Source organism: Mus caroli, unplaced genomic scaffold, assembly GCF_978045245.1.
Source record: "Mus caroli unplaced genomic scaffold, Mus_caroli_1 scaffold_38, whole genome shotgun sequence".
Lineage (NCBI taxonomy): Eukaryota > Metazoa > Chordata > Mammalia > Rodentia > Muridae > Mus > Mus caroli.
The window spans coordinates 310,620-382,708 of record NW_028227293.1 but is presented as its reverse complement, the minus strand read 5'-3'; positions in this window follow the sequence as shown (position 1 = coordinate 382,708).

The window sequence follows — 72,089 nt, the reverse complement described above, 5'->3', positions numbered from 1 at the left end:
TCAAAGTAAATAGTGAGAAACTGGATGTAATCCCACTAAAATCAGGGACTAGACAAGGCTGCTCACTTTCTCCCTACCTAGTTAACATTGTACTTGAAGCCCAAGCCAGAGCAATTTGACAACAAAAAAAAGTCAAGTGGATGCAAATTGGAAAGGAAGAAGTCAAAATATCACTATTTGCAGATGACATGATAGTATAAATAAGTGTCCCTAAAAATCCACCACGGAACCCCTAAACCTAATAAACAGTCTCAGTGAAGTAACTGGATATAAAATTAAGTCAAACAAGTCAATGGCCTTTCTCTACACAAAGGATAAACAGGCTGAGAGAGAAATTAGGGAAAGAACACCCTTCTCAATAGTCACAAATAATATAAGGTACCTTGAGGTGACTCTAAGGAAGTGAAATTTTGGTATGATAAGAACTTCAAATCTCTGAAGAAATAAATTGCAGAAGATCCCCTAAGATGGAAAGATCTCCCATACCAATGGATTGGCAGGATCAATATAGTAAAAATGGCTATCTTGCCAAAATCAATCTACAGATTTAATGCAATCCCCATTAAAATTCCAACTCAATTCTTCACTGAGTTAGAAAGGGCAATGTGCAAATTCATCTGAAATAATAAAAAACCTAGGATAGCAAAAACTCTTCTCAAGGATAAAAGAACCTCTGGTGGAATCACCATGCCTGACCTAAAGCTGTACTACAGAGCAATTGTGATAAAAAAAACTGCATGATACTGGTACAGCAACAGACAAGTAGACCAGTGCAATAAAATTGAAGACCCAGAAATAAACCCAAATACTTATGGACACTTGATCTTTGAACAAGGAAGCTAAAACCATCCGGGGGGGGGGGGGAAACCACAGCATTTTCAACAAATGGTACTGGCACAAATGGTGATTATCATGTAGAAGACTGTGAATTGATACATTCCTATCTTCTTTTACTAAGGTCATATCTAAGTGGATGAAGGAACTCCACTTAAAACCATAGACCCTAAAACTTATAGAAGAGAAAGTGGAGGAAAGTCTTGAAGATCTGAACACAGGGGGAAAATTCCTGAATAGAATAGCAATGTCTTATGCTGTAAGATTGAGAATCGACAAATGGGACCTCATAAAATTGCAAAGCTTCTATAAGGCAAAAGACACCATCAATAAGACAAAAAGGTCACCAACAGATTGGGAAAGGATCTTTACCTATCCTAAATCAGATAGAGGTCTAATATCCAATACATATAAAGAACTCAAGAAGGTGGACTGTAGAAAATGAAATAACTACATTAAAAATGGGGCTCAGATCTAAACAAGGAATTCTCATCTGAGAAATCCCGAATGGCAGAGAAGCACATGAAAAAAATGTTCAGCATTCTTAATAATCAGGGAAATCAACATCAAAACAACCCTGAGATTCCACCTCACACTAGTCAGAACGGCTAAGATCAAAAATTCAGGTGACAGCAGATGCTGTCGAGCATGTGGAGAAAGAGGAACACTCCTCCATTGTTGGCAGGATTGCAAGCTTGTACAACCACTCTGGAAATCAGTCTGGTGGTTCCTCAGAAAATTGGACTTAGTACTACCGGAGGATCCAGCAATACCTCTTCTGGGCATATATCCAGAAGGTGTTCCAACAGGTAAGAAGGACACATGCTCCTCTATGTTCATAGCAGCCTTATTTATAATAGCCAGAAGCTGGAAAGAACCCACATGTCCCTCAACATAGGAATGGATACAGAAAATGTGGTACATTTACACAATGGAGTATTACACAACTATTAAAAAGAATGAATTTATTAAATTCCTAGGCAAATGGATGGACCTGGAGGGCATCATCCCCGAGGTAACCCGATCACAAAAGAACTCACTTAATATGCACTCACTGAAAAGTGGATATTAACCCAGAAAGTTATATTACCCAAGATATAAGGCACAATTTGAAAAACACATGAAACTCAAGAAAAACGAAGAACATAGTGTGGATACTTTGCCTATTCTTAGAATTGGAAACAAAACACCCATGGAAAGAGTTACAGAGACAAAGTTTGGAGCTGAAATGAAAGGATGCATCATCTAGAGACTGTCATACCCGGGGATTCATCCCATACCCGGGGATTCATCCAAACCCTGACACCTTTGCATACACCAGCAAGATTTCGCTGAAAGGACCCTGATATAGCTGTCTCTTGTGAGACTATGCCAGGGCCTAGCTAACACATATTTGGATGTTCATAGTCAGCTATTGGATGGAATATAGGGGCACCAATGGAGGAACTGAAAAAAGTACCCAAGGAGCTAAAGGGGTCTGCATCCCTATAGGTGGAATAACAATATGAACTAACCAGTACAAGCCCCCCCCACCCCCCGGAGCTCATGTGCCTAGCTGCATATGTATCAGAAGGAGTCCCAGTTGGCCATCAGTGGAAAGAGAGGCCCACTGGTCTTGCAAACTTTATATGCCTCAGTACAGGTGAATGCACGTGCCAAGAAGTGGGAGTTGGTGTGTAGGGGAGTGGAGAAGGGAGGGTATTGGGGACTTTTGGGATAGCATTGGAAATGTAAATGAAGAAAATGCTTAATTTAAAAATAAATAAATAAAATATACTTTACTTTATATTTTATCTGATATTCTTATCATCCAACTTCTATATTTTAAAGCTATTCCAAAATTAAGCGATTCTGCACTGCCATATGCATAGTGTCACAGTGCTTCACACACTGCTAACTTTCACTCTTGTCTGTCTTTTCAAATCAATGCCTTTTGTCACATCAGGAATCTATGTCCTTCCAAATCCCAACAAAGACAATTTACCATTATGTGATTTCTTAGATTTTGTTGCTGGAAAAAACACCATGACCAAGAGAAACATGTGAGGAAAGTGTTTATTTATTTATCCACCTTTTTTCATAGTACATTGAATGCAGTTGAGGCATGAAATTGGATGCAAGAACTCCATGAAAGCAAATGGAACAATGTTGATTACAGGCTTCATATTCATTGTGTATTCAGTACCCTTTCTTATAACTCAAGGACAGTGTACCTACAGGTGCCACTGTTCACAGACAGTAGGGTAACCTCATATTAACCATTAATTAAGGACATGGCTTAAACACACAACCACAGATCAAAATGATGGTAGCCATTCCTCATTGAGATTCCCTGACCTAAACATATTCATGTTTGCTTTCCTGTTTGTAAGTACACATATGTATATTACTTAATTTTTTTATATGATGAAGTACTACTTTTATTAAGATGAAGAATAACATAAGTTAAATATCATCTAACATTTTCCTACCATGAAAATTTCAATAAAGCAATTTACCTTTTCAGTTCTTTATAAAATTTGAATCTGGTCTATTTAAAATAATATAACACTTTGGGAGAAAGAAACACATTTGCAACCCTACACTAGAAGGCAAGATTGAGAAAATGTCCACAACTACCATGACCTTCCCCCTGATGCTGTGGTAGACAGGGAGGAAGGTGATCCAGACACTGCAGAACATCAGCATGCTGAAAGTTAGGAACTTGGCTTCATTGAATGTGTCAGGAAGATTCCTAGATAAGAAAGCCAAAGTGAAGCTCGCCAGAGCCAACAGCCCAAGTATCCCAGGACAACGTGGAAGACAATGACAGAGCCTTTATTGCAAATTATGACAATCTTCCCATGTTCAGATTGTATATCTCTGTAAATAAAGGGAGGAGATTTTACCAACCAGATTCCACAGAGAAGAAGTTGGATTAGGGTACAAATGGGAATGACCAACTTAGGTGCCCCTGTTACCAACATCCCTCTCATTCTTCTTCCTGGAGTAGTGAGCTTGAAAGCCATGACCACAGATATTGTTTTGGCCAATACTGTAGAAACAGACACAGTGAAAAATACTCCAGATATGGTTTGCTGCCAGAAGCAGGTGATCTGGTCAGGATGTCCAATGAAGAGCAGGGAGCAGAGAAAGCAGAAGACAAGAGAGATGAGCAGGATGTAGCTGAGAATGCGGTTATTGGACTTCACAATGGGAGTATCCTTGTACTTCACAAATGTGATGAGGACTAGAATTGTGATGGCCGAAAAGTACACTGCCATGCAGCTTAGAGCCATCCCAAATGGATCTTCTTAAGCCAGAAATGATACAGCTCTTGAGAGAGAGTAGGTTTGCTCTATGTTGGCATTCTTATCATCTGGACATTTCACACACTGTTCCATATCTGCTGGCAAATGAAAACAATCCCTTATAAGTTATCATAATTACATAGTTAGTAATTTTACATTCATGTTATTCTTAGGAAATATCAATAAATAAGTTGATGTTGAGCATCTATTCCCTTCCTTTTTGCTGTAGAACCAGTAAATTGAGATTGCTCTGTATTAACCTACACATTGTGATGGGAAAAAAACACCATCATTGGAAGTGGAAAGAAAAAAAATATTGAACAAAAACAAGTATATGATGAATAATAATATGCATAATCTCAGATTATTTAATTCCTCTAAACATAAATCCACTATTCACAGAAAAGTGTAGTGTGCAGATATCAGTACTGGTGTCAGTTGATGAAATGCATCATGTGCTTTGTTTGCTCTATGGTTTGTGCCTTTGTCTGTATCTACACATAGGAACAGAACATACAATTCCTCATTCAAACACTATTTGCATAAAGGAATATTTTCATTCTTGAAGCTGTAGGCCTCATAGACCTATGCATGTCCCTTTCATTTTTTTACAATCTCTACCTTGCCAAATACACATTCCATGCTATATGGCATGAAGATTATGAAGGTTCATATTTCTCCCTCTTTCCTTAGCTAAGCTCTAAACAATCTCTTTTTGCATTTTTGAAATCTTCACTCTTGTTCTAATTCTTTAAGAGGAAATATTAAATCCTTTGTCCATCTAACCTCTTAAAATATATTTCATTAAACAACTGTTACACTGAGCATGTGGTCTTTTTCACAGAGTAAGCTGGGTGATAGAGGGAAAGATTATGGACTGATCAGGTGGTCAACTTTCTATGTACAACAAATCAAAGAAAAATTAACATATGCATAGATTACATCTAAAATGTTTCTTTAAAACCTTTTTTACAGGTTTGTCCTCCTAAACACTTTCTATATTATATAAAAGCAGTAACCATCATATTGTGAGAGAAATGCCTTGTTTCAAGAAGACATTGGAAGTTATTTGCTTGGTCTAAAAGAAGTTGGCACTATTTAACTGATTATGTTTTCATTCATGGAGATTTTAAGTCTTTAGTTTGCATCCAGGCCATTTGATATTTCTAGTTTGGATAGAGAAGGTATTCAAATTCAGCAAATGTTCTTCTGTATGCAAGCATGTACCTCTGTCATTGGAAACCTCATTTTCTGGGCACTGAACACAATCAAAGCAGCAGTCTGCTGTTTCTTACTGAAATTTTTCCCTGAATCCCGCAGTACATATCACACTACACACAGAAGAGGGAACCTGAGGCAGTGCATAAATATTATATAATATTCATGTGAGTCTATGTATTTCATGTATTTATCATATGAATAATGACCCATAGATTGATATATAGGGCACTAACAGAAATGGCTATACATATTCCTCTGATAACCTGTATCACTTAACAATATCAGGCACATTTGTATTCATATTACCCTGCAACACACTAAGTGTCACACAAAAATTACTACATTATGTAGTATTATTGATGTATCATTCAGGTTGTTGCAATTCAGAAATTGTCCTTCCTAAACTGATCAATCCAAAAAAAAGTTTAGTTGGCACAAGTTTTGCCTCTCATGATTTATAAATTACAAAAAAAGAATACTGTGTTATATGGAGGGAGAATGTAGGGTAAATAAAGAAAGAGTAGTTTGATGATTATGACCAAAATATTTTATATAAGGCTCCCATAAAATTAATGAAATACTCCTAAGTGTAAAAGAAAACCTTGAACACACTGTCCCTTTCTCTCTTTCACCTGCATCTATGAGGGTGCTCCCTACCCACCCACTCGTGCTTCATCACTCTAGATTTCCCCTCTAGTTTTCCCCTGTACTTGGCCATCAAGCCTTCACAGGACCAAGGGATTCTCCTCACACTAATGCCAGATAAGGCAGTCCTCCACAGAGGACGGGAATTCATGAAGGAAAATAACATTTGAAATGAAAATAAATAAAAAACAATACAAAATAAATAAATTAAAAAGAGAAAACCTTGAATCTATAGAGACATTTATGTTAACGAATGCATGTTATACTAAATTAGGCTATAAATACGTTTGCACAGAACTTAAAAAAATTCACATGTTTAAATTTTTTTCATTAATCATATGTACATATACATTATACTATAAATCCATTATATATATATATATATATATATATATATATATATATATATTCCTGTATTGTAGGATATAAGTAATTGTATCACTGTGTATATCTTGAAATGGATAAATAAAATTAAATAAAATGGATATTAAAATGAGTAGCCTGATTGGTGATATTAACAGTTGAATATATTAAAAGCATGATCTACAAACATACAAAACAAATATAAAACATGTTCTAACATATTACTCATAATTTTCTTCCTTTGAATAAAATTAGCATTTTCATAATGCTTAAATTCATAGAGTTTTTGTTATTTGGAAATATGTAAAATATTCTTACTGATAAAATATTTTCTTTACTTGAAACACTGATAATCTTCTTAAAGTAAGCTGATTGTTAGTTAAGATACACAACTATATAATGTTTTTGAATACTGTCAGGTGGTATCTAATAAGGGCTTTTGAATATATTTCTTAATTATTCACTATATAAAATTTTATGCTCCTTTATTATGCTTAATTCTCAAAGAGTATTTTGTATGTTTTGTAATAACTTAGTAGTGAACATTAGACTTAGTATCCTCAGTTATGGATATTATTAAATATGCATTAATGATATTATAGGGTATAAAAGGATAAGAATAAAAAAGTTGAAAGAACAGATATATTAGTTAATTCTCAAAGTATTCAATAATATTAAGATGATTGATGTATAAATTTCAGTTAAGTATAAGTTATAAGGGGAATCTGTTAGGTATTTCATATGTAGTGGAAGTCATGCTCTTTTATATATCTGTGGAATCACAACTCTAAGGTTATTTTATAGCAGTTTTACACAATAGGACTGTAATTTAGTTCAAGGATGGCATTCAGAGATAAAACAATATTTATTTATTTTCATGAATACAAAATGTATCATATCATAGTGCTCAATGTGTATAAATACTTAAATTGTATTCAGCTCTAAGTATCCCTAATATGTCAGGCATATTTCAAGATATTTAGACTGAAATTTAGCGTATCTCATATTACAAACTTTACTGCAGTTGAAATTTTATATTTCACACATCTCCCTTAATCATCACTATGCCCTCTTGTAGAATTTCAGCAAGTGAATATGAGCTTCTTCTGGTAATGTTTTTTGCTACTGATGAGATCAACAAGAATCCTTATATTTTAGCCAACATGAGTTTGATGTTCTCCATCATTGGTGAAAACTGTCAGCATTTATTGAGAGATTTGGATCAAGAATATACACAAACAGAAGGACAAATGAGTTTTTTAATTATTTCTATTATTTAGATGAATCATAGGTCTTACAGGAGCATCATGGAAAACATCCTAAAAACTGGCAATGCACTCTTCCATGCGACTGGTAAGAATTTGTGACAATAAAAGGGTTAAGAACATTTAATTACATTTACAGGTGCCTACCATCCTAGGCTGTTGCAGTCTTTTGGAAGTCATTTGGTGCACATGAACAATGGATTGAGATCCATATCATACTCATTAAAACAAGACTACATGTCAAACATTCAGGTTTTTCATAATCTTGAATTTGGGTTTGCCCAGATTTAGAGGTGAGGCTCCATGTGCTTTTCTGCAGAGACATCCTCCATGTTGCTTGGAGCACAAAGAGTATTTCTTAAAATTTATTTTATTTTGCCTAAAATTCATGTTATGTACTTGATTTGGAGGAAAGAAAGCAGAGCACATATCATCGTGTCCTTCCTAATTATCAAGGCAATATGTGGTTTCTATTTTCCTTTAAGTTTTTCTATTGGGTGGCAATCTTAAGCTATCCACTACAATACTTTTTGAGCTTATAAAACAAAGTTTTCTTCTGTTTCACAGATAATATTCCATAGCTTCTTTCCAGTTGCTTGTCCCTTTATTTCTTGTTGATATCAGATATCTGAGTCCATGTTATTCTCTGTGTAAGACGTGATGGCCTCTATCCTATTTTCATGTTAGAGAATAGTCTTAGAAGTGTTGCTGTTGTATATTCATTAATTTTGAGGTCATTTATTAGTAAACCATTCTTATCCTGTTTTTCCCCATTAATCAGATACTGATTTGTGATTCTTCAATCACTTTAAACAAGGTTTGATATGGCACAGAAGTACGATTTATACAAAGCATTGAAGCACTTTTGAGTATCTTCACTCATCAATCTACATGGATGGAAGGACTTCCTCTTTCATGAAAATGTATGCAGTAGCAAATAGGTTATTCATGAACCACAGATATTTGAAAGGCAATGGGATGCCCGTTATACAACTATGCACCAACAAATATAATTTCAGTTTCTTTAATACAAATATCATATTAGTGTAATATACTTTAAATGATTTTTGTACAAAATTCAACTTATTCTAATGAAACTAATTCTGACATGTTATAGCTTGTTTACACACAGGATTTTTAACCCAATGCATTATAATTGGCACGACATATTACTTCACTAATACTCAACATCCATGCAGGATTGTTGATGGTGATTCTTCCAAGGTTTCCCCTTAAAACCCTTAATCCATAATACTAGGCTTACAATACAGGGTCCAATTTCCCTTCCAATTTTCATTGTCCCATATGCATAACTATACTAATATTGAATACCAAAATTAGAATTTCAATATTATATAAAAATTTTACACCTGTAGGACCTTTGCAGTCTGAACTTATGAAAGCAGGGTTTACCACCCAGCCCTATCAACCTACATGCCTAACAGGAGCTCTTCCATAATTAGAAACATAGGAGAACCCTTTGGCTGAATACCCATATCATTTTGGACCTTCACAGTGATAAGCACATGAGGTACATATCGAGCTCTTCCTGAGTACTATTGTCTTTCCAGTTTGAATCTCCAATTGAAAATATTGAAGATCTATATGCTTTCCCTAGACCCAAAAGCCAACTTGGCTCCTATTAGATCTGCCAAAACCAGAGACAGTGTGATATATGATGGCTGTACCAAGCAAAGACACTGAAGGCATGTCCTAACCAGATACAGTACTTCCTGACTCCCAGAAAGCCTTCTGGAATCGAGGTCACACTATACTATTTGATTCCAAAGAGTACTGATCCAATCCCAGATACCCAGACAATTTAACAACAGAAATGACCAGATGGTGAAAGAAAAATGAAAGGACATAACCAAAAGAGGCCAAAGTAATTTGGCATTATCATAACCAGGTTTTCCTACCCTGGATACTTAAACATTCATGAATAGCAAGATTTTGACTAAAAATTTCATTTCATGAAGATGAAAAATACCTTAAATGAGGATAAAATAACACCTTTAAAGAAATACAGAAAACGACAGTCTAACAGGTAGAAGCCCTTAGAGAGGAAAAAAATTTCACTTGAAGACATGCAAGAAAATACAATTTATTTTTTTCCATTTGTATTAGGTATTTAGCTCACTTACATTTCCAATGCTATACCAAAAATCCCCCATACCCCCCCCACTCCCCTACCCACCCACTCCCCCTTTTTGGCCCTGGCATTCCCCTGTATTTGGGCATATAAAGTTTGGAAGTCCAATGGGCCTTTCTTTCAAGTTATGGCCTATTAGGCCATCTTTTGATACATATGCAGCTACAGACAAGAGCTCCGGGGTAAAGGTTAGTTCATATAATTGTTCCACCTATATGGTTGCAGTTCCCTTTAGTTCCTTGGGTGCTTTCTCTAGCTCCTCCATTGGGGACCTGTGATCCATTCCATAGATGATTGTGAGCATCCACTTCTGTGTTTGCTAGGCCCTGGCAAGAAATTCTCACAAGTCTCACAAGACACAGCTATATCTGGGTCCTTTCAGCAAAATCTTGCTATTGTATGCAATGGTGTCAGCGTTTGGAAGCATATCATGGGATGGATCTCTGTATATGGCAATCACTAGATGGTCCATCCTTTTGTCACACTTCCAAATTTTGTCTCTGTAACTCCTTCTATGGGTGTTTTGTTCCCTATTCTAAGAAGGGGCAAAGTGTCCACACTTTGGTCTTCATTCTTTTGAGTTTAATGTGTTTATCAAATTGTATCTTATATCTTGGGTATCCTAAGTTTCTGGGCTAATATCCACTTATCAGTGAGTACATATGATGAGATTTCCTTTGTGACTGGGTTACCTCACTCAGAATGATGCCCTCCAGGTCCATCCATTTGCCTAGGAATTTCTTAAATTCATTCCTTTTAATAGCTGAGTAGTACTCCATTGTGTAAATGTACCACATTTTCTGTATCCATTCTTCTGTTGAGGGGCATCTGGGTTCTTTCCAGCTTCTGGCTATTATAAATAAGGCTGCTATGAACAGAGAGGAGCATGTGTCCTTCTTACCCGTTACGACATCTTCTGGATATATGCCCAGGAGAGGTATTGCTGGATCCTCTGGTAGTACTATGTCCAATTTTCTGAGGAACCACCAGACTGATTTCCAGAGTGGTTGTACAAGCTTGCAATCCCACCAGGCTAGACAAGGCTGTCCACTCTCTCCCTACCTATTCAACATTGTACTTGAAGTCCTAGCCAGAGCAATTAGACAACAAAAGGAGATCAAGGGGATACAAATTGGAAAGGAAGATGTCAAAATATCACCTTTTGCAGATAATATGATAGTATATATATATGTGACCCTAAAAATTCCACCAGAGAACTCCTAAGCCTGATAAAAAGCTTCAGTGAAGTCCTGAATATAAAATTAACTGAAACAAGTCAATGGCCTTTCTCTACACAAAGGACCAACAGGCTGAGAAAGAAATTAGGCAAACAACACTCTTCTCAATAGCTACAAATAATATAAAATACCTAGGAGTGACTCTAACTAAGAAAGTGAAAGATCTGTATGACAAGAACTTCATGTCTCTGAAGAAAGAAGTTAAAGAAGATCTCAGAAGATGGAAAGATCTCCAATGCTCATGTATTCTCAGGATAAATATAGTAAAAATGGCTATCTTGCCAAAAGCAATCTACAGATTCAGTGCAATCCCCATCAAAATTCCAACTCAATTCTTCAACGAATTAGAAAGGGCAAATGGCAGATTCATCTGGATTAACAAAAACCTAGGATAGCAAAAACTCTTCTCAGCCGGGCGTGGTGGGGCATGCCTTTAATCCCAGCACTTGGGAGGCAGAGGCATGCGGATTTCTGAGTTCGAGGCCAGCCTGGTCTACAAAGTGAGTTCCAGGACAGCCAGAGCTGTACAGAGAAACCCTGTCTGGAAAAACCAAAAAAAAAAAAAAAAAAAAAAAAAACTCTTCTCAAGGATAAAAGAACCTCTGGTGGAATCACCATGCCCGACCTAAAGCTGTACTACAGAGCAATTGTGATAAAAACTGAATTGGTACTGGTATAGCGACAGACAAGTAGAGCAATGAAATAGAATTGAAGACCTGGAAATTAACTGACACACCTATGATCACTTCATCTCTGACAAGGGAGTTAAAACCATCCAGTTGAAAAAACAAAACAAAACAAAACAAAACATTTTCAACAAATGCTGCTGCCACAGCTGGTGATTATCATGTAGAAGAATATGAATTGATCCATTTTATCTCCTTGTACTAAGGTCAAATATAAGTGGATTAAGGAACTCCACATAAAACCAAAGACACTGAAACTTATCGGGGTGACCTTGGGGCAAAGCCTCCAATATGGGCATGGGGTGAAAATTCTGAATAGAACAGCAATGTCTTGTGCTGTAAGATCAAAAATCGACTAATGGAACCTCATATAATTGCAAAGCATCTGTAAGGCAAAAGACAACATCAATAACACAAAAATGCCGTCAACAGGTTGGGAAAGGATCTTTACCTATTCTAAATCATATAGGAGACTAATATCCAATATATATATATAAAGTACTCAATATGGTGGACTTCAGAAAATCAAATAACCCCATTAAAAAATGGGGCTCAGAGCTAAACAAAGAATTTTCACCTTAGGAATAACAAATGGCTGAAAAAAGGTTCATCATCCTTAATCATCCTTAATCATCAGGAAAATGCAAACCAAAACAATCCTGAGATTTCACCTCACCGAAGTCTGAATGACTAAGATCAAAAATTCAGGTGACAGCAGATGCTAGCAAGGATTTGGAGAAAGAGGAACACTCCTCAATTGTTAGTGGAATTCGAGCTCATACAACCACTTTGGAAATCAATCTGGTGTTTCCTCAAACAATTGGACATAGTACTAAAGGAGGATCCCGCAATACCTCTCCTGGGCAAATATCCAGAAGATACTCATACCAGTAAGAATGCTCTACACATGCTCTAATATTTTCATTTCAGTGTTATTTATAATAGCCCGAAGCTGAAAAGAACCCAGATGCTCCTCAACAGAGGAATGGATACAGAAAATGTAGTACATTTATACAATGGAGTACTGCTCAGCTATTAAGTAAATGAATGTATGAAGTTCCTGGGCAAATGGATGGACCTGGAGGGCATCGTCCTGAGTGAGGTAACTCAATTACAAAAAAACTCACATGATATGTACTCACTGGATAATAAGTGGATATAAGCCCATAAATTTAGAATTCCCAAGATATAAGATACAATTTGCTAAACATATGAAGCTTGGGAAGAAGGAAGACCAAGGTGTGGATACTTTGCCTCTTCTTGGAATTGGGAGCAAGGCACACATGGAAGTAGCTACAAAGTTAGAGTTTGGAGCTGATACAAAAGGATGGACCATCTAGAGACTGTCATACCCGGGAATCCATCCCATTATCAGCCTTCAAACCGTGACAACTTTGCATACACTAGCAAGATTTTGCTGAAAGGACCCTGATATAGCTGTCCCTTGTGAGACTATGCCAGGGCCTAGCAAACACAGAAGTGGATGCTCACAGTCAGCTATTGGATGGATCGCATGGTCCCCAAAGGAGGAGCTGGAGTAAGTACCCAGTGAGCTTGGGGCATCTGCAATCCTCTAGGTGGAACAAAAAATATGAAGTAACCAGTACTCCCCCAGAGTTCATGTCTCTAGCTGCATATGTATCAGAAGATGGCCTGGTAGGACATCAGTGGAAAGAGAGGCCCATTGAGCATGCAGACCTTATATGCCTCAGTACAGGGGAATGCCAGGGCCAAAAGGTAGAAGTGGGTGGATGGGTGTGTAGGTGTGGGAGGGTGTGGGGGATTTTGGGGATAGCATTGGAAATGTAAATGAAATAAATACATAATAATAATAATAAAAATGTCAATCTAAGAGTACATAAGGAGGGACCCATGGCTACAGCCACATATGAAGCAGAGGATGATCTAGTTGGACATGAATGAGAGGCTTCTGGTCCTGAGAAGGCTCCATTCCCCAGTGTAGGGGAATGCCAGGACAGGGAAGTATGATTGGTTGTATTGGTGAGTAGAGAGAGGATGTATGGGATAGGGGGTATTTGGAGGGGAAACCAGGAAAGGGAATAACATTTGAAATTTAATTAAGAAAATATCTAATATAATATAATATAATATAATATAATAATACTGGGGAACAATAACTTCATGGCAGAAAAAAAAATTAAAGAAATCAAAGCACACAGAGGAATGCAGAAGAGCACTGCTCCCAAAGACAGCCCTGTCCTTATGATACTATGGCACATTGTTTCACAAAATGGATTTGATCATGTCCTCAGATAGGGCATTTGACTATACTATGTAGGTTATCCCCATATGATCAGAAGAAACAAACGGAAGCAAGAAGAGCAGAGTCAGAAGCAGATCTTAGACTGATGCCAAGGCGAGGCTGGGAGGCACAGCATGCTTTTGGTCTTCAAGGTTCCAGAGTGTTGTTCTCCACCTTCCTGATGTTGCAGTTCCTACAAATATATATTTTCTTATGCTGTGGGAATCCCTACAATAAAATTATTTTTTTACTACTTCATAACTGTAATTTCCTAGTGTTAGGAATCGTGACATAATTATCTGACACACAGAGAGTCTTAGACAACTCCTGTGAAAGTGTCAGGAGGACTTACAACCTATAGGTTGCAAACAACAGTTCCAGGCATGAGTAAAACTAGCTAACCCCTTGAGTTTTACACTTTCTGCCTTCTGGAATTGTACTAGAAGAGATAGACTCTGTTTTAGTTGTCTAAGGATGTGATCATTTGTAACACTAACTGGAAACACACATACCAAAGTGGATAAGGGAGTCCAATTTTCCTGTCCTGGAATCTTGGCAGGTCTTAGAGTCAGCTCTAATCAAATGGAAGAGAAAGGATGCTGGATGATTCCCTACTCAAAGTCTTTGGAGACAACAGGGAGTCTGTTTGTTTCCATGGAGAATGGGGGAGGAATTGTACTCCATTATAAAGATCCTTACATTTCCTAATTTTATGCCTGCTGGCCTATTGGAGTGTACTTTGTACTTTTGTTTACTACATGTTGTGTTCTGTGTTCATGGTTATTAACTCTAGGGTTCTTACCATACTTTCAAAATGAAATTCTTCCGAGTTTGAAAACTTTCATATTTGTCCTTTGTATACTATATGATTCTTTTAAAAAAATCAGTTTATAGGTCTTTTGTACCAACATCTAGCTTTTGGGAAAATACTTTTTATTGAAAATACATCTTTTCATTCAATTCAGAGATAAGTAAATAACATTTTCCAAACTGTTGTAAAGGGGCCCTAGGGACTTAAGGAGATCTGTCTACTTCCTTTCCATAAAGGTGAAGAAGGCTGACGTCATCATCTCACCCTGTGTGCGAAAGTCCATTATGGTTAAAAATTGCCACTTTTGAAGTCTTTAGCAAACTAAAGAACTCCTTAATTATACCTTAAATTCTGGAGAAACAAAAAAGTAGGGGGTTTTGCTGGTTCACTTACAGGTGGAAAGAAAGGCTAAAAATATTACATCTTCCCCACCAGAAATTTCTGTTGGAGGGCTCCTTTAAAAAAATAAAAATAACAAATGCTTAAGAAAATTTTAGAGACGTGATCACAAAGCACAGATTTGTTGAAAATATTAAAAGATTTTTCGGAGGCCCCTGAGTCTGCCCTTCATATTTCCAGGAGGAAACCTCCATCAGAGACTTAGAAAAGCTGAATCTGACCTTTTCTTGACACCACTAGCTCAGTTCTCTTCAGTGGACATTCACAAGGCCATTTTAGCTGTAGAAGACACATGTGAAATGAGTGATTCCTGAAGGTATGCAGGCTCACTTTTTGCTTCAAAAGACAAAAGAACTTGAGGAAGCCACATGGAACTCAGTCCAAGCCCACTGTGATGAGAGCCAGTCACCTACAAGTAAGTGCAAAGCAGAGATCTGGATGGTTGATGGCAGGGAAAGGAACTTCTTTCTATCCTCAGGTGGTAGATAATTATCAGGAGAGGATCAGTGATATTTACTGCTGTACCCCAGTCTCTGAGCAGGCTCAGATTCAGCACAGGATAGCTGTTAAGTCTGTGTGACTATTGGGCCAGACCCTTCTTAGCTCCAAGACACTTTACTGATGGCAAAGGGGAGATATTTCTGGAGCAGTCTTCAAAACCTAATTACTTAATGACTTTGCCTCGGGGTAAGCTGAGGCCAGCCAGTATAAGGCCAATCTGAGGAGCTCTGATGTTCCAGAGCAGAACGTGACACAAGGGACCAGTCAGGTCTAGAAGGAATGGAACTAGTTTTTAGCGCCCCACCTCCCACTCCCAGTAGCATCAGTTCCTGAGGTGCCTGAGACAGGAGAGTCCCTGTTATACCTGAAGTTGGGAAGAAGGCTGCGAAGCTGACTGTTCCTGCATCATCATTATCTTTGCTGTGGACTGAGTGGCTACTGGATGGTTGACAACAGGGAGATGAGGTTGCTTCTGGGTATTGGGAAGGAGACAGAGTTGGGCCAGTGATGTGTGGAGTGGAGTTTAGCATGTGGGGTCGTTTATTACTCAGAGAAGGGGCCTTGCAAGCAGACAGACAGTACTGTGGCATTAAGGATAAAGCAAACTTTGACCTCAGTGGAGCCTGTGACTTTACTAACTTTAGGATGCAAATTGCACGGTTTGGTAAGTTGAGGTCGCCTGGTAAGCAGATGTTCCCTGGTAGGAAATACTTACACGCTGACCTCTCTCTCTGGAACCCATCATAACAAGGAAAGAACAAACTGTCTTAGGTAAAGTTGTACTCTGATGACAACCAGCACAAGGCTCGCCCTTGACAGTATGGACACACAAGAGAACTAAAATGAAAGCAAATGGCTTGATTGGGAACACGGAGGGGGCATGACCTGGGTGCGAGGTAGCCAAGCTGACTAACCTCATATGGATGGGCCAGTTACTTGGTGACTGTGTTTTAGATTGCCTCAGATCCTAGGCGGGAAGTATCTTGATTGTTCCCTCTTAACAATCTTATGATTTATATTTCTGTCCAGATTTTTTTTTCATATTTTTATTGATTATTGTTAATTTCATGTCATGAACCCCAAGCAAAGTCTCTTCCTAGTACTCCTAGGTCTGCCCCCACCCATCTGCCCTACCCCCTCCAAAAAAAAAAAAAAAAAAAAAGATAAAAAATACAAGTCCAGTTTGCGTTTCTTATGCACTTTCACACTGGAGCAAGGTCAAACTCTCAGTGACCAGACAAAAAGACTCAGTTCCATCCAGTTTAATGAAAATTTTATTCCTTCATAGATGCATAAAACTCCATAGTTTATACATTTGGTGTCATGTATAAATAGTGAAGAAAATTATATATAAATTCACTGGTGTGCCTTCTTCATATGGTATTTCTAACAGCTTTAATTTAAATATTATTACATTTTAGTTACTTTTTAAAATATTTAACTTCCAAAGGGCAATATCTATAGCTAATGTGCTAGTTTGGTTTCCTTTGGTTGTCTTTTTCCCTTTCTTCCTTTCATCCTTGAGGCAGGGTTTCTCTGAGAAGTACTGGCTGTCCAGAACTTTCTCTTCAGGACAGGCTGTCATGGAACTCACAGAGAGTAAAAGGCCTCTGCTTCCCTAGTAGGAGGTTAAAGGCATGCACCACCACAGCCCAGAAGTAGTTAGGTTTTTATCCAGCAATATATAATGTTTTTCCCCACATACTCACCAGTACTTATTGCTGTTTGTTTGATAGTAATTGCTCTGACTGCTGTTAGATCTCAGTTTAGCTTTAATTTGTCTTCCTCTGATAGCTAAAGATGTTGAATGTTTTACATGTATTTATTGGTGACTTGTATGTGCTGTTTTGAGTATTATCTATTAACTCATTAACCCATCCAGTGATGAGATAATTTTCCTTAAGTTTTGTGGTTCTTTATAGATTTTCCAGATTAATATTTTTACAAATGTGGTTGGCAAAGTTATTATTTTTATTTTTTAACTTTTTCCTGTCCTGTAGGCTCCCTCTTCATTCTCCTTTGCCACTTGCTTCCTTTGGAGACGGGAATCTTTTACTGTCATGTAATGACATTTGTCAATTCTTGTACTATTTTTTGAGCTATATGTGACTAATTTAAATTCCCTCAGACCTTAGACAGAAAAGAACTAAGCTTACTTCCTTTAACCTGACCTCCCTCCCCATCTAGTTTACTAAATTTTTTATTCTTTATTGCTGAATAAGCATAAAATAAGTTGCTATTTGGGGTACTTTTCAGAAACTCCTTGATTGTGCTTAAAGTGGGATATTGTAATTTTATTTTCCTTTAGCAGTTTGGGTTTCAAGTGTCATCTTAAGATCATGGGTCCAGCCAGGCTTGGTGGCTCATGTCTTTAATCCCAGTACTTGGGAGGCAGAGACAGGCAGATTTCTGAGTTCCAGGCCAGCCTGATCTACAAAGTAAGTTCCAGGACAGCCAAGGCTACACAGGGAAATCCTTTCTCAAAAAAACAAAAATCAAACAAACAAACAAACAAACAAACAAACAAAAAGATGATGGATCCATTTTGAACACTTTTGGACAGAGTGAGGGACACAGTTTTAGTTTTGTTCTTTGACATATAAACACTCAATTTTTTGCCAGCCCCATTTATTTTTCCTCTTTAGTTTGTTTACTTTCCTTTGTGGGTTTTTGGGTTTTGGGGACAGCGTATCTAGTGAAGAATGATCTTGAATCCCTTTTTTCCTTACCTCTACCTCCCAAAGTACTGGGATTATCCACATCAACATTTCTGGTTTTATTACAATTTCTTGAAGACATTTTCTTGTTCATCAATGAATATTTTTAACAGCAATGTGAAAACAAAATGGCTGTAGCTGTGGGTTCACCTCTGCATCCTTTATTTTGTTCATGGATTTTCTTTATTGTGTCAGCATGTGACTGTTACTATAGCTCTTTACTGGATTTGTTGTAGTTGTTGTGGTTGTTTTTTTCTTTGTGGAGACAGGATTTCTCTGTGTAGCCTTGATTGTCCTGGAAATCACTCTGTAGACCAGGCTGACCTTGGACTCAGAAATACACTGGCATCTAACTTCCAAGTGCCAGGATTGAAGACATGCACCACCCCTGCCTATCATATTAGTGGAAATATTAATTAAGTATTGTGATCCATCTATGCATTTTCCTTCTGTTTAGGATTGCTTTGGAAAATCAGAGATGTTTTGTATTTAAATATGAATTTTTATTTTTTCTTTTTCTATTTCTGTGAAGAATGGCATTGGAATTTTTGATGAGGATTATATTAACCTTGCAGACACTTTCTGGCAGAAGTGCCATTTTCACAATCTTAATCTTCTAATCTAAGAAGTGGGAAATGTTCCCATTTTCATGTGTTTGGTTTCTTTTTACAATGTTTTTCAGTTTTCATCACCTTGGATAGATTTATTCTTAGGTATTTTATTTTTAAGACTGTATGGTTTGGTATTCACAATGCAGCCCAGGTTGGCATCCGAGTCACAGCAGTTTTCCATGTATTAGTTTTCTGAATGCTGCAATTATCACAGCACAATACCCCAAACCCAGGTCTTCCTTTAACTTTAAGAATCTGGAATGAATGGAGTTCTCCCCTCCTGATTAACTTGTCCTTTATCATAATATATTTTTATATTATAATTATATTTTTAATTATATTATTGGTATAGAAAAAACACTAGTTCTTATATCCTGACTATACATTATTTTGTTGAATTTATACATCTGATCTAAGAGCTTTCTAGAGGTCTCTAGGGGTTTTTCATGTCAGATTATGCTATTTATTATTAAATTATGTGACTTCAAATTTCTCTATTTGAATCCCTTTTATTATTTTTTTCCTTGTTCTCTAGGCAAGATTCTAATCAATGTATTAAATACTATTGGAAAGAGTACATGGCTTTGTTTCTTGATTTTAGAAGGAATGTTTTCAATTTTCCACAGTTTATTGTAATTGGCTATAGGTTAATTACATATAGCCTGTAAGGAAATTTTATATAGTTTATTATGTTACACTTACATATTATAATTACATTATCAATCACTAAATTAATTATATTATTACTATATTTAAATCACATGTAATCATATTATCAGTAAATTATTAAATAAATATTATTAATATATAAATGTGTAATATATAAATATATTGTAATTTATATGATTTAATATAATTGGCTATAGGTTTGTTACATATATCCTAAATGGATATTTTTTATATGTTTTATTTTAACATAATCATATATTATAATTATATTATTACTATATCATATTACTATAATGTTACTATAATATATTATAACCACACATTATTATTGTATGATCAATTAATTATTAAGAATATATTATTAATATATTGATATATTGTGATTTATATGATTTATGATTATTGACTATAGGTTTGTTACATATACCCTACATGGAGATTTTTATATGGTTTATCATATTTCTCTATTATAATTATACTATTAATATTATTAATATAATATATTCTAATAATATTATTCTAACATTATAATACTATTATTCATAAATTATAATTATGTGATCAGTACATCATTATAAATTTTATAATATAAATATATAATATATATATAATACAATTTATATTAATTATTAGTGTTGGCTATCGTTTTCCTATATATAGCCTACATAGAGATTTTTATATGGTTTACCATAACATATTCCTATATTATAAGTATGTTGTTAATTATATTGTTAATATAATAATATATTCTCAGGCAATTATTAATTAACCATTATTAATATATTAATATAATATAAAATTATATATTATAATTTATATGATTGATTATAATTGGCTCTATGTTTGCTGAATATAGCCTATATGGAGTTGTTTATACGGAAATCTCTTTTTTCTATCCATATTTTTTTCCAGAGTTCGTACCAAGAAGGGATGTTGAACTTCGAAAAGTCCTTTACCTCACCTATTGAGATAATCATGTGATTTCTGTCCCTGTTATATTTGCTCTAGAAGTATGTTGATTGGAATTCTTAAGTTAAAGTCAACTTGACCATGGATAGGGTATTTTTAATGTGTTCTAAAATTTGATTATTAAGTATTTTGTAGATTATTTTTGCCTTTGTGTTTATCAGGAAAAATGGTCTAGTTTTTGTTTTATCCTCTGATTGTTGGAATCATAGTAATACCAGCTTTATAAAATGTATTTAGTAGTGCTACTTTCTTTTTTCCTAGTTATTGGAAATAGTTTCAGAATTATTGCTCTTTTTTCCATAATGGTTTAAGATATTGATAGTGAATCAATCTGACCTTGGGCTTACACACATGCATAAAACCAAACACACACACTTTAACTCTCTCTCTCTCTCTCACACACACACACACACACACACACACAAACCTTACACATATGAACGCACAAATTTATAATATATATAATATACAACATATATTCAATATATATCATTATATATTTGTTAACATATTTAATATTCAAAATGTATATTATATATAACATATTATATATGCATATATATGGATGTGTTTGTATATGCATATATTTGAACACTCTTTTTGTTTAACCTAAGCACTCATAGTTGCCAATGATCATCTTGTTTTTATGTCTTAGATTCAAAACATAAGTACTTGCATTTTCATTTGGATCTTAGGGTTTTTACATTTTTTTCCCAATTTCTTTAAAACTTTGCAGATAATTCAAGTACATGTTCAATGCCAGTTTAATCCTATAGTATTTTGGGAGGAGTTGAGGAGCACTGTTGAAGTCTACATGGGAAGAGTTATCAGGAAGCTTTACCTTTGAGTTTTATCTTACAACAAGCTGCTGTCTTTTTGTTTTTTTCTATGAGACTGAATGAAAAAAAAAGATAAAAAAGAATTACAAGGAGGCTATGACTGCTCCTAATTAGTTGAGAGACCTAACAGAGACAGATAGGGTGTTAGTATTGAGCCCTGGCAGGCCTGGGACTCACTATACTTATCAGGCTAGTCTCCATGTCATGGAGACTTTCCTGCCTCTGCCCCCTAAGTGCTGAAATTATTTTGTCTTACTACCATTTTACTGGTTATACTGTCAGTCTTTGTGGTTCCAATGTCTTATTCAAATTTTAAGGAAGACATTTATGCTCCATACAGTATTGTGTGGTTTCCCTGCCTTTGCTTGACATCACTAACCCTGACCTAATCACGAGACAGGGACCTAGGACCTTTCCTCACTGATCCTTAAAACGCAGCTTTCTTAAGCTGTGTATACAAAAGGTGCCTCCTGAAGGTGACATATGGTCAATTGGATCTTCAAAAGGTAGATGTGGCTAAGGAGTATGAAACTTGTATTGAAGCCAGTGTGAGGAAGAATGCAACTTTTTTGTATCTCTCAGCATTGGAACACAGCAGTGAGTCTTAGACTCTCACGTCAGGGACAGAGATTCCAGAGAGAAAAATCTAGCTCCTTCCAGAGTTACTCAAAGTAAGCACAACGTGGAGAAATCTGTGTATTGGTGGTGGTCTAGCGGAGGGGGAGTATCTATGAGCTGTTAGACAGACCCTCATCTGACTCTTGCAGGCTCAAATGATAGATGCTGGCTAACCCCACCCCTGAAGTGTCAGTAAGACTTGCCATAGGCAACAAGTAGCTAGATTATTTGCATTACTAAATAGGTCTGTTGGGGAAAGGAGGCAGCTTTCTGAGAAGGGATTCTTTTCTGATGATCAGTTAGGCCAGCACCATGAGGTGTTTGATGCATGGAGAGATTTGACAAAGGGAAACAGCAGATCAGTCAAGTCTAGGAGCAAGGGACAGAAGATATTCATTCTTGGTAGCCCCAGTTCATGAAGTATCTAAGTATAAGGTGAGGTGAATGATTCTGAATAGGTCTTTGAAAGTTCCTGTGAATGGGGGAGGCAGGAGAAAGGATGTGCAATAGAGAGTGGCAGTTGGCATAACTGAAGCTTGGATATTCACTTGAAGGATGGAGACCAGGTGGGTGGGACCTAGGAGCCAGGGACAGGTTGCAACCTGCCCGGGGAAGCATTGTTTGCTGTGTGTTATAATGAGAGGGCTCATAGGACTTGAAGTCAGGCAGTGTCATGGTAAAAACAATGGTGTGAATTATAATGAGCACTAGGTTTCAAATGTGTGTGGTAGGAGGTAAAAGCACTCACTGTGCAATCTTGAGTACCTAGTTCCATCCTAAAAAACCTTGGTAGTGGGAAGGAATCTCAGACTCCCAAAATCCACCCTCTAGTTATCCCATGCACCACAACCCACTTGTACAGCCATATTTTCACATATTCCTCATACATACAATGTAATAATAATATTAATATTAATCTTTTTATTATTAGTCATAATAATAGTAATTTTTTCTAATAATAGTAATTGTAATAATTATAATAAATAAATCCTTATTTTGGGGATACAAGATATGAGAAATAAGGGTTTGCAGCTTGGTATGAAATGTTCATGTTGACCACATAAGAGGAGAGTACCTATTAATGTGTGATCTAATTAATCACGTAGCCTTTGACCTAGGATCACAGGGAGGAGGGTTTCTGGCCACTAAAGAGCTGGGACAGAGCTTACCAACAGATTTCTTGGCTTAGGGTGTCAGAAATATGGAGTCTAACACCTATCTTATAAATATTTAATAAGGTACTTATTTTAAAAACAACAAAATTAATAATCTGTTCTCCCAGAGCTTTGAGACACTTCACCCCAATTTCTCTTTGTAGTGCTTTGCTTAGTCTTACGAAGTAAACCATGACTGTACTAAGTAAGCTTGTAGATGATTTCAGCATTGTCTACATTTAAGTGTTTATATGTAAACATTTATATGTTTCTCAAATTACATCTTGGATATGTATCACATGCTCATTTCTTGGGTCATTCCAACCCAGAGGGCTTCATTTGGATAACTAGATATCTAGATCAAGGAAAGTAGAATCTTCTAAGGGTTCCATAAAGGCTTTTCCTCTTCCATGTGCCTGGATACTATAATCCTTTCAGGCTCCTTGTAGATAGGCTCATAATTGTATCTGAGTCACCAGTGCACAGGCTAGGTATCTCTTCACTTTTGCAAGGAAATGTTACAGGGGAAATCGGGTTGAGGTCATTTTCATGGCCAGTCTTTTAGAGAAGATGTCAAGAAAAGAAACTGCTTTAGGAAAGGGAACAGAAACAGGAAGGAAGGAAAAGAGTCACTGAGGGGGAGAGGGAAAAAGGGTACAAGGGCAGAAGTTGAAATCCAGCCAGAGAAAGAAGCTCTCCAATGTCACAGTAGTCACAAGCCCTGAAAGCTGGTGAGACCAGTCTTTGAGCACTTTCAATGAATTCAGTGACTCTAAGATTTTTTTTTTTTACCTCAACCCTCCTCATACCAAAGGGAAAGAACAATACTACTCTCTCTCTCCTAAGTTCCTGTGGGAGATAAGCACACAGATGTGTGAGTGATGTTTAGAATAGGCCCTGTCTCCAGATATGGAGTGAACTGAGTATTGATTTCACAATAGGAACTCCTGAGATATTTTTTATGACATTCATCTCCTCATATAGTGTTTTTTTTTCCTTCGAGAAAAACTATTATGAAGGTTATAGCAAAGACAAACTGGTAGAGGTGGGCATGAGTTCATTCCACTTAGTGGGTGTGACAAGATCAAGAGAGGAAGGGTTGACTGCAAAGGTTACTAATGGACATTCAAAGCTGGAGGGCTTTCTCAGGGAAACTGTAGCTGTTCCCCTTTTGGGGACCTCCATTCTTTTGGAAACACTTGGATACCATTATTGTGTGAGGAGTGGGATTAGATGCCTGCACTCTTTTAAAGTTTTAATGTTTGTATCTTATAATTGTGTATGGATTTTTTATGTTCCTGTACGCATGACTGACTATATACATACATGCATGCCTGGTATCTGGAGAGGATAGAAGGGTTTGTTGGATCCCCTTGACCTTGATTACAAATGGTTGTGGGCACCGTGTGGGTGTTGAGAATGAAACCTGGGCCCTATGTGAGAACAGACAGTACTCTTATCCTAAGAGGCAGTGTTCTAGTCATGTGTCTCTGCAGAAGGATAGGTGTTCCCAGCTGCAGTCCATGGGACTGCTCAGAACATGGCTTCCTAATAGCAGAGAACATTCTGCAGGGATACTTGCGGGTAGGAATAAAAGCTTCCAGCTTCCACTAAGTCCAAGTTCAGTAGCCACACAGGCCAGTGGCTAACCTACTAGAACGCACAGTTCCAAGGAGTCTGCAAAAAGGATTTTTGGGCATGCTTTGTATAACTTTTGACATCTCTGTGCAGAGTTGGATGTGTACACTTATGTTTTGGTGAAGAGACCATGTCTGGCATCAGGTTCTGAAAGCTGAAAGGACAGGAACCATATACACGTTAGTTATCACTCCTGTGTCTCCTTTCTCACGGAGGCCTCCTCTCTGCTGCAGGTGGCCCAAGGAAACACCTGAGACCTGAGGCCCCAGGACCAAGAAAGAGCCGTCCAGTGGGAAAAATGGAAGCACCCATTAACTCTGCCCCACAGGGATCCTCTACTCAGCCTTGGAAATATGGCAGCCTGTGAAGCCTTCCTCCAGCGCTTCAGGCAGTTCCAGTATGATGAAGGAGATGGGCCTCACGAGGCCTTCTGCAAACTCTGGGGACTTTGTTTCCAGTGGCTGAAGCCTCAGTCACACTCTGTGGAGCAGATCCAGACTCTGCTCCTGTTGGAGCAGTTCCTGTTTATTTTGCCCAATACAAACACCAAGACCCAGAAGTTCAGCCTGGAAATTAGACAAAGATTTCTTACCCTGATAGAAGACCTCAAGAGAGATCACAAGAGGCCAGGATACAAGGTGAAGATTGGTTGTGGTTGTTTGTTCTTAGTCCAAAAATGGAGGCAGGCAGCTGGGTCGGGATGAGCCATTCTGTCTCTGTGTCATTCCACAGCCCCTAGCCTTCCACAGAGCCCTTTAAACATTCTCTTCTGCTGGATTCAGCAATGAGGTCACAGAGTTTCCACAGTTCCTGACTCCATGCCCACTCTACAACACCCAAATGGCAATGCCTCATTTATTATCAGTAAATGAATTTCTTGAGCAGCATCACTTACTACAATTATCTCTGTAGTGACGAGATATGTATTGCTTGGATCTTTATGGAACAGTTTGAAAGGCAATGCCAGATAGTCTAGAAAACATATAAAAGGAGGGAACGGGAAAATAGTTTATTATAAACTGTTATTGCTTCTGTATAAATGTGCTTGGACATTGTTATACCTGAAGACACTTCAAATTGTCTTCCATGAAATGGTTCCATGCCTATATCTCTGATTACTCACCACAGTGGTAGGACAGTTAGAAGTTAACATTAAATTTCCTGTGCTATATACTCTTTCTTTGCATTTGTTATCCTAAAGTGGATAGATGCTTTTACCTCCCTGTAACTACTAACCAGCAGCAAAGCTATGAGCTTTGGTTAGGGTAAATAAGGGCAACAAATGTGATGCTATCCCTCCTGTTAAGAATTCATAGAACATCTAAGTGACAGGAAAATATGTAACAGTATCTGGTTCTTCCTTGGTTTTCCTGATCTGCATGATGAATATGGGGGGGGGTGTAGATGTCTGAATTTGTGAGAGCTTAGGAATAGCTTTCCATCATGAGTGATACACATCACTGGCCCATTAAATTCCAATAGCAGTTCACATTAGCATACCCAAAAGGCCTGAGAAGGAAGGTAGTATTGCTTTGTTCTCAGAACCACTACTCAAAGCCTCTGTACAGGGAAGGCTTGGATGTACACTGGACAGTGTCTGTGGGAGAGCAGCCAGCTGAGATTCATGACTTCAGCATGGGACAGGTGCTGCTTTGCAGTTGCTTCAGCTTCAGGGCAGTTGACTAAATGGACAGGACTCTGCCAAAGGACTCTGCCTCCTGAAGGTAGCATGACTGAATGGTTTTGCTTTCTTCCTGTCTTCCTGATTTGTTGAAAATAGAAGATGTCATCTTCAAGGGTCTAGACATGTCATGACCTGTCTAGGATCCACATGCCTCCCCCGGCACTTGAGTAAGTGAAATGTGGCCATTTAGGTATAAATCTGTTGTGAGTATGGAATGTATTTGACCCCACTGTCTCCTTTATGTGTGTTGTCTGTAGTGGTTACTGGAAAGGTAAAAGCTCCTCCCATTGCTCCTGGCCAATGATGTACTTCCTGTGAGGTAAAAGGAGCTGCATTTCAGTGGAATGATGGGTTCTGAAATTTTCTTCAGATCAACATGTGTGACATACTCCTGGAAGAAATGATGTAGATGAGTATGTTTGTTACACAATCCAAAATACCTGTGAGTCTACCCAAACTTCAGATAATAGAACCTGTCCAGGAGATCTCTGAGATCCCAGCAAAAGGGCCACTGCAAAGCAGTTTCCATGGTCCTGGCCAAAGCCAGACCTTTCTAACTATTGGTAAGGCAATCTCCTTCCCCTCCTGCTCTTTACTTCTGTTTGAAAGCTCATGTTCTATGATAGAGTTGGGACAAGTTGGCATTATCAGTTCTCTAAACATAATAGACATGGTCAAATTTCCTCCCAAGTTACCTTCAAGCCTGTATTCTCCAGTCATAAATTATGCTGTGCTAGTTTTTGCTTCACTCAGCAACTACTTTAGTTCTCCACAAACAGTTGGATGTCAGCCTTGTGACAAGAGATCTGGCTGTCCACACTCCCTTGGTAGGCAGAAGAAGGAGGCAGTGTGACAATCCATGGAAAGATATTCAATAACTACCAAGTTCTCTCAGCATCAAGTGATGGTGTTTCATTCAATGTGAAGGAGTAGAGGGTGGGAACAGAAGGCAAGGTTAGCATTGGTTAGTGGCTTTAGCTAGCATGGGCTGTGAGCAGAGAATCTGAACATAAAAATGGAGGAGGATTTTAGGAATAGGACTCTGTTTACCCAGGATGTGAAGGTTATTTGTACATGTCACATGTTGTTGAATGTCACTGAAAATGATATTACTTTGTTTATTATGAATTTTAAATTTTTTTCTTGATTTTCGGTTCTTATTAGGGTTTAGTTATTTTTTTAATGTTATACTATTTTATTTGATTGTGTGTGTGTTGTGTGTGTGTTTTTAAGTATGTGCTTAAAATTTTTAGGGTTATATTTTGGGGGGTCTAAGAGTTTTAGTGTTTCCAGGCAGTGGTGATCCATGCCTTCAGTCTCAGTCTTGGTAGGCAGAGGCAGGTGAATTTCTTAATTGAAAGCCAGCATAGTGTACAGAGTGATTTCCAGGACCGCCAGGGTATAGACAGTGAAAACTAGTCTCCAAAATCCCATGCAAGAAAGAATGAAAGAAAGAAAGAAAGAAAAAAAGAAAGAAAGAAAGAAAGGAAGGAAGGAAGGAAGGAAGGAAGGAAGGAAGGAAGGAAGGAAGGATGGAAGGGAGGAAGGAAGGGAGAGTGAGAGAGAGGGATGGAGAGAGGGAGGGAGAGAGGGAGGGAGGAAGGAAGGAAGGAAGAAAGAAAGGAAGGAAGGGAGAGAGAAAGAGAGAGAGAGAAAGAAAGAAAGAAAGAAAGAAAGAAAGAAAGATAGAAAGAAAGAAAGAAGGAAAGAAAGAAAGAAAGAGATAAATACAGTAAGTAAGAAATTTACTGTATGGAAATTTTTGGGTTCATTTATATTATTTTTTTATGAATATTAGGGTTTTTTTAAAAAGCGTTTTTAGGGCATTTGGGCGAGTGTTTTATAGTTTTTATTTTTGGATTTTTGGATTTTTTCAATTTTACTGTATATTTAGTGTCTTAAATATTTTAGATTTTTTTTCTTGGCTTTATGGTTATATTGTAGGGTATTCTATTGTGTATGTGTGTGTGTGTGTGTGTGTGTGTGTGTGTTTGTGTGTGTGTGTGTGTGTGTGTGTGTGTCTGTTCTTGAGTATTTTTCAAAAAACTTTGATTTTATTTTTTAGTTTAAGTATTTAGGGTTGCCAGTCTGTAGTGACCCATACCTTTTATCCCAGCACTTTAGAGGCATGGGTCTTGGATTTCTGAGTTCATGGTCAGACTAATCTGCAGGGTGAGTACCAGGATAGCCAGGAAAACATAGAGAAATCTTGTCTCCAAAAACTCAAAAAAAAAAAAAGGGGGGGCGGCTATTAGAGTCGTTTTTAGATTCTTGAATATATAAATATAAACATAAACGTAAACGTAAACATAAAGGTAAACGTAAATTTAAAAACAAATATAAATAAAACATAAATATAAATTAAATATAAATGTAAATGTAAATATACATACACCTACACCTACACCTACAACTACACCTACACATACACATATATATTGTTTTTTTAGAAAAGCGTTTTAGAGATTTTAGGCGTTAAGTGTTTTAGTATATGTATAGTGTGTTTTTTTATTTTCTTTGTTTATTAAGAACCAGGCCAGCCTGGTTTACAGAATGATTTCCATGACTGCCAGGGTATACACAGAGAAACCCAGTGACCAAAATCACACACAAATTAAAAAAAAAAAAAAAGAAAGAAAGAAGGATTAAAAGATAGAAGGAAATAGAGAAAGAAGAGAGACAGAAACATAGAAAGAGAAAGACAGAATTACATAGATAGACAGACAGACAGACAGACAGACAGACATATATATATATTTTTTTTTCAAGGACATTTCGGTTACTTGTGTAATTATTTTAGATTTCTAGAATTTTTAAAATGTTTGTATAATTTTTACAAGAGTGATTTAGAAGTTTTTTTTTTGTTGTTTCGTTTTTGTATGTTTGTTTCTTTGTTTGTTTGTTTTGTTTTGTTTTCAGGCTTCTAGTGTATTTTTACAGTTTTTTCTTTTTTTATTTTTTGTATTGTAATTTCGGATTTGGGGTTTAATTTAGGCTTTACTTTACTTCATGTTCTTTTGAACATTTTACTGTATTTCTTAGGGGTTGTTATTGTTTTTGTTCAAGTGTATAGTGTATTTTTAGTGTTTTTTTTTCATTTTAATGACTTTATTTTATTTTTGGGTTTGCGGTTTAATTGAGTTTTTTTTTTTTCTTTATTTTTTTAGCACATTACTCTCTTGCTTAGGGTTCTGTTTTTGTTGTTCTTTTTATACTTGATTTTTTCTAAAAAAATATTTAGGGTTTTATATTTGAGGTTTCAACGTTTTGTGTTTGCCAGGCAATGTTTGACTATGTCTTTAAGCCAAGCAATTGGGAGACAGAGGTAGGTATATTTTTTACTTAAAGTTCAGCAAGGTGTCCACAGGGAGCTGGAAGACAACCAGAGATACACAGAGAAATCCAATCTCTAAACCTCAAGAGAGAGAGACATTAAGAGAGAGAGAGAGAGAAAGAGAGAGAGAGAGAGAGAGAAAGAAAGAGAGAGAGAGAGAAAGAGTTAGAAAGAAACAAAAAACAAAGAGAAAAAGAAAGAAGAAAGAAAGAAAGAAAGAAAGAAAGAAAGAAAGAAAGAAAGAAAGAAAGAAAGAAAGAAAGAAAAAAGAAAGAAAGAACAAAGAAACAAAGAAACAAAGAAACACATAAGAAAGAAGGTAGGAAGAAAAAAAAGAAGGAAGGAAGGAAGGAAGGAAGGAAGGAAGGAAGGAAGGAAGGAAAGAAGGAAAGAAGGAAAGAAGGAAAGAAAGAAGACAGAATGAAAGATAAAAATGAAAAAGAAAGAAAGAAAGAAAGAGAGAGAGAGGGAGGGAGGGAGGGAGGGAGGGAGGGAGGGAGGGAGGAAGGAAGGAAGGAAGGAAGGAAGGAAGGAAGGAAGGAAGGAAGGAAGGAAGGAAGGAAGGAAGGAAGGAAGGAAGGAAGGAAAGAAGGAAGGAAGGCAGGAAGGCAGGCAGGCAGGCAGGCAGGCAGGCAGGCAGGCAGGCAGGCAGACAGGCAGATGGTAAGTCAGGCAGGCAGGCAAATAGTCAGACAGGTAGAAAGAGAGAGAGAGACAGTGAGAGAGACAGAGAGAGAGACAGAAAGAGACAGAGACAGAGAGACAGACAAATTTCCAGAGAGAGACAGAGAGACAGAGACAGAGAGAGCGAGAGAGGAGAGAGAGAGAGAAGAGAAAGGAGGGAGAGGAAGGAATGAAGGAAGGAAGCAAGGAAGGGAAGAAGGAAGGCAAGAAGAAAGGCAGGCAGGCAGATAGACTGATAGGTCAAAAAAGACAGAGAGAGAGAGAGAGAGTGAGAGAGAGAGAGAGAGGGAGGGAGGGAGGGAGGGAGGGAGGGAGGGAGGAAGGGAGGAAGGAAGGAAGGAAGGAAGGAAGGAAGGAAGGAAGGAAGGAAGGAAGGAAGGAAGGAAGGAAGGATGGATGTCCCTGGCCATGTATAACCAAATAGCAGGATCCAGTCACCACACTGTGCAGAAGAGGAAAATCTAGTTTACCTTGGGTAGTGGGAGAACAGAATGACAGTGCATCATTTGATTCCATCTCTTTTTGCCAGTTTCCAAATATCGTATATACTATTGGAAGGAATACAAGATCAACATGCCCTTACAACAGGGTGAGTGGTTGTATGAACTCTAAGAATCCCTCATTGTTGTATTGGTCTGTAGATATCCATAAATAGAGATAAGAAAACAGCTGTTCTGACAACAAACTCTAGGAAGATTACATGCAGGTTAGTTTTAGATTTCTATTTTCTGCCCACTCTCCTACACCCAAAAGATGTGAGGTCCAACTGTCAGGTTGCAGTTGTGCTTGCCTGGCAATCTTGGCACTAAAATATTATGGCTTTAAATTCAAGTTTGAGGTGGCCTTGGAATGACAAGATGCTCTTGGGCATCCCATAGATGGAGGCTATATAGGAAAGCCCATGTCTGCAAATCAGACTGTGGGAACTTTGCCTTCCACTCCAGGACCTTTGGTGTCTACCCAAATCACTGCTGTGGTCTCAGAGTCTTTGTCATCTGATCAGAAGTCTCTGGGAATTTCTTTATCTTCACCAGGAACTCTAGGCTCTTCATTTTCCTTAGAGGCTTTTGGACATTCCCTTTTTTCTTTTTTTTTTTTTTTCTTTATTCAGCATAATTCTTGTTTATTCTCTTTTTTAATATATTTTAATACATATTTTCCTCAATTACATTTCCAATGCTATCCCAAAAGTCCCCTATACCCTTCCCCCTCTCCCCCATTTCCCTACCAACCCATTCCCATTTTTTTTTTTTTTTTTGGCCCCTGTACTTGGGCATATAACGTTTGTGTATCCAATGCTCCTCTCTTTCCAGTGATGGACAACTAGGACATCTTTTGATACATATGCAGCTAGACTCAAGAACTCAGGGGTACTGGTTAGTTCATAATGTTGCACCTACAGGGTTGCAGATCTCTTTAGCTCCTTGGGTACTTTCTCTAGCTTCTCTATTGGGGGCCCCGTGCTCCATCCAATAGCTAACTGTGAACATCCACTTCTGTGTTTCCTAGGCCCCGGCATAGTCTCACAAGTGACAGCTATATCAGGGTCTTTCAGCAAAATCTTGCAAGTGTATGCAATGGTATCATCGTCTGGAGGCTAATTATGAGATGGATCCCTGGATATGGCAGTCTCTAGATGGTCCATCCTTTTGTCTCAGATCCAAACTTTATCTCTGTAACTTCTTTCCATGGGGGTTTTGCTCCCAATTCTAAGAAGGGGCAAAGTGTCTACACTTTGATCTTCATTCTTCAGTTTCATGTGTTTTACAAATTGTCTCTTGTATCTTGGGTATGCTAAGTTTCTGGGCTAATATCCACTTATCAGTGAGTCCATATCATTTGAGTTCATTTGTGATTATGTTACCTCACTCAGGATGATGCCCTCCAGGCTCAACCATTTTCCTAGGAATTTCATAAATTCATTCGTTTTAATAGCTGAGTAGTACTCCATTGTGTAAATATATCACATTTTCTGTATCTATTCCTGTTTTGAGGGTCATCTGTTTTCTTTCCAGCTTCTGGCTATTTTAAATAAGGCTGCTATGAACATAATGGAGCATCTGTCCTTCTTACTGGTTTGCACATCTTCTGGATGTATGCCCAGGAGAGGTATTTTTCGGGATCCTCTGGTAGTACTATGGCCAATTTTCTGAGAAACCGCCAGACAGATTTCCAGAGTGGTTGTAAAGCTTGCAATACCACCAACAATGAAGGAGTGTTCCTCTTTCTCCACATCCTCGCCAGCATCTGCTGTCACCTGAATTTTTGATCTTAGCCATTGTGACTCGTTTGAGATGGAATCTAAGTGTTGTTTTTATTTGCGTTTCTCTGATGATTATGGATGTTGAACATTTTTTCAGGTGTGTACTGGCTAGTTTTGTGTCAGCTTCACACAGCTGGAGTTATCACAGAGAAAGGAGCTTCAGTTGGGAAATGCCTCCATGAGATACAACTGTAAGGCATTTTCTCAATTAGTGATTAAGGGGGGAGGCCCCTTGTGGGTGGGACCATCTCTGGGCTGGTAGTCTTGGTTCTATAAGAGAGCAGGCTGAGAAAGCGAGGGAAAGCAAGCCAGTAAAAGAACATCCCTCCATGGCCTCTGCTCAGCTCCTGCTTCCTGACCTGCTTGAGATCCAGTCCTGATTTCCTTTGGTGATGAACAACAGCATGGAAGTGTAAGCCGAATAAACCCTTTCCTCCCCCAACTGGCTTCTTGGTCATGATGCTTGTGCAGGAATAGAAACCCTGACTAAGACAAGGTGCTTCTCTGACATTCAGTATTCCCCAGGTGAGAATTATTTGTTTAGCTCTGAGCCCCATTTTTTAATGGGGTTATTTGATTTTCTGGAGTCCACCTTCTTGTGTTCTTTATATATATTGGATATTAGTCCCCTATCTGATTTACGATAGGTATAGATTCTTTCTCAATTTGTTGGTGGCCTTTTTGTCTTATTGACAGTGTCTTTTGCATTGCAGAAGCTTTGCAGCTTCATGAGGTCCCTTTTGTCAATTCTCAATTTTACAGCACAAGCCATTGCTGTACTATTCAGGAATTTTTCCCCTGTGCCCATATCTTCGAGGCTTTTACCCACTTCCTCCTCAATAAGTTTCACTGTCTCTGGTTTTATGTGGAGTTCCTTGATTCTCTTAGATTTGACCTTATTACAAGGAGATAAGAATGGATATATTCACATTCTTCTACATGATAACCACCAGTTGTGCCAGCACCATTTGTTGAAAATGCTGTCTTTCTTTCACTGGATGGTTTTAGCTCTCTTGTCGAAGATCAAATGACCATAGGTGTGTGGGTTCATTTCTGGGTCTTCAATTCTGTTCCATTAGTCTACTTGTATGTCACTATACCAGTACCATGCAGTTATTATCACAATTTCTCTGTAGTACAGCATTAGGTCAGGAATGGTGATCCAACCAGAGGTTCTTTTATCCTTGAGAAGAGTTTTTGCTATCCTAGGTTTTGTGTTATTCCAGATGAATTTGCAGATTGCTCTTTGTAATTCGTTGAAGAATTGAGATGGCATTTTGATGGGGATTGCATTGAATCTGTAGATTGCTTTTGGCAAGATAGCCATCTTTACAACGTTGATCCTGCCAATCCATGAGCATGGGAGATTTTTCCATCTTCTGAGATCTTCTTTAATTATTTCTTCAGAGACTTGAAGTTCTTATCATAGAGATCTTTCACTTCCTTAGTTAGAGTCACGCCAAGGTATTTTATATTATTTGTGACTATTGAGAAGGGTATTTTTTCCCTAAATTCTCTCTCAGCCTGTTTATCCTTTGTGTAGAGAAAGGCCATTGACTTGTTTCAGTTAATTTTATATCCAGCTTCTTCACCGAAGCTGTTTATCAGGTTTAGGAGTTTTCTGGTGGAATTTTTAGGGTCACTTATATATACTATCATATCATCCGCAAAAACTGATATTTTGACTTCATCTTTTCCAATTTGTATCCCCTTGATCTCCTTTTGTTGTCTAATTACTCTGGCTAGGACTTCAAGTACAATGTTGAATAGGTAGGGAGAGAGTAGACAGCATTGTTAAGTCCCTGATTTTAGTGGGATTGCTTAAAGCTTCTTACCATTTACTTTGATGTTGGCTTCGGGTTTGCTGTAGATTGCTTTTATCATGTTTAGGTATGGGACTTGAATTAATGATCTTTCCCAGATTTTTTATCATAAATGGGTGTTAGATTTTGTCAAAAGCTTTCTCCACATCTAATGAGATGATCATGTCGTTTTTGTCTTTGAGTTGGTTTATATACCGTATTACATTGATGGATTTCCGTATATTAAACCATCCCTGCATCCATGGAATAAAACCTCCTTGGTCAGTATGGATGATCGCTTTAATGTGTTCTTGGATTCGTTTAGCGAGAATTTTATTGAGTATTTTTGCATCGATATTCTTATGGGAAATTGGTATGAAGTTCTCTATCTTTGTTCAATCTTTTTGTGGTTTAGGAATCAGAGTAATTGTGGCTTCATTGAATGAGTTGGGTAGCGTACCTTCTACTTCTATTTTGTGGAACAGTTTGTGCAGAATTGAAATTAGATCTTTGCAGGTATGATAGAACTCTGCACTATACCCATCTGCTCCTGGGCTTTTTTTGGCTGGGTGACTATTAATGACTGATAATATTTCTTTAGGGGATATGGGAATGTTTACATCCTTAACTTGATCTGGTATCTGTCTAGAAATTTGTCCATTTCAGCCGAGCGTGGTGGCACACGCCTTTAATCCCAGCATTTGGGAGGCAGAGGCATGCAGATTTCTGAGTTCGAGGCCAGCCTGGTCTACAAAGTGAGTTACAGGACAGCCAGGACTATACAGAGAAACCCTGTCTCGAAAAACAAAAAAAAAAAAAAAAAAAAAAAGAAATTTGTCCATTTTGTTAAGGTTTTCCAGGTTTTTTTAGTGTAGCCTTTTGTAGAAGGATCTGATAGTGTTTGGATTTCTTCAGGATATGTTATCTTCCTTTTCATTTCTGATTTTGTTAATTAGGATGCTGTCCCTGTGCGCTATAATGAGTCTGGCTAAGGGTTTATCAATCTTGTTGATTTTCTCAAAGAACCAACTCTTCGTTTGGTTAATTCTTTTAATAGTTCTTCTTGTTTCCAGTTGGTTGATTTCGCCCCTGAGTTTGATTATTTCCAGCTGTCTAATCCTCTTGGGTGAATTTGCTTCCTTTTGTTCTAGAGCCTTTAGATGTTTTGTCATGCTGCTAGTGTGTGCTTTCTCTAGGTTTTTTTTTTTTTTTTTTTTTTGGAGGCACTCAGAGCTATGAGTTTCCCTCTTAGAAATGCTTTCTTTGTGTCCCATAGGTTTGGGTATGTTGTGGCTTCATTTTCATTAAACACTAAAAAGTCTTTAATTTCTTTCTTTATTCCTTCCTTGACCAAGGTATCATTGACAAGATTTTGTTCAGTTTCCTCGTGAAGGTTGGCTTTCTATTATGTTGTTATTGAAGATCAGCCTTAGTCCATGGTGATCTGATAAGATGCATGGGACAATTTCAATATTTTTATATCTGTTGAGGCCTGTTTTGTGACCAGTTATATGGTCAGTTTTGGAGAAGGTCCCATGAGGTGCTGAGAAGAAGGTATATCCTTTTGTTTTAGGATAAAATGTTCTGTAGATATCTGTTAGGTCCATTTGTTTCATAACTTCTCTTAGTTTCACTGTGTCCCTGTTTAGTTTCTGTTTTCATGATCTGTCCATTGATGAAAGTGGTGTGTTGAAGTCTCCCACTATTATTGTGTGAGGTGCAATGTGTGCTTTGAGCTTTACTAAAGCATCTTTAATGAATGCAGCTGTCCTTGCATTTGGAGCATAGATAATCAGAATTGAGTGTTCCTCTTGGAGGAGTTTACCTTTGATGAGTATGAAGTTTCTGTCCTTGTCTTTTTTGATAACTTTGGGTTGGAAGTCGATTTTATTCGATATTAGAATGGCTACTCTAGCTTTTTCTTCAGACCATTTGCTTGGAAAATTGTTTTCCAGCCTTTCATTCTGAGGTAGTGTCTGCCTTTTTCCGTGAATTGTGTTTCCTATAAGCAGCAATATGTTGGATTCTGTTGGGGCAGCCAGTATATTAGTCTATGTGTTTTTATTGGGGAATTGAGTACATTGATGTTAAGAGAAATTACATAAAATTAATTGTTGCTTCCTGTTATTTTTGTTGTTTAAAGTTAGGATTCTGTTCCTGCAGCTGTCTTCTTTTACGTTCGTTGAAGGATTACTTTCTTGCTTTTGTTGGTATTAGTTTCATTTCTTATATAGGTGTTTTCCCTTTATTATACTTTGAAGGTCTGGATTCATTGAAAGATATTTTGTGAAATAGGTTTTATCATAGAATACTTTGGTTTTTCCATCTACAGTAATTGAGAGTTTTGCTGGGTATAGTATCCTGGGCTGGCATTTATTTCCTCTTAGGGTCTGCATGACATCTGTTCAGGATCTTCTGGCTTTCATAGTCTCTGATGAGAAGAATGTTGTAATTCTAATAGGCCTGCCTTTATATGTTACTTGACCTTTTTCCCTTACTGCTTTTAATATTCTCTCTTTATTTAGTGCATTTGTTATTCTGATTATTATGTCGGGAGTAATTTCTTTTCCGGTCCAGTCTATTTGGAGTTCTGTTGGCTTCTTGTATGTTCATGGGCATGTCATTTTTTAGGTTTGGGAAGTTTTCTTTTATAATTTTGTTGAAAATATTTGCTGGCCCTTTAAGTTGAAAATCTTCATTTTCATCAACTTCTATTATCTGTAGGTTTGGTCTTCTCATTGTGTCCTGGATTTCCTGGATGTTATGAGTTAGGATCCTTTTGCGTTTTGTATTTTCTTTTTTTCTTTTAGAATTTTTTTTTTTTTTGGCTTTATTTAGCCACTGCTTCCCATCTCGAAAGGTGTATTTTAAATAAGTAACTTTAACTTGACACAGCTGAGCCTTTTTAGCTGAGGCTCGGTCTTCTGTTGCCCAGAATTCTTGTCTAGATCTTGTCTTTTTCTTTTTCTCTTATCACTGTGGCCAAGATTCTAGTCAAATTTCTCTCTTGTTTACGATCCCTCTTATCTTCTCTTTTTTGCCTCTCGCCTCTCTCTTTCTTTCTCTCTCTCGCATTTCTCTTTCTCTCTCTCTCTCTCTCTCTCTCTCTCTCTCTCTCTCTCTCTCTCTCTCTCTCTCTCTCTCTCTCTCTCTCTCTCTCCGTTTGTAATATGCCTTTTCTGCCTCTTACTTACTGGTTTTACTCTAAATATTTTTCATTTGGGGTATCTCTCTCATCTCGGACCTCTCTAATCTCTTTTATCACTATTTTTACTATTATCTATTTCTCCTAACATGTGAGGCAGGGAAGGGAAGGCAGCTCTCACAGATGGCTGCACCAGGCCAACTCGGGGATGCAGGGGAAGGCGGCAGAAGAGGAGACTCTAGTTGGCCCTAGGAAGCCAGGAGAGGTCAGCGCTGGGGGACCCCCCCGCAGGCCTCGCCCCTCTTTCTTTTCTTGCCCGTCTAGGAGGTGAAATGTGTGGTGGTGGTGGGGCAGGCTTCCCGGGGAAACCTCCATATCGGTGTTCCTGGGCCACAGTTTCCCACGTAGCTCCTTGTCTCGGCCAGTGCATGCCACTGTTGCTGATGTTCTCAGTCCGGCCCTGTAGCTGCATGCAGCTCCAAGGGGTCTTTCGGGTTTCCTGGGTCATGCAGATCTCCATGGAACCTCCAAATGAAAGAACCTAGTGGGGAAACACCCACTCAATTCCTGTTCGGTGTGCATCCAAGAATCACGAACAGACGACCATCTTAATGTAAAAGCATGAGGTAATTTAATGACAGAGCTCCAGGCCGACACATATCTCCCACAGGAGACAGAGGTGTCTACCACATGGTGGAGCCATAATAGAGGAGCTCCGGGTCGAAATTATCTCTCGCAGAAGACAGTGGTATCGACCTGTATTATCTTTGATTGTTGTGCCGATGTTCTCTATGGAATCTTCTTCACCTGAAATTCTCTCTTCAATCTCTTGCATTCTGTTGCTGATGCTTGCATCCAGATTACTTTCCTAGGGTTTCTACCTCCAGCGTTGCCTCACTTTGGGGTTTTTTTTTTTGTGTCTATTTCCCTTTTTATGTCTTGCATGGCTTTATTCAATTCCATCACCTGTTTGGTCATGTTTTCCTGCAATTCTTTTAGGAATTTCTCTGTTTCCTCTTTAAGGTCTTCTATCTGTTTAGCTGTGTACTCCTGTATTTCTTTAATGAGTTATTAAAGTCCTTATTGATGTTCTCTACCATCACCATGAGTTATGCTTTTAAGTCCGGGTCTTGCTTTTTGGATGTTTTGGGGTACCCAGGACTAGGTGATTGGGAGTGCTACTTTCTGATGATGGTTAGTGGAATTGAGTTCTGTTAGTAGGATTCTTATGTTTGCCTTTCGCCATCTGGTAATCTCTGAAGCTAGTTGTTATAGTTGTCTGTGATAGGAGCTTGTTCCTCAGGTGACTCTGTTAGCCCCTATCAGCAGACTAGCTCTATCCTTAGCTTCAGTGGTCAGAGTACTTTCTGCAGGCAAGCTCTCTTCTTGCACAGAAGGTGGTCAGATATCAGTTGTTTGAACCTGCCTCTTGGCAGAGGTTGTGTTCCACTCACGAGAGGTCTTAAGATCCCGTGGAGGGTCCTGTGAGAAACTTGGGGGTGTCTGGAAACTCCACGTGAAAGGAACCCCAGTGCTAGGGTGGACCGGAAGGGACATTTGCCCCTGTTTAGGCTGGGTTATCTGCCTCCCTAGTTAATGCAATCTCAGGTCCTGCACGAATGGATTGGTGCAGACGCTGTGTTCCACGCACCAGAGATCTTAGGATCCCGTGGGGGATCATGTGTGCGTCCTTGTAGGTGTCAGCAGACTCCCTGGTCAAGGCACCCCAGTGCTGGAGTGGACCCGAAGGCTTAATTTATTTCTTAATTTCTTCATATTTCATTTCTTTTCTTTTCTTTTCCTTTCTTTTCTTTTCTTTTCTTTTCTTTTCTTTTCTTTTCTTTCTTTCTTTCTTTCTTTCTTTCTTTCTTTCTTTTTTTTTTTTGAGTTTTTTTGGAGACTGTTTTTCTCTGTTTATCCCTGGCTGTCCTGGAGCTCCCTCTGTACACCAGACTGGCCTTGAACTCAAAAATCCCCTACCTTTTCCTCCCCATTGCTGGGTTTAAAGGCATGGGCCGCCATTGCTTGGCAACACTAAAACTATGAAACACCAAAATTAAAAACACTCAAATTTTAAATAAGTATTCAAGAACAAGAATAGCAAAATAACCTAAGAAAACCACTAAAATGCAAAAAAAAAAAAAAAAAAAAAAAAACAATAAACAAAAAATAAAAAAAAAAAAAACCTGAAGGATAAATAGAACCTCAAAACCCTAAAACACACTAAAATCATTTAAAGAAACAGAAAAAAAATACTAAAAATACACCAGAAACCTGAAAAAAAAGACAAAAAACACTCGAAAGCACTCTTCTAAAAGCCCTACAAACACTAAAAAAAATCCTAAAAATCTTAAAAAAACACACAAGAAGCCAAAAATATCAATAAACTTATTTTTTCTTAGTTCCTTCCTTCCTTCCTTCATTCCTTCCTTCCTTCCTTCCTTCCTTCCTTTCTCTCCCTCTCTCTCTCTCTCTCTCTCTTTTCTTTCTTTCTTTCTTCTTCTTCTTTTTTTTTTTTTTTTAAGTTTTGGAGACTGGGTTTCTCTGTGTAACCCTGGCTGTCCTGGAGCGTCCTCTGTAGACCATGATAACCTTGAACTTTTAAATCTATCTACCTCTGCCTCCCAAGTGTAGGATTAAAGGCAAGGTCACCACTGCCTGCTAACACTAAAACTCTTAAACCCCAAATTATATAATTCTTAAATTAAAAAAAAGAAAAAAGAAACCTCAAGAAAACAAAAAAATAGAAACAGTAAAATGCTAAAAATACCCTAAAGCCTAATAAGAACTGAAAATCACTAAAACACCGGACCAAGTAGCACTCTGAACCCAAAAGAAGGGGCTCCTCAGCGTCCCTCCTCATTCAGAAAGCTTGGATGATTGCATTGCTACCTCAAGCAGAACTGCAAAGTGAGGAAGATCAGAACTGGCCAGTGCAGGCACAAGGACAGCTTCTCCACGGGCTCTGGACTGGCCCGTGCAGGCTTGACGACAGCCACTTTCCAGCTGAGGACTGACCCGTGCAGGCACAAGGACACTCACTTTCAAGGCTCAGGACTGGCCCATTCAGGCATGAGGACAGCCTCTCTCCAGGCTCGCGACTGGCCCGTGCAGGCATGAGGACAGTGGTTCTCGAAGTTTGCTTGATTCTTGAGGCCAATGGCCACTCTAGTTCTGTGTGCTTTGCCTTCAGGACACGTTCACAGTTCTAGGGAGAGAGAGCCTCTCTCAGAGAAAGCTGCTTAAGCGTTTATTTTATTTATTTATTTATTTATTTATTTATTTAGCCTCGAGTAACCATTTGCAAGTACATTCGCTGCCCCTTTCATGGGCAGTGGCCCATTTCATGTTTCTTGAACAATGTCCTTCACAATTAAATGGCCAGATGTGTGGAGAGGAGGCAGCAAGCCTCAGCCTGGACTTTACCCTCTGACCACAGACCATCGGTTTCCCAGCCTCCACAGCCTGGGACCCCCTTCACTGTCCCCCAACCTGATGGTAACACCTTACCCCAACAGGGTCAGCACTTGACAAGCAGAGACCCGAGGGACTTTGCTACTCCGGGGCCCCTTAGACCAACTGGGTAAAAGTTCAGGTGCCCAAATCCCTATGAAGACCAGAGATTCAAAACACCTGATGTGCATGTGACAGAAAAGCTACTGAAACTCAAAGCTCTTGTCAAGGCTTTGGCCAAGAAGAGGACCTCGGACCCTCTGAAGGATCTAAAAAAGTACAAAAAAATGGACACTTACACATCCTCTGAAGGTTCCTGAGAGCACGAGGCACCCACTGACCAGGGATACCAGACCATCTGTTTTACAGCCCGCCACCAGAAAAAGAGTAGCCTCCTCTTCTGTGCCCATCCCTGGGAAGGTGACAAGAAGCCAGTCTATATCCACTGTGTTTGAAGAACCTATGGATTTTGACCAGTTGGGTGCCAGAGTGCCTGCAACATCTTTTAAACATGGGGCAGGAGATGTCAGTCAAAAGTTCAAAGAAGATCACTCAGTGCATGGGCCATCTTCTGCTGGACAACATGGACAGGTAATTTCCCTGCACATTCAAGGTTCCCCACACCCTTCCCGATTTAGCCAGGAAGATCTGGGATCTTCCACTTCTCCCCAAGATGCTCAGGGACTGTCGCTATCCACCCAACATGCTCAGGGACTGTCCCTATCAACCCAAGATGTTCTGGAACTAACCAGATATTTCCAAGAGTCTATGGGACATTCTACTTCTGCCCAAGCATCCCAAAGACTTCACACTTGTGCTGAAAGGAAAATCATACATGCTTCCTCTTCCAGAAGGAGTTCTAAAAGAATGTCCCCTACCCTACATAACTCTCATCTTTCCAATTCTCCTCCAAAGCATGTTGGACAAGACTCCTCTGTTCAAGGGGACCTACCACAGGCCCCATCAGACAAGGAGGGATCCATACCTCCTTCTCCCAAAGGTAACGTCAGAGATTTCTCCTTTGTCCCAAATGCACCGAGTTCCATCTCCTTTCCCCAAGAGAGTTCAACATGTTTGACAGCTGCCAAAGCAGAGCATGGAGATAAGTCCTGTCACAAAGACAGCCAAAGATGTTCCCCTTCTCCCCCAAAGTGCTCTATGCAATCTGCTTCTCGTAAAGTTAGTGTGAGACCTGACCCTGCTGACCAAGGGGATTTCAGAACTTCCCCTTTAAACCAAGAGGGCTTTCAAAGTCCTCTACCATTAAAAAACGGGCTCCGATCATCTTTTACAGTCCAAAGGGAAAGAAATGCAAACATGATTCCCCAAGTGAGCCTCAAACCGCTCATATCTGCCCAATCAGAGACAAAAATTTCCACACTTATACCAGGAGCTCAAGGACCTTTGCCATCCTTAGAAGGGGCTCTTGAGAGTTTCACACATAGGCTAGATGTGATAGAAACTCCCGAGTTGTCCAAAGGGACTCTTGTGCCTTCTGCACAAACACAAAGTGAACTAGAACCATCAACATCTTCGCCAGGGGTTCTGAAAACTTCTCTATCTGTAAGGGGGCCACTAGGATTATCCGCCTCTATGGAAGAGCATCAAAGACATGTTCTTAAATCTGCTCTCCCACAGAAAGGAAGATTAAATCATTCTCCTGCTATGAAAAGTGACCCTGAACATTCTCATTCTAGCAGAGGACTGAAAGATGCTCTCTCCAAACAATGGGTCCTCAGAAAGTCCCTATCTGATCGTGAATTATTCAAATATCCCCCACCAGCCAAAAGGGCCCTCCTGACTTGTCATCAGGTCCCAAACAGCCGAGATTCTGCCAAAATGCTTCCAGGGAGCCAAACAAGCTCCATCTTTGTACAGTGTGCTGAGACCATACAACCCTCCATGCAGCCCTTGGGGGCGCTGGTACATTATGTATCTGTAGGAGAGGCTGTAAAGAATTCCCCATATACACCAAAGATGCTAGGATTTCCAAAACCTGTACAGGATTCTCTGAGTATTACCCTATCACATAAAGGGATTGTAGGACAGGATACCTCTACAAAAGGAATTATAGCCACAGTCCCATCTTTAGAAAGGACTTGTGGTTGTGACACATCTACAAAAGATGTTCTAGGACAGATTCCATCTGTACAGAAGGTTCTGGATCCAATCCAATGTGAACAAGGTGCTATGGGACGTGATTTGCACACACAAGAGTCTGTAGCATCCTGTACAGCTAAAGAAGGGAATTCCTTGGATTCTACTGTGCACAAGAATCCATAGGACCTCCCCAAATTTCACAGGAGACTATGAGAACTACCCTATCTCCTCAAGAGGATCAGCCATCTTCCCCAAATACACAAGATGCTATAGATTCTTATCCACATGGACAAAGGGCTGTTGGTCCTTCTCCATGCCAACACATGTCTCCAGAATATCTTCCAAATGCCCAGAAAGCTCTGGATTCTACTTCATCTTCAAAAGGCCCCGTGGAACCTGTTTTGACCATCAAGTTGGCTAAGACACCTGATACTTCTAGACAGAAGTTGTTATCCCCTTCTCCAGCTGAAGAAAGTTTTCTTGGAAATTCCATGAGTATACAAGTAGGGCTAGAAATCTCCCTACCTGCCCAAGAGTCTCTTAGATCTCTCAAATATGTCCATGATGCTCTAGGAGAGGCCACATCTACAGAGGTATCTCTAGGCCCTTCCCCTCATTCTGAAGCCACAGTCAAGTCTTGCACAGGTACACAAGACACATTAAGACCTTCCCCATCTGTGCAGATGTGCATAGGATCTACCATATCTGAACAGGGCACTTTACAATTATGCAAGTCCCATTTTAGCAGAAGTTCTGGAGTCTCCTTTGTCAAAGTGTTGTTGAATGTAATATGATTATTAGGATGTTTGGACGCACATACAAGTAATGCTACTCATCTTCCAGAACTGCTGTTAAGAACAGTAAGATTATACTATACATGTCATGTATTATACCTTTTAGAATTAGACTATTCCTGACAAGTCTGAAATTCCTAGAACACAGTTTTACCTGTTTGCACAGTACATCTATGAACTGATTATATATATATATATATATATATATATATAGTGTGTGTGTGAGTGTGTGTGTGTGTGTGTTTTGTGTGTGTGTGTGTGTGTGTGTGTGTGTGTGTGTGTGTGTGTGTGTTTGTAGCAGTGGTGGCCCATGACTTAAATCCCAGCAACTGGGAGAAACAGTTAGAAGGATTTTTGAGTTCAAGACCAGCTTGGTCTACAGAGGGAGTTCTTGATCAGCCAGAGAAACCCAGTCTCTAAAATCTCAAACAACTAAAATCAAGAAACAATGTCATGTACTCTTTCCAGTAGTATTTAATAAAGTGAATAGAACAGCAATGGCATGTGCTGTAAGATCGAGGATTGACAAATGGGACCTCATGAAACTGAAAAGCTTCTGCAAGCCAAAAGACACCGTCAATAAGACATAAAGGTCACCAACAGATTGGGAAAGGATCTTTACCTATCTTAAATCAGATAGGGGACTATTATCCAATATATATAAAGAACTCAAGAGGGTGGACTCCAGAAAATCAAAGGATCCCATTAAAAAATGGGGCTCAGAGCTAAACAAAGAATTCTCACCTGAGGAACACCGAATGGCTGAGAAACACCTATGTTGAATAGAATTGTAGTTTTTTTAAAGGAATTATTATTTATTATTTTAAAGGAAATTATTATTTTTTAAAGGAATTATTAAATTTATTATAATTTATTTATTTTTTGCCTAGAGAGCAAGGCAAAAAAAATAATAGTAGTGATTCAAATAGAGAAATTTGAAGTCAAATAATTTTAGTAATAAATAGCATAACCTGACACGAAAAACCCCTAGAGACCTTCTAGAAAGCTCTTAGATCAGATGTATAAATTCAACAAAATAATAGAATAGTCAGGATATAAGAACTAGTGGACAGCATCATTGGTTGAATTGGAGAAAGACTGAAGGAGGCTGATGTCACAGGCCCCTCCCATGACATGCATTTCCTGCCCTGGGCCTGAGTGACTGAAAAGCCTTGACCCCCTGGCCCCGACCCCTGCAGCTGACTTCTTGCCCCTGGACTTCGCCTCTCTGGCCTCCATCAGAGGCTTCATCATTGACTTCAGGGCCCTGGGACTCCCCCTGCAGCTGCTTGTCATATTTAAATAAAAAATATCCCATGAGTTCCTGAACAGAAGGGATTTTTATTTTTTTATTTTTATTTTATTTTTATGAGAGCCCATTGGGTCAAAGGGGTACATTTTATGCCTTCGATCATCACTTTATGAGTATTCAAATACTATAGCACATTGTTTCACAAAATGGTTTTATAATTTTTGGGGTCTTTTTAGGGTTCTTGAGGTTTTGTTGAATTTTCGGGCAATTTTTAGGGGTTGTACCTCTACCTCCCAAAGTACTGGAATTATTCACATCAACATTTCTGGTTTTTTAGACTTAAGGTTTTTTCGTGTCTTTTTAGAAATCTACAGATTTTTTATTATTATTTTTGGTTGTTTAATGCTTTTTAAAAAACATACCTAAACCACATGATCATCTCGTTAGATGCTGAGAAAGTATTTGACAAAATCCAACACCCATTTATGATAAAAGCTGTTTATCAGGTTTAGTTTCTCTCTGGTGGAATTTTTTTTGCTTTTGTTTGTTTCTTCTTAGATTAGCAGACTAAGATTGTGAAAATGGCTCTTTTGGAAAATCAGAGGTCTTTTGTATTTAAAGAACCCATATAATGGCAGAATCTCTCTGTCCCTGTCTCTGAATCTGTCTCTGTCTCTCTGTCTAAGTCTCTGTCTCTGTCTCTCTGTCTCTCTGTGTCTCTCTGTGTCTCTCTCTGTCTCTCTGTCTCTCTGTCTATCTCTGTCTTTCTCTCTGTCTCTTTCTCTGTCTCTCAATCTCTCTGTCTCTCAATCACTCTGTCTCTCTGTCTCTCTCTGCCACTCTCTGCCTCTCTCGGTCTCTGTCTGTCTCTGTCTCTCTGTCTGTCTCTGTCTCTCTGTCTGTCTCTGTCTCTGTCTCTGTCTCTGTCTCTGTCTCTCTCTCTCTCTCTCTCTCTCTCTCTCTCTCTCTCTCTCTCTCTCTCTTTCTCTCAGGCTGCCTAAGAATCAATATTTCTCTATTGCTTCAGTTCTGTGCTCCCTGCCATGATGATTGACCAAAGTTCTGACGCTGTATCCCATTGTCCAAATAAATGCTTTATTTTCTAATAATAGTCTTAACCATGGTGTCACTTCACTGCAATAGAACAGTGACTAAGACAGGGTCAAGCCAATAAACAGTGTTTCCTGTTATCACTTCAAGTTCCTATATTTGGCTTCCTAGGAGATAGACTGTAACATGTAAGAAACTAACCCTTTTATTCCCAAGTTATTATTGATTGTAGTATTCTTTATGGTGAGAAAGAAGCAAACTAGAACAATTACCTGTCATATAGGTACATGAGTACATCTTACCTTTAAATTAAAATGAAACTTCTATACATTATTGTGTGTGGTTATAGGATAAGTGACAGTGATACTATTGGACATTTTGCTTCTGTAAGAATCTGTCCCACTTACTGTTTCTATTGTTGTAAGGATACACCAGGTCCATAGAAGAAACTACACAGAAAAGTTTTTATATAGTTTATACTTCCACATTGCTGTTTATCATCAAAGAAGTTGGGACAGAACCTGAAAGAACACAGGATCATGGAGCCAGGAGCTCATGCATAGGCTATGGAGTGGTGATGCTTATTGACTTGATCCTCAAATCTTGCTTTCGTAAAGTGCACAGGACTACCAATATAAGGATTTCACCATGCACAATGGACTGTACAGTCTCCCACCAATTAAGTAAATGCTTGGGAGTTAGATCATATGGAGGCATTTTCTCAACTGAGGCTCCTCCTCTTTAAAGAATTTAGATCTTGTCAAGTTGCTATGAAACCAGTGTGGCAGTCTGAATGTAGTTGGCCTATGAGGTGGTGTGGACTTGATGGAGTAGGTGTGTCCTTGATGGAGGAAGCATATCATTCTGGGTCTTTAAAGCTCTGTCCATTGTGGAAGAGACTCTCCTCCTCCCTGCATGCAAAACAAATCTTTTCTCCTGACTGCAATTGGATCAAGATGCATAACTCTCAGATTACACTCCACCACCATGCCTGACAAGACACAACCCTGTTTCCTGCCTTGATGATGGTGGATTGAACCTCTGAACATGTAATGAAATGTTGAAAAGCGCTCATGAAATGTTGTCCCTTATGAGAGGCCTTGGTCATGGTGGCTTTTCAAATGAATGAAACCCTAACTAAGACAACCAGCTAGTACAGAAACTCTCCCAAATATCAAAATTAATCATCAATAGAGAGTATTTTCAAGTCATGCAGCATACAAATATATTCAAGAGAGAAAAACAGCAATGAATGAGTACATGATAAGCCTCCCTCAAAGAGACACTCTTAGAGTGCAGATGTGGCCAAGGTAGACGCCCATGAAGCTCAGGGGCTCCTCAGGAGAAGTGACCTACCAAGTGGGCAACCTCAAAGCATTTGAAACCCATGACAAACAGCAGAGGAAAGATGTCAGCACAAATGCATTCGATACACCTTCTATGTTTTCTGAGAAGGAGGTCACAGACAAGTAAAAGACTGAAATTTCAAGGGCATAGACAGGTTGAAGTAGCACACAGATATGTAGATAGTCATAAGTTTGGTGGAGAGCCAGGTGGAACAGACCAGTGTGGGAGATTTTGATGGTCATCTGGGTCATTCATCACAGATATCCAAAAGATCACAGGATTCATCAGAGGCAAAGAGTGCTCAGGGAAGGAACACAGGATCTATTCAACACCTGAAATTACCTAACAGCATAATCATTTTATTTTCTGAATTACTTATTTGAACTGATCATAAAAAAATCATGGTGTTTATGATGTTTTAGGGAGACTCATATATATATACTCTTAGATTTGGATTCACTATTTATTCTGGTAAAATGTACTCTAAGAAACACACACACACACACACACACACACACACACACACACACACACCACATCCTTCTGTAATGACTGGCTGGCTATTTGTTAAGAAACAAAAGAAGCCAATGTGGATATGGCACAAGTTTGACTATGTAAATGAACTTTCTATTCTTCGTGAGTCTCCTGCTTCATTTTGTGAGAATTCCTTCTTTGAATTTATTTATCCCTCAGTGTCCTCTACTCCTTTGTGTGTCCATTGTTCTTTTTAAAGGTCACTATCAATTTGATCTTTCTTACCTTCATCGTGGTTTCTTTTCTGCATGTAAATAATGTATTTCTTAAAATAGATATCTTTATGGGATTAGAAAGATGACTCTAAATCCAGACTAGATTTGGTTTCTTGAATTCATATCCAAGGCTCAAAATCACAATTAATGGCAGCTCCAGGGGACCCAACAACTCATATCTCTGTGGTCACCTGCACTCACGAGCACATGTCCTACCCTCACACATATAAGAAAAGATAAAAATATTAAAAAGAGAGACACGTTTCACTAGACTTCATTATTCAAATGAAACCTGATACTCTCTAATTGCTGAATCTGTTTGGATCATTTTTATGGGTTACTACTTATGTTCCAAGGCCAAATTCCTTTTATGTGTCACTCTTTCACCAACTTTGTTCTTCCTCAGACATCATACCAGAGATTCTACTGATGTTATATCCTTCTAACCTACTTAATAAACATCCTTCTTTTGCTGCGATCCCTGCTCCACCACATCCCATCTCCAATTCCAGTCCTCCATACAGAGCAGAGATACAAAGTCCTATTAATTTTACCATGTGTGATATCAGATGGATGTACTGTTCTTCCACCATATCCCATCTCTTCCACCAAAGTCTTCACTCACACCATGTCATATCACACGTTTTAAATTTTAGAGCAAAACAAATTTTATTGGCAATCATACTGGGTTTGTCAAAGACACTTAAGTAGATAACTCAGGAAAACAAACTTTTTTTTTTCCTATTCTACAAGTTTATGGGCCTGTACATTTGTGATTTTTTCACCTTAAGGAGTCTTTGACACCAGATTATAGACATAGATCTGGAGATCACCATGAAATTTGATAAAGTACACAGAAGGATTGGCAAGAATTTGGTAAACAACCTTTCCAAGATTTTTGGAACCATCCTCTCTGGTGTATTGCACCCAGTTTCCTATTAAGAAGTCACTGTTATCATGTGATGTCACCTCAGCATGAGGAGTCTCTGGAATGATGTCAAGGTTACCTTCATCGTAGTCATCCAGGAGCTGATAAATGTAGAGGACCGGATCCTTCTTGTAGCTAATGTAAAACCAGTCCTTCATGACTGGCACCTGGGCTAGCACCATCCCATTCCAGTTTTCCTCAGAGCCATGCTTTCCCTCAAATTTGTGTTGTACCGCTCTGCCAACCAGGCTTCTGGCTAGGTGGGCATCCCTTATCTGAGGAAATACTACATTGTGAGGCAAGACCTTAAGATTTAAAATCCTCTCATCACTGAGGAGCTCCTGTCCATAGACGCTGTCAATACCGTCATACTTCAGCAAATAAAGAGAAGGGTTTGTTGGCAGTTGATCTAGAACTATGGCCTTCCAATGGCTGACAGGTTCATTACCTTCCTTCCAACTGTGAGAAATTCTGCAGCCAACAATAATTCTCAGGGCCTGGGATGAAGGCATCCTCCTCCTCTTCTTTTTGAGGGATGACATGCTCAGCCTCTTCAGAGGTATTGTCTTCTAAATGGTTGTAGAACTGGTGTAGAAGGCCACAGCAACCCTGGTCCACTGTCTTGTGACTATCATTCTTTGTTCAATCATCATACTTGGCCATTGTCTGGGTTTGAAGATCTTGCCTGTTTAAACCAGAAACAATGCTGTTGCCTCTGTCATAAATATGAGATCCTAAAGGGCAATGGGTGTGGGGTGCGAGAGAATGCTGGACCATTGCTCTTCTTTAAGAGAACTTCTGGGTAGGTGAAGAAGGCTATGCTAATCAGGTGTGTGCTTCTAAAGTCAATTTTATCAAAATAAGAAGTTCATAAGCCAGCCATTATGGTGCATGCATTTATTCCCAGCACTCAGGAGGCAGGGTCTGGCATTTTTCTGAGTTAGAGGCCAACCTGGTCTACAAAGTTAGATCCAGGGCAGCCAGTGATATACAGAGTATTCCTGTTTCAAAAAGAACAAAAACAACAAAACAAAACAAACAAACAAACAAAACAAAGAACAAAATAACAAAAAATGAACAAAGAAAACAAACGAATAAAAAGAGAATTTAATAGGAATTGGTCGTGACCTAAGTCTTTATTCCCAGATTTCAAGGGGCAGTGGGAGGCTGACCTTTGTGACATCAAGGCTAGCCTGGTCTGACAGCCATAGCTACACACAGAGAAACTCAAAATAAAATTAAACAAACAAATAAACCAACGAACAAGGGATTCCAGGAAATGAACATAGGGAAATTAACAAGTAATTCTCTAGAGCTCAGAATAACATACTCAGATAAAATTTTCTTCAGCCCTGAGCTAATTTTCCTCTGCTGAGGAAACTTTCCTTAAATGGGTAGGTCAGTGTGGAAGTTGGTATGTCTGTTGCCCTCAAGGATCAAGCAGAATAGAATTAAAAAATGAGCCAGAGTTGTCACCATACCTCTCTTGTATTTGCATGTTCTGAGCTAGGTGGCTACTTTCACAAATATCTACCTAGGGACAGAGCACACAACTGGCCTTCTGTATTGTGTCTCCAGATCCAGTCCCAGGCATATTATTGAAGCCATTGCATCTCCGACTTCAATAAGATCTCAACAAGTCCATGCCATATCAGCCATTTAGAAGTAATATCTTCTAAAATGCACATGGACAAAGGGGAGTTTTGGCATATTAGTGGAATTCTGAAGGAGATATTGTTAGCAAGGTTAATAAACTCAGGAGATCAAATAACCTAAACCATCCATCCTCCTAGATCCCAAACATGGGAGAAATTAGAATGTACAGTTACTCACTGTAGGAGGGAAAACATATAGCCTTAAGGAGCCATGAGAGTCCAAGATACTCCATAAATATACATACCCCAAACAAATGTCCTAGTTTTCAAGATTCTGTCTTCTGAACCAGGCCAGGCACCAAAAGCCTCTGGAACAACTTTATGGGTCAGGAGCTGACCTGGCATTCACACACCACTGTGAAGATACTGAACCCAGCTTCAAGGAATTCTAGTGTCTCCAAGTGGAATAGATGTGCAAACTCTGACCAGTGCTCTGTGACATCACCCTATCTCAGCTTACATCATAGAACCTCTATCAGGCTGGTTTTGTCTGGAGTTACACTCAGAAACTTTGAGCATCTAGAATTTACATTTTTATATGGCCTCCTAGAAATCCAAAATAAATCCCTACAAAAATGGCCTGATTACCTGATTCACATTCTGCCCAAGTAGATTCACTCTTGTATCATTTTTATTGTGTATTTGTTTGTTTGTATGTTTATTCGGGTTTTTTGGGGGAAGTTGTTTCTATTTTCCTTCGTGAAAGTCTTCAGTGTCTGACACACCAGCATTCTTGGTGGTTATTTTCCCTGTAACAATCTTCCCCTTGGTTATCTTTAAGCTGTTCTTGGAATCAGAAATGTTGCCAGACACTTGAGGCAACACACTGGATAGCACACTATTCATTTTATCAAAACCCACAGTTAGAGGAAGACAATTTTTTATTCAAAGAAAGCTGGAATTTGACAGGATTGAATACCTTGTATTGAAGCCAATGGCAACCATGAATTATGGATTCTTTGCAAAGTGCAAGGAAATCATAGTCCTTGGGCCTGCTTACAAATTTGAGATAAACTTAAAACAACATGATATCTAACAGTAACATGTTAAAGTTCTTTAAAATTTACCACCATTTCTGGTTACAAGGAATTTCATAGATTGAATGCAGTAAAACAGGATGAAATAGATAATGTAATTTTATTTTTGAAATATGGGTTGACAGAATACTGGACACAGGTAAGTATGGAATTTACTTACAAATTAGAGGGCAAATTAATTTTTCATGCCACATAGATCTTCAGTTCTTCAAAAAATCTTTTTCAGTCTCCTCCACTGTCCCCACCACACTGTACATCCTCTTCATAGTGGATGACACCTACTAATTAGTTAGACTCTTCCAGCTCAGCCATCAACAAAAGATCATTCCTTACAGATGTGGCCACATGTCAGTGTGATGGGAGGCAGTCTTCATCTGAGGTACTATCTTCCCAGTTTGATTTTCGTTCCAATAATAATCTAAGAAGGACCACTAAACATCCATATTATCAATGTTGATTGTTATACTGTGTGAAATAGACAAGCTATGGAGGAAATATAGATGTCAACCACACGATGAATTTCTTAAAATGAGAGAGAGAGTGAGTGTGTGTGTGTGTGTGTGTGTGAGAGAGAGAGAGAGAGAGAGAGAGAGAGAGAGAGAGAGAGAGAGAGAGACAGAGAGAGAGACAGAGACAGAGACAGAGACAGAGAGACAGAGAGACGGAGAGACAGAGATAGACAGAGACAGAGACAGAGACAGGGAGACAGAGAGACAGAGAGACAGAGAGACAAAGAGACAGAGAGACAGAGAGACAGAGAGACAGAGAGAGAGACAGGTATTTCTCATCTAAGTTTACTAGTGAAGGGTTTTGTTTTCAGAAAGAATAGATGGGAATGGGAATTATGTTAGGTGAGACAAGCCAAACTCAAAATGACAATTGTCAAATTATAATTTTAATAAGGCACATTAAATAAAAGGAGATATTTTGAAAGTGTATGGGCAGCAGCAGGGGGGCTGAGCAGGTAGAAATGGAGAATAGTGGGGAGAATGAAGATGGTTAAAGGACAGTATAAACCTGTGAAAAGAGTCACAACAAAGTCCAGTGACTTAAACACTTAAAGCACATTGGTATTAAGTAGAAGATTCTAAATGATGGTTTGATTAAATTGGGAATTTTAGCTTCAAGATACTATAAAATTTATTTTTATGTTTCTACTCTCATGTGGATTTTGCATTTTGGGCTAGATATGGTTGACAGGATATGGCAAGGTGTTTACATCTTTGTATATCATTATTCACCCTAAACACATGTCACTCACTGGGCTGCCATGCTTTCATAGGGAAGGAAGTAGCTAGAGATTTTAAGTGTACATGAGGTAGAAAGAAAAATGCCCCCACATGACTATAGATTTTCCTTATTCACCTTCATATGTTGTTTGAATGTGTTTCTCCAAATGTAATTTTCTGTAGACTAATACTCAGGTTTTAATATATTAAGAAAAATTGGACTGGGTCAGGAGGGATAGGACCTACAAATAAAAATCAATGAATAATGCTGTCATAGAAAAGGTTTAATTATGACAGGGAGTTTGGTTCCCTCTTTTGTCTTTCTAGCCCATTGGATCCCTTCTGTGATTTCAACATCTCACTAGAATTTCTTTATCTACTGATAGTGTCTTCTTCTTGAATTTCCTGACTCCTGAAAAGAAGTCGTGCAAAATAGGCTTTATTATATACTAGAAATTAGTGTCATTCTTTTGGTCAATACAACTTGTATGATTATGTCTCAGAATCATGATCAACTGAACCATAGGGGAAAATAATTAGGCTATTTGTGCTCACTAAAGACGAGATGAGTTCAGTGTTATCATGTGTTTTCTTCATGAAAGAAAGCTGCATAGTGAGTGAGAATAGATCAGAGAGTTACAGCCCAGGAGGGACTCAGCCATCTGGTGTTGGCCTTGGAGATATAAAGGGACACTACATAAGGGATCCCTAGGAAGAGTGCCAGCCACTGCTTTTAGCTAGTAGAACTATTTTTAGAATCACCATTTTCTAGATTTTAAGAGATAACTGGATTACTTTAATTTACTAAGTAAGGCCATTTGATACATCAGTGATCATCAACAAGTTGTACAGGTGTGGAAAGAAGTTTGGGGACTCAGAAGAAGCCTGTTCTTGAAAAACCCTCTGCGTTCAAGGGAGGGAGACATCTACCCAGCAGCACTAGATAAACAATATACATTGGTAATGGTACCCCCATCGTGTCTAGACTAATGGTTTTCAAACCATGGGTTGAGACTCCTCTCAGTGCTCAAACAACCCTGATACAAGTGTCCCATATCATATATCTTGTTTATAAGATATATACATTACAATCAATGACTATAATAAAATTATAGTTTGAATTTGCAATGAGATAACATTACGATTTGGGAGCTGTGTTTTAAAGGGCCACAATATTGGGAAAATTGAGTACCACTAGTCCTGACTCTTCAAAAGCATGTGATTCAGGATCATCTGGAGGAATAATCCCCTTTACTCAATCTGATACTCCCAGAATACATCACCCAAAATTGTGAAAGTTAAACAGCTGCCTTACCATAGACTATAAGCAGGGCATGCTCTCATCTTAGATTTCTTGTAATTTATTTTATTTTATTTTATTTTTAGAATTTAAAGGGTTTTTTTTTTTTTTTTTTTTTTTTTTTTTAGAACTTTAGCATTCTCTTTAGGGTTTCAGGTTTTTATTTAGGGCTTTAAAGTTTTGTTGGTATGTTGTACATCGTTAAAGGGTTTTTTTGGATTTCAGTGTTTTGATGGGTTTTCAGCTTTTTCTTTTTAAAGGATTTTAGGTATTTTATGGTTTTAGTGTTTTTTGTGTCTTTTTAGTGTTCTTCAGTTTTTCAGAATTATAGGAATTTTCTTAGTGATTTAAGATTTTTTTGAAGTTTTTTTTTTAAAAAGAAATTTCATGGTGTTTTCTTGTTTGTATATGTTTTTTAAAGAATTTTATTGTGTTTTTAAATTTTTGGGATTTTTTTTGGAGCCTTAGGGTTTTTTCTTATAGTTTTACATTTTTTTTTTAGGGTTCTTGAGGTTTTGTAGAATTTTAGGTCTTTTTTAGGTTTTTAGAATGTTTTAGGATTTCTTAAGAGTTCTTGTTTTGTTTTGTTTTTATGTTTTATATGTTTTTTTGTTGTTGTATTTTTGTTTGTTTGTTGTTTTTTCTTTTTTTTTTTTTTACAGCTTTAAGTTATTTGAGGGATTTTTGGTTTTTGTTTTAGTGTCTGTAGGGTTCATGGGTTTATTTTGGTATTATAGATTTTTTTTTTTTGAATTTAGGATTCTTTTTAGGATTTCAGTTTTTATATTTAGGTTATTAGGATTTTATACGTTTTTAAAAGTGTGTTTCAGAGATTTGGGGAGATTCATGGTTTTGATGTATTTTAAGTGCTTTTAATATATTTTAGGAGGTTTTTTTTAGGATTTTAGGGTTTTTTGAGGGGGTTTTATTATCATTCTTGAGTTTTAAAAAAGAATTTTGGATTTTTGGTGATTTTTTTTAAAGCTTCATTTTTGTTTTTGTTTTTGTCTTTGTTTTTGTTTTTAATTTTATGGTTAGGGATTTTTCAGGTTTTTTAAAAAAGATTTAAATGTTTTTTTTTGTTGTTGTTGTTTAATTCTTTAACTTTTTTTTAGGGTGTCAGGGTTTTTTTTTTTTTGATTTTTAAATAATTTTAGGGTTTGGGGAGCTTATGGTCTTTTTTTTTTAATAGTTATTTTTAGGGCTTCTTTTTAGGCTTTTATAATTTTTTCACGGTTTAATTTTTTAGTTTTTTTCTGATTTTAGGGATTTTTATGTGTATTTTAAAAATGAGTTTAATTTTTAATTTTTTAGCTTTATAAGGATTTAGGAATTTTTTTAGGATTTTCATAAAAATCTTTAGGGTTATTTTGGGGTTTTGTGGGTCTTATGTATTTTGGAAGGTTGTTTTTTGATTTCTAGAGATTTTTTTTGTTTTTGTTTTTAGTTTTTAGAAGTTTAAAGTTGCTTTGTTTGTTTGTTTGTTTGTTTGTTTTATTGTGTTTCACGGTTTATTTTACAGCTTTAGGGTGTTAGGTTTATATTGTTATTTAAGATTTTGGGGTGTCTGTGTGTGTGTGTTAGGGTTTTTTTTTTTGGAATTTTAGGGATTTTTGGGGGGGTTAGGTTTTTCTGAATTAAAGAATTTTTTTTTAGAATTAGTGTTTTTTAGCATTATAGGTATTTAGGTTTCTTTTTTTAAGATTTCAAGATTTGGGGGGGAAAAATCAGGGTTTTTTGAAAAATTTTTTAAGGAATTTTTTTAGGGTTCTAGAATTTTTTTTTAGAAATTTAGGGTTTTTCAGGGTTGTAATTGTGTGTTTTTATTTTGTGTTTCTCTTGTTTTTGTCGTTTGTTTCATTTTAGGGATTAGGGTTTCCTGGTTTATTTTAGGGTTTAATGTACATTGTAATGTTTTATTTATATATATATATATATATATATATATATATATATATATATATATATGTTTATTTAAAGGTTATAGATTATTGTTTTTGAGTATTGGTTTTGCGTTTCTGGTTCCGAAGATTTTATTTTATTGTATTTATTTAGTTATTTATTTTATTATTTTTTTTTTTTTTAGAAATGTAGGGTTTTTTTTTTTTTTTTAGAAATTAGGGTTTACTTGTTTATTTTAGGGTTTTAGGTTCATTGTAATGTTTATATATGTATATATATATAACATAAACATATGTTTATTTGAAGGTTATAGTGTTTTGTTTTTGAGTATTGTTTTTGGGTTTTTGGGTCCTAAGTTTTTATTTTATTTTATTTTATTTTATTTTATTTTATTTTAGAAATTTAGGGTTTTTTTGTTTGTTTGTTTGTTTGTTTGTTTTTTTTTTTTTAGTGTTTTAAAATCTCCTGCAAGTTTTTGTTTTGGTATTTGTTTTGTTTTTTGTTTGTTTGTTTTTTTTTTGGTTTTTTAGTTTTTTAGGACTTTAAAAAAAAATTAGGGTTTTGTAATGTTTTTGAATTTTTAAAAAAAGACTTTAGGGTTATTTTTAGGGTTTTACGGATTTTTTAGACTTTCAGATTTTTTTCTTTTAGAGTTTTAGGGTTTTTTTTTAGATTTTTGAAAGTTAAAAAAAAATAATTTAGGGTTTTTTGGCTTCTTATAGGGTATTTCTTTGTTCTTTGTTAAATTCCCCCTCGACCCCTTCCTATTCCCCGGGATGTATGCTTTAAAACCAGACACATCAGCCTAATAAATGGAGACTTAATAGGACCCTCTGCTTGGTTTCTAGCTTTTCTTCCCCTTCCAATCCCATTTCCTCCCAGGTTTGCAGTACCACTCACACCCATGAATAACTGAACCCTATGGGACTGGATAAGGGGCACCCAATGTGAGGGCGAGTTTTGGATCTTATTTCCTTCCAGTGCAGGTTCCAGAGAAGTTTGTCCTGACCCCAAGAATTTAGAAGTAGTGAAGGACCCCTTCCACTGCTCATAGAAGAGAGAAAAGTCCTTGGTGAGTTGATTCATCTCCACTCCAGGAACTGGGAAACAAACTATCAAAGGAAGCAGCCTTTATAATTTGCTTAAAGACAGCTCTCATGGAAAGAGGAGTTAGAGTTAAAAAGTAAGATTTGATAAACTTTTTGTTTGTTTTCATAGACCAGGCATGTCCATGTTTATTATAGTTGGAGCAGAAATACATTGTAAGAAATGGAGAAGAGTAGGTAGAGGACTAAATGAAATTTTGGCAAAGCAGGGCCTTGATGTGATGCTGTCCCTGAGAATTTATTTACTTATTGGAGTTTATTCCGTGATTTGGTATAAAATGCAGCTGATGATCCAGAGAAACAGCACCTTTTGTCAGTTGCAGAATATTGCCTCTATCCCTTGTCTCAGGAAGCTTTAGAGGGCTCCCTCCGTACTACAAAGCCTCCAAAAGCTGCAGACAGGTCTGAAGTCCCACAGGCTGCTCTTTATCCACATGTCCAGGTAACCACTTTGTCTGAGCAGCCCGCCCTGGGCAATCCACCACTGATCAATCCAGTCTTTAAAAAATATTTGGCTTAAAGCCCTTTAATTTCAGAGGACTCAGACACTTTAGAGAAAGAGGTAGTTCGGCCAGTAAACCTGAGCTGCTGTCTTGCTTCAGACCCTCCCTGCAGTGCCCCTCCCTATCTGCTGCCTATTAGTGCTTCTGCACCATGGTGTCAGGTTTACAGGTTTCTATTCTCATTGCTGCTAAGGATAAGCTGGTGTCTCAGGTAGCAGGATTACAAGAAGTACTAAAGCTACAGCAGCAGTATGCTCGCCTTTCTAAAGAGCTAGCTTCACTCTAAAATTGCTTAAAAACAGACTATCCTGGTTCCTCCTCCAGCCGCAGTCTCAGGAGGCATAAAAAAGAAAGCTCAGTGAGCCATAAAAAAACAAAACATTGGCTTTCCTTGTAATCACTCTCTCCAAGAGAACTGCTAGCTGTGACCTGCCCACTTCTATGGCAGAGGAGCAGCCCCAGCCACCAGTGCCAAATCTCCTTCTGCAGAAATAGGGCCTTTAGAAGTGCCCCATGCCGATTTCTCTGTAGACACTAACAGCGAGGGTGGAGAAGATTATGAGAGTGATAATGAAGTAGAAATCAAGAAGAATTAACTGTCCCTATTCAACAGACAGAGCTTTGTAGGCTAAGTTTTAAAGACTTAAAAGAGCGTAACTCTGCGGTTAGAACTTATGGTCCATCTGCCCCTTATATGCTTTCGCTCCTAGAAGCGAAAGTAGTGATTGGATCAAAGATATTTAAACTGTGTTAACTCGAGGATAGTTTTTCTCATGGAGGGTTGATTTCCTCAATAGGTGCCAGTCCATTACAGTAGGTAATCAGAAAAACCCTCTAGTGCTTGGACTGGCTGGACCTTGGAAAAGCTTTCTGGTCAAGAAAAATATTTGGCTAAGGCCAGGCAGAAATTGCCCAGTGGGTCTCTTGGCTCAAACTCCTAACACAGCATTGGGAACTTGGCATGCTATTCCTATGAAAGGTTCCATTATTTCTCCTTTAACTAAAATCATTCAAGGAACCCAAGAAGACTTTAGTGAATGTGTTAGTAATTTGCTTGAGGCTGCAAAAAGGACCTTAGGTCATGAGGATGTGAAAGAACCTAGTGGGGAAACCCCCACTCAACTCCCGATTCAGCATGCACCCAAGAATCACAAATAGAACACAAAGACTTGATGTAACAACACGAGGTATTTTAATGGCGGAGCTCCGGGTAGAAACGCATCTCACACAGGAGACAGTGAATTAGACCACGAGGCTTGGAAGCTAGGGGTTATTATAGAAAAAGAGTGGGGCGGGGGGAGGAATTGGCGCGGTTTCACATGATTGGTCCATTTAAACATAAGCAGCCTGAGGTCAGAGGGGTGGGAGATAGGGAGGCAATGGGCCTGCCCGGGCATGTCCTGGTCTGTTCTGCTATGTTCTCAGCCCCAGGTTTCAAAGCTCACAAACAACACTTTGGGCTATTTGACATACATTACATGAATCACAGGTCTCAAGTTTTATTTCCTTTCATTCCCCTCTTCTTCTGTTTAGACTAATTCTAATCATAGAATTTTAGAGATTGGTGTCCCCTAACTCTTCATTTACCTGAACTATATGTTGATATTGTCTCTGAAGAACCATGAGTTTTACTGTATCAATTCTACTCTGGATGAAAGCCATTCCTCTATTTATTATACAGGGGCCGAAAACTAAAGGTAAGCATATCATAAGGATTGGTCCAGCTACAGCGGAAATCAAAGAAGTTATCCTAGATGGTCATAATTCAAACCACATCTCAAACCACCCACTTTGAGCATTCCATTCCCGTTTCCTTCACTCTAATCTTTCAGTTTCTGCATAGAGTCTCTAACTCTTCCTGTATGATCTGCATAGAAGCAACACTCTTCTTTAAGGGCGGCACACAGTCCTCCTTCTTTTAGGAACAACAAATCAAGGCCTCTCCTGTTGTACATAACTACCTCAGACAGGGAGGTCAAAGATTTTTCTAAAGCATCAATGGACTTCTCTATTGCCATTAGGTCTTCATTGACAGCATCCCTCAAAGACTGAATTAACCTGTCTTCCTTCTATCAAAACTGACACTTCTGTCCCCACTCCTACTGCCATACCTATTCCCATGAATGCAGCCAGGGTTAAAGTAATTGGTTCTCTTTTCGACCACGGGCCAGCATAGCTTTCTTCTAAACTGGATGCAGGGTGATAATATATGTGAGGTAACAGCTAGATCATGACACAAAAATCATGAGTTGAATTAAAAACCTTAGTTGATACACAGGGAGTAAGTCCTGTATTGCAAACCCACCATCCAACCGGGGAAGATACAAGATAATAATTAGCTTCCGTTCTGGACATGGACTGAATTTGTCTGCATAGGTGTTTGTGAGTGGAAGGTGGGGTGCCTATACAGAGACCTGGACTCCTCACAGATACATCAGTCAGGGTCAGTTTTTGTCCTGTTCCCCAAGAGCAGGAAGTATGGCTGCTGATTCTGTTGAAATCTCCATTGAAGGCAATTTCTTCATAATAAGGCGGATCCAAGGACAGGGATAGCCAGCAGTCCTCAGTAGCCCTTGGATCAGTTCTATTAAGGACATAAACAGCTCCTCTCACTAGGTTAAACATCCTCTGTCTTGTTGAAGGAATCGCCGTGGTAATAGTTAGAGGTACCTGAGGAGTGGGAGGTTAGGTGATAGCAGCCATACTAAGGGGGTCTGCAATCAATGGAGTACGCTGAGTAATAGTATGGGTGAAGGGTGTGGACTTGGTTGGGGGGCCTAAAGGATTGTAGGGGGTCTCTATTTTTAATCTGATAGTGAACAATAATCCCTCATCATATCTTTCCTTGTAAATCCTAAGACCCCAGGTATACCCTTTTGTCCATCCCAGAGCTCTTTTCCCTGGTTCAGTAAAGGTGACACGGCGTGGATGGCATCAGTCAGTACACTCATCTAGGTCAAATCCTCCAGGTATATAAGACGCTAGGGAATAGTTGGCTGTTACTCTAATATAGTCCCAGCTTGAGGAGGGCTTCCAGTGGGCTGTACCTGAAGTCTCGCAACCCCAGCTCTTGCAAAAGAAGTCAGCCTTACCTCCACATGTTGGATTAAGGGATTGACTTTGGTGGGACCCGGGACAAACAAAGAAGGGATGCGTTTGAAGCATACTTCTATCCCTTTGGTTAGAGCAACCACCCCATGGGTCTCTCAAATGTTTTTCTACGTACGGACGGGGTGTTAAAGGTGCCCTCTGAATGTCAGAGTACCCCTCCAAGTCCCATCCAGTAGGGGCTCCTATAGCCAACTTACAGATGTCAGGGAAAAGATCAGGCCACCAAGTCCACAGAGGGTGTACCTTGGCGATTGTCCATACAGCCCTACCCCCCTCATTGAGTACCTCCCACGTTTGTTGAACAGGACTGTGGGGGTTGAAGTCCATTGGGATCACTCCTACAAAGCAGGCACAACTTAAAAGGGTTAGTAGTCTTCTCCAAAGTCCACTCATCATGGCTGACTCCAGGGGGTGCTCTCTTGACGTGGGATGCATGGACCCAAGTGGGGATTCCTTCCAATTTGATCACGGTGGGCGTTGTCAGTAGCACCAAGTAGGGTCCCTTCCACCTCGGATCTAGGTTTCCCACTTGGTGTCTCCTCACCAGGACTGCATTTCCTACTTCAAACTGGTGCAGCACCTGTGTGTCACCAGCAATATTGGTTTCTTTTAGCTGTTCCCAGACCTCATTTCTTACTATTTCGAGAGCTTTTAATCGAGCCAAAATACTAGAAGAAGGAGAGAAAGACACATCTGGGCGATTCCTATCCCCTACAGTCATAAAAATGGGTGGCGACGCCCCATACATTAACTTAAATGGAGTTAGGTCAAGGGGTCCAGGTGTATTCCGAACCCTGAACAAGGCATAAGGGAGAACGGCTGTCTAATCACTTCCGCTGGATTCTAAGGCTATTTTATTCAGAGTCTTCTTTAGCGTTCTGTTCATCCTCTCTACCTGTCCTGAACTCTGGAGTCTGTATGCACAATGTAATTTCCAATTTGTCCCCAGTTGCCTGGCCAATCCCTGACTTGCCTGGGAGAAGAAGGCAGGTCCGTTGTCTGACCCCATTACCTTAGGTATCCCAAAGCGGGGAAGGATTTCTTCAAGTATCTTCTTGACCACTACATTAGCCATTTCTTTCTTGTTGGGGAACGCTTCGACTCATCCCGAGAAGGTGTCTATAAAAACTAGGAGATATTTATTTCCATACATAGTTGGTTTCACCTCAGTGAAGTCAGTTTCCCAGTAGGCTCCAGGCCTGTCTACTCGCAGTTGTTTTCTTTCCTGGAGCTTGCTAGACTCAGCATTAGTAAGTGCACAAGCAAGGAAGTTTTTTATTATCTCCTCCACAATTCTCTTTAATCCAGGAATGTAATAGGGGGACTTACTAACCAATTTTAGTATTTTTTTAGTTCCTAAATGAGTCAGATGATCTATGTTAGCTAAGTAATCTCGCCCCTCTTCTTCTGTGAGGGTTCTTTTATTTATTTCCTCAGCAGCGGGCTGTTGGGTTCTCATAATCAGTCATTGGCCCTTGGGCTGCTTTTTTAGCTTCTTGGTCTGCCATTTGATTTCCCTTTTCAACGGGCCCAGTTCCCTTCTGGTGTCCTGGGCAATGGATAATTGCCACCCAACGGGGCAGATGAACAGCTTCTAATAAGCTGAGAATTTCTTCTTTATTTTTGATATCTTTGCTGGCAGACGTCAGCAGTCCATGGTGTCGGTATATTGCTTCGTGAGTATGAGTCGTGGCAAAAGCATACCGGCTGTCGGTATAGACATTAAGAGTCCTTCCTTCTGCCACCTTAAGGCTTGAATTAGTGCAATTAGTTCCCCTTTTTGAGCTGATGTACCATCCGGTAGGCTGCTGGCCCATATGACAGAATTTCCATCCACTACTGCTGCCCCAGCCCTCTGCTTACCTTCTACTACAAAGCTGCTTCTGTCCGTGAACCAAGTCATCGCCCCTGGCCAAGGTTGGTCTGTGAGTTCTGGCCAGATTCCAGGCTCTTCTGCCAGTATTTCTTCACACTTATATGCAGGGGTCTCATCAGCCTCAGGTAGTAAGGAGGCAGTGTTGAGAATGGCTGGGGGTGTGAAACTTACTCGCTCTGTCAGCAATAGACTCTGGTAAAGCGTCATTCAGGCATTGGTCATCCAGCAGTCCAGCGGTTGCCTGATGATGCTCTCAAGAGAGTGTGGGGCCACTATGGTAACATTCTGGCCCATAGTCAGTTTGTCAGCATCTCTTAATAGCATAGCCGTGGCTGCTATCGCTCGCAGGCAGGAGGGCCATCCACTGGCCACAGAGTCCAGTTTCTTTGATAAGTAGGCTACCGGGCACTTCCATGGTCCCAAAACCCGGGTAAGGACTCCCCTTGCCACTCCATTTCATTCATCAATGTATAGAGTGAAAGGTTTGTTTAAATCTGGCAGGGCCAATGCTGGAGCCTGCAACAGTGCCTTTTTGAGAGTTTCAAAGGCTAGCTGATGTCCCCTGGTCCAGGTGAATTCCCCTTTCTCTTTGGTTAGTGGATACAAGGGAGCTGCCAGTGAGGCAAATCCGGAATCCAGAGTCTGCAAAACCCGGCAGTCCCCAGGAACTATCTTACCTGGCAAGCAGTGGTTGGGGCCTGGATCTGCATAACAGCTTGATTTCTGGCTTCTGTGAGCCACCGTTGTCCATCTCTCAGGACATATCCTAGGTAGGTCACTTCTATCTGGCATAACTGAGCCTTTTTAGCAGAGGCCCAATAGCCCAGTTTACCTAACTCACCCAGGACGTTATGGGTTCCAATTTCACAGTCCTTGGGTGTTTCTGCAGCTAGGAGCAGGTCATCTACATATTGCAGAAGAGTCACCTGTGGGTTATTGGCTCAGAAAAGAGCAAGATCTCGGTGTAGGGCTTCATCGAACAAAGTGGGTGAGTTCTTGAATCCCTGAGGCAGCCTTGTCCATGTGAGCTGTCCGGCGTGTCCACTCTCAGAGTCTCACCATTCGAAAGCGAACAAGGGCTGGTTGTTGGTGTGTAACCTCAAACAGAAAAAAGCGTCTTTAAGATCCAGGACTGTGTATCATGTCCGACCAGGTGGCAAGGTGCTGAGGAGGTTATATGGATTTGGCACCGTGGGGTATATGTCCTGAACTCTCTTATTGACTTCTCTAAGGTCCTTGATTGGACGGTATTCACTGGTCCCTGGTTTTTTTACTGAAAGTAAAGGAGTGTTCCAAGGGGATTTGCATGGGACCAAGATGCCTTGTTGCAGCAGTTTGTTGATTTGGGGGCATATACCCTCTTGAGCTTCTCTGAACATGGGATATTGTCGGACCCCTATAGGGGTGGCCCTGGACTTAAGTTCAATCACCATGGGGGGGACCAGTTTTGTCATCCCCACTCCTCCCGTCTCTGCCCATGCCTGAGGGTATTGATTCAACCAGTCCTGTAATCTCTCATGGGGCTTTACTTTATTTTGGTAAAGTCGATATTCCCCTCCTAGTTGTAAAGACAACTCTAGATTCTGGGGCACTTTTATTCCCCAGAAAACCTCTGGTCGATGAGACGTGAAAGTTATTTGTGCTTTTAACTTGGTTAGTAAGTCTCTCCCCAATAAAGGCATAGGACACTCTGGAATGACTAAAAACAAGTGAGTTACTCGATTTCGCCCTATGTCTACTACTTGGGATGTGGTCCATGGATACATTTTTTGTCCCGTGGCCCCAATCACCAAGGTTTTTTTATTTTTCTTCACTTTTCCTAGAGGAGTTTTGAGTACTGAAAATTCGGCTCCCATGTCGACTAGAAAATCCTCGGGGGTCCCCTCCACTTCTAAGTTTACCCTAGGCTAGGGGAGGGGGTCCGAGCCCCTTTCCCCCTAGTCTTCATCTTCTCCAAGAGAAAGCACCTTTACCTCTTGTTTTTGTTTTTTTTTTTTTTTTTTTTTTTTTTTTTTCCCGGACAGTTGCTCTTCCAGTGGCCCATTTCCTTGCAATATGCGCATTGGTTCCTCTCCAGGTGCTGCCCGCTTTCTTGGGGTCTCCTTGGTCCCTGCTGTCTTTTGTCTCCCAGGTTTCCTGAATGTCTACCTCTTCTTCCTTTATCTCTTTCTCCTACTGAGGCCAGGATCCTAGTCAAAACCTTTTCTTGCATCCTGTCTCTCCTATCCTCATCCTCTCTTTTCTCTCTCTTCTCTCTCTCTAACTTTTCATCTTCTGTTTCTTTCCTATGATACACTTTCTCTGCCTCTCTAACTACATCCCTTATAGTGTAATCCTGCAAGCCCTCAATTCGCTGTAACTTCTTCTTAATGTCAGGAGCCTACTGGTCAATGAAGGCCATAAGTACTGAGGCCCTTTGACCCTTACGTAGGGTGGAATGGGGTATATCTCCTATAAGCATCCATGAGCCTTTCGAGGAAGACTGAGGGGGGCTTAGTCGCTCCCTGCATAACTTCTCTTACCTTGGCCAGATTCGTGGGCTGCCGGAGAGCACCTTAGAGACCCGCCACTAGGACCCAGCGATAATTGGACAGTCATTCCCTACCTGGTGCCATTTTATAATCCCATCATGGCCGGGTTAGCGGGAATCCTTCATCTATTTCAACTGGAGTTTGGACAGGGCGCCCAGCCTCGTCTTGGACGTTTTTCCGAGCCTTGAGGAGAATTCTCTCTCTCTCCTAGGTTGTGAATAGAGTCTGCAGAAGCTGCTGGCAGTCAACCCAGGTCGGCTGGTGTGAATAGATTAATGATTCAACCAACCCAGTGAGTCCTGCAGGGTTCTCTGAAAAAGGGGGGTGATTAGCTTTCCAGATATAGAGGTCAGAAGAGGAAAAGGCCAATACTGTAGGGGCTGTAGACTGTTCAGATCAGCAGGGGGAGCTCCAATAGACCTGAGGGGGAGCGCCAAGGTTGAATCCTCAGGCCCCTCAGGGGTGACTCCTTTCCGGCTCCTTGTTCCTGTGGAGGAACCCCCTCCTCCGGCAGGGGCCTGAGGCAGGGGTCCCGAGAGAGCTGAAGATTGGGGCTGGGGAGCATATGGTGGGGGTTGAGGGGTGTCAGGCCACTCAGGGGTTTCTTCAATCTCTGGATAGATCTTGGGGGGATTCATCACTGGTGTGCTGCGATCAAAATCTCCCCTGCGCAGTGGTTTTGGTTTCTCTTTCTCACCATTTGCTCAGATGGCTAGAATCTTGGTGCCAGGGCGGAGAGGTCGGAGGAATGGGCGAACCCATGGGGATGGGTAGCGAGCCAAGTCCTCCCATACTGTGATGTACGGTTGCTGCTCTGGATACGACCCTGGCCCCTCCTGAAAAACAATAGCCTTCACAGCCCTTATGGTGGGTAAGTAAAAAGTTCCTTCTGCTGGCCAACCTACTCCAAAAACAGGCCATTCCGAGGAATAGAAAGTCATCTATGGCTTTTTCTTCACTGTTACTGACAAATTTCGTCCTCTAGCCCTAACGTCCATTCAATGGTCCTTAGTCAAAGATAAAGAAGTAGACACAGTCTGTCCCATAGTGAAGAATAAGAATAAACACAACACAATGACAGAGACAGAAAACACTAAGACATCCAAACACACCCGTCAGAGTCTGGACTTATACAACCAGCCAAATGCTACCTCTGAGGGAGTGGGCTTCCGTGTCCACTCCTCTGGCAGGAAGAGCACTCACTCTTCTTCACTCTGCCAGGCAAAAGCCAGGTCCTCCTGACTATTCCGTACCCTGGGCACTCCATGGTCTCCCTCGGAATGTCTTCCAGGGGTGCAGCCTGTGGGGAAATAGACCGTCCTCTTCCCACAGCCACTAGGGTCCTTATGGTCCTCAGTGGCAGCTGCCAGAATACAGAATACCAGAACTGGTAACACAGGTGGGGCTCAAACCCACAATCTCAGAACTGAAAAACTAAGACACAAATTCAGCAGTGCCACACTTAGACACTTAGACAACAGACAACATAACAAGACTCACACAAACAAACGTACCTCCAAGGGGTCCTTCGGGGTTCCTGGGTGTCAAGCAGATCTCTTTGGTACCTCCAAATGAAAGAACCTAGTGGGGAAACCCCCACTCAACTCCAGATTCGGCGTGCACCCAAGAATCACGAATAGAACACAACGCCTTGATGTAACAACACGAGGTATTTTAATTGTGGAGCTCCAGGTCGAAACTTATCTCACACAGGAGACAGTTGATTTGACCACGAGGCTTGGAAGCTAGGGGTTTTTATAGAAAAGGAGTGGGGCTGGGGTGTGGCCTCCCTTCCCCCCAGCCTGGAACCTGCCTGCTCAAGGGTGGAGCTACGGGCTCATTCGTCCTGCCACGCCCACTGCTGGAACCTGCCCTCTGCTGCCTGGAGGCACACACGTGTTCGTCCTGCTACTGGACCCTGAGTTACTTGGCGGGAAATTGGGTTCCCTCCCCCTTCCTTTATAAACTGAGTGTCTGGAAATATTAAATTGAGTCTTGATCAGAATGTTGTCTTGACTCCATTGTTTCTTCCGCCCCGTCTAGATTCCTCTCTTTGCAGGGAACTGCCATTCTCAGTGAACCGTTCCTGTTGTGGACCGCAGGCGGGCCGCAACAGTTGGCGCCCGAACAGGGACCTGAAGAATGGCAGAGGGATGTTAAGAGAAACGACTGCTGTGTGGAGCTCCACAAGAAAGAAAAGAATCTTCGTATCGGAGGAGCATCGGAGCAACGGACAGGTACACATGCTAGCGCTAGCCTAAAAAAAATTCAGTTTTGTAGAGTGTTGCTGGGGATGCGGTAGGATACGAACAAGTTTGAAGCAGTGCTGACCCAACACTGGTTCTGCTTGGGGTCAGCAGTTCGTAAATCGGAACTAGATACGGAGACAGGCGGTGTGCCGCAGTTTTTTAGAAAACTGCTTAGGTGGAAGAAAGAAGGGTTCAAAATCATGGATCAGGCGATTGTGTTTAGTTTTCAGGAGTTGCTTAAGGAAAAAGGAGTAAGGCTTGAAGTACAATTAGTAAGAAATCTTTTAGATAAGATAGATAGCTGTTGTCCATGGTTCAAAGAAGAAGAAAGGATAGATTGTGGAACCTGGGAAAAAGTTGGTGAGGCCCTGAAGCGAGTTAAAGTTTGAGATTAAGCTTCAGAGGCTGAGTCTCTTAAGATATTTCTAGTTTAGATAATGATTAATGTGGTTCCTATCCTAAATAGTAAAATTTAAGATAAGATATAAAGCAATGCCTCTTTATTAAAGCGTTAAAGCTTGCTTTAATAGGTATTCATAGGTATTAATTGATATCCAAACTTCGTAATATGATAGTAATGCTTCTAATATTGATTTTAACAGTGATAAATTGTTTTAAACATAGGTTTTGCTTTCCCAAAGTTGTAGGTATTATCCTAACCTTGCACAAAAACTTAAAAATTATGGTTAAAACTGCCATTGTTCCATTGACTGCAGCTTGCAGTTTGATTGCAAATTTAAGATTGATGCTCAGATTAAAAAGTATTTTACCTTTGAGTCAATACAGGGCTCTGGGCAGCCCCAGAGCGGCTTGTGGCCTTTTCTTTTGTTTTGCAAACAATGCCTAAAAAAGTTTTTCCCTGTGTTCAAGAAAATTTCTTTTTAACAGTGTTACAGATCTATTCAGATGTTTAAAATAATGCTTAAATTCAAAGATTTTTGCTTCTAGTAAACTGGTAATCACTAGAAAATTTTGCCTCTATGTATGGCTAATATAGCTTTACATTATGTAAGAAAAATGTTTATTGTTTCTCCTTCTTTACAAGAAGCCAAAAGTTTTAATCTTTCAGTATATATTGTTTCCTAAGTGGAAAGTATTTTATTAACTAATGCTTCTCAAGGGAAGTTTACCTTAAATCCTTGCTCTCACCCAAAAGATTCAGAGACAGTATCCTTTTGTTATTTGGTGTTTTGATTTGCTGCAAAAGGTTTTACAAAAAATAAAGAAAGCTCTTATAATTGTTGTTAATTGGTAATTGAAAATTAGTTGTGCCCAAGACAATTCTTTGGCCAGAAAAAACATTATTGTAAAGTCATTTTTCTCATCCTCCCAGCCAATCGTTAGCCCACGTGGGCCCAACTAGCTGCTGTGGGGCGGAGTCTTAAGGCACACAGTTGCCCCTATTCCAGCACAAATAATCTGGTTGTGTGCTGTAGATGGTGTTTTAAAATGCTGAACAATCAAACCTTAATTTATATATTGATAGTCAATGCTATATCTCTGAGCTCATAATTACTTAAAATTGTTCGTCCCTCAGATACTATTAATTCTCAGATTTACAATTGCTTATACATACTTTTAGTTAATAAATAAATAAATTATGCACGTGTGACTCTTAATAACTTTTCTAGCCTTCTAGTTACAACCGTTCCTTAAGAAAAATAATTGAAAGTGCAATTAGTCACTGCCCCTTTACAGCCAAATATTTAAAATGTTTTGTCCAAAAAGTTATTAATTCAAAAGGTTAGATATTGTAAAATTTTAAACTTTAACCTCTTAAAAGACAAAAGAGAGAAATTGTATCCCCATATATACTATTTAGTGCATTTCCATGCACACTATTTAAAACATACCTTTATTTTCAAAAATTGAGATTAAAATGTCAAATTTAATAAATGCTTTTTAGTATCTTAAAAGGATCTACTTATTGGCTTATAAATTGATCCTAGGGACTTTTGGGATAGCATTGGAAACGTAATTGAGGAAAATATGTAATAAAAATATTAAAAAAAAAGAAATTGATCCTAAAACAGCTACCTTATTAGGAAAGAGAAAAACAGGTTCTCTCCACAGAACTCTACAGAAGCATATTGGTAATTCGTGTGCTGAGCTGACAGGTAAGTTAACTCAGAGTCCTGATTAAAAGGACTAAAAGATTAAATTCATGTTTTAGATCCATCCTTGCTTGTCATTTTTCCAGTTTGGACTAGCTTCTAGCCTTTTAACTTTATGACAATAGTACATCAGAGACTGTATATTCAGACTTAGTAAAATTAGTCATTTAATAGAGTCATAATGATTTTTCACTCTTCTTCAGTGTGACCAGCCATTCTAACTCAATCTTAGACTGGTCTAATATTCAGTTCAATTATTAGAGATTCCTATATTCTAAATTACCTAGCAAAGTTAATTCAGAGCATTTGCCCCAAGGTCACCAAAGGCTCACCTTGCCTTTACCTTATTTGTCCTAAACTTTTTGCAAACTGACATTAAAGGTCAGTCTGCAGCGGAACGCCACTGGCACCCAGTTACTTCTAATTCTTATGCATTGGTAAAATGGAAGGACGCCCTGACTAATAAATGGAAGGGTCCAGATCCAGTTCTAATCTGGGGAAGAGGCTCGGTTTGTGTTTTTTCACGAGATGAAGATGAAGCACGGTGGCTACCAGAGAGATTAATTCGTCAGGTAAACACAGATTCTGTCTCTCCTCGTAAGTATCATTCTAAAGACTAAAATTCCTCTTGAGCTGGGAGTGGAAGCTCTCAAAAAACACTGTTTCCTCTGAGCCAATTCCCCTACAAGAGGTCGGAGATTAACTTTAGCTTTACAATTTGCATCTAAATAAAGTACCTTGACTTCTCCAAACAGAAAATTTACATTACTACACTCTAATTGTTTAGTATTCTTCCTTCTCTCAAGCAGGTCAATCTACATTCTCCGGTTCTCCGCCCCGCCCCTAAGAGCAAACAGGTGGTTCTGCTAATCTCCCTTCCAGGGACATCCCAGCATGTGGCTTTTCAGTCTAAGATAAGATTTAGATTTACCAGGAGAGCTAGGGAAGTAGAAATTTCATATATATTTACAAAGATTAGTTCTTATTTTGATAGATATAGGCTTAGTCCCTTAGCTGGCCTCTGGCTTTTCACCCTTGCTGTTACTGCAAGGTGTCCTTAGTTCCTCAGGCTACTGGGAATAACAGGGATGAAGAGGAAAGACTTTCAGCTCCTATTTTAACCAAAATTAGTGGTGTTAATACTGACATAATTCTTGTCTAGGCCTTGCTAAATCTGAGGTTGACAAGTCTCATATAGAGACCTCGCAATAACTCAGAATTCCGATACTGATTCATAATCATATGAATACGGTATGGGTACCGCTTGGCGCAGGAGATTACTGCGGAGGGAAGGTCCAGTTTGACCGTTTCTGAGTTCCCTGTGCGACACACCTGATTTGAAAGAGGTTGGTATCTGACTCCAGCTAAAAACTAAAAATACTTAAGGCTCTGCCTCCCCTCCCCAAAAGATACCAAGAGCCACAGATGTGAGTCGTTACAATGCTCACGGGAGGAATCAGGCTAATGTCCACCCAAGTCAAGGTTAAGGCCCACTCATCTACGGATGAGAAAATCATTTGATCACCTCTGTTAAGAATTGCCTATTTAAACTTAATTAATAGGGGGGAGAGAGATTGGAGACCTTGCTGTTGTAAGAGCAGGCCCTTCACTGCCTCCCACCCAAAAAATAAAAAAGCCAATTGGCCTTGTACTAGGAGCCAGCCAGTCTTAATCTCTTCTCACTGTTCCCCTGCCTGTCACCCAAAATTGTGGATAATTATCAGTTCAGTGTTATTCTAAAATTGTTTAGCTAAACTCAGCCAGGGTTCCAACGCCCTACTTAAAAGGCAAACAGGTAGCTACCTATTCAGCACTAATTAGCATTATAAAGTCAGAGCCTACAGCCCAGTGCTGGTATTTCAGTCAGTGCTTTTAAGACAGTCTCAGCCAGATACAGTTTACCATTAGAATAGTTAGGGAATCCCACGGAAATAGGTTTTTTCATTAGCCCTAGGAACTCAGGCAGAACTATTGAACATAGATAATTTTTCTGCCACAGGCCACCCCC